The 71,626-nt window shown below is 43.4% G+C and overlaps 2 protein-coding genes and 1 long non-coding RNA gene across 5 annotated transcripts; 2 read left to right on the top strand and 1 right to left on the bottom strand.

The window, feature by feature from the left end:
- Positions 1-21,095: 21,095 nt before the first annotated feature.
- HGSNAT (heparan-alpha-glucosaminide N-acetyltransferase) lies at positions 21,096-54,058 on the bottom strand. Its single transcript, XM_073004002.2, has 18 exons — positions 53,835-54,058; positions 51,074-51,189; positions 49,663-49,781; positions 48,452-48,573; positions 45,446-45,515; positions 44,284-44,353; positions 43,509-43,618; positions 42,127-42,203; positions 33,434-33,464; positions 31,028-31,188; positions 30,159-30,274; positions 27,984-28,105; positions 27,018-27,144; positions 26,131-26,217; positions 25,424-25,501; positions 24,072-24,142; positions 23,879-23,991; positions 21,096-21,518 (listed from the first exon to the last, which is right to left on the bottom strand). The coding sequence occupies exons 1-18, from the start codon at positions 53,923-53,925 to the stop codon at positions 21,337-21,339; spliced, it is 1,863 nt and encodes a 620-aa protein (XP_072860103.1). The 5' UTR covers positions 53,926-54,058; the 3' UTR covers positions 21,096-21,336.
- On the top strand, positions 53,742-63,332 carry POMK (protein O-mannose kinase). Of its 3 annotated transcripts, none has more exons than XM_020807169.3 (3): positions 53,742-53,886; positions 57,625-57,932; positions 59,527-63,332. In XM_020807169.3, the coding sequence occupies exons 2-3, from the start codon at positions 57,651-57,653 to the stop codon at positions 60,295-60,297; spliced, it is 1,053 nt and encodes a 350-aa protein (XP_020662828.2). In that variant the 5' UTR covers positions 53,742-53,886; positions 57,625-57,650; the 3' UTR covers positions 60,298-63,332. The 3 variants fall into 3 exon arrangements, with proteins under 3 accessions (XP_020662828.2, XP_020662826.2, XP_072860105.1); XM_020807167.3 differs by lacking the exon at positions 53,742-53,886 and adding an exon at positions 54,659-55,688; XM_073004004.2 differs by lacking the exon at positions 53,742-53,886 and adding an exon at positions 55,152-55,264.
- Positions 63,333-67,788: 4,456 nt separating this feature from the next.
- Positions 67,789-71,180, top strand: LOC144583588 (uncharacterized). The gene is made up of 2 exons (XR_013537470.1): positions 67,789-68,445; positions 71,090-71,180. It is a non-coding gene; the product is annotated as an uncharacterized LOC144583588 (long non-coding RNA).
- Positions 71,181-71,626: the final 446 nt, after the last annotated feature.

The raw sequence follows: 71,626 nt of genomic DNA, 5'->3' as shown, positions 1-71,626 counted from the left end.
TCTTTAAAATCATTAGACTTTACAATTCCTCATCTTATTTTCTTTCTTTCTTTCACATTTTATTGGTTTTTCATTATATCTACATTCAGTTCATGCTTATTAAATATCGTATTACATGGGCTGCTTATAAATTATTTGGCTTTGGGTTTTGTTTTGTTTTTGCATCTTGTTGTCTTCTTAGTTGTCCCTTCAAAATCGTTACATTTTTAAAGCATTTGAACCAATCGTATATGTACTTTAGTGTACAATATTAATACTAACATAATATTGCTCTTATACAATGTTTCTCAAAATCCTCTAATAAACTACTGTACTTCATAAAAGCAATTCTGGTTTCAAATCTATATAATTTTGAGGCAATTTAACCAACTAACTTTGTATTTTTTATCAATGATAACTAAATAGATTCCTAACACATAATAAATGACTTTAAAGGTAAAGGTTCCCCTTGACATTTTCAGTCCAGTCGTGTCCGACTTTAGGGGGCGGCACTCATCCCACTTTTCAAGCATAGAGCCAGTGCCTGTCCGAAGACAGTTTTCCATTGTCACGTGGCCAGCGTGACTAGGGAATGCCGTTTTACCTTCCCACCGAGATGGTACCTATTTATCTACTCACATTTACATGCTTTATTTATTTATTTATTTATTTATTTATTTATTTATTTATTTATTTATTTATTTATTTATTTATTTATTGTATATCCCGCCTATCTGGTCGGTTAAGACCACTCTAGGCGGCTAACAGCATAAAATAGTATAAAAATTTTTAAATAGAAGAAACCTTAGGAGAGGGAGGAAACAATAGGAGAGGGAGAGGAGAGGGCATCAGGAATTGTCTGGAGGGAAGGCCTGCCGAAACATCCATGTTTTAAGTTGATTTTTAAAGATACCCAGCGAGGGTGCCACGCGAATCTCAGGAGGTAGGTTGTTCCAAAGGCGAGGAGCCACCGCTGAGAAGGCCCGGTTTCTTGTCTTTACCTTCCGGGCCTCCCTTGGCGTTAGGCTCCTCAGCCTCACATCCTGGCTCGCACGAGTGACACGGGTAGATCTTGGTGGGAATAGGCGTTCCGCCAAGTATTGAGGCCCTAAACCGTTTAGGACTTTGTACGTAAGCATCAGCACTTTGAAGTCGATGCGGAACCGGATGGGCATCCAATGCAATGCAGCCAGAGTGGGTGAGATATGTTGGTCTTTTTTCACTCCACTAAGTAGTCTGGCCGCCGCGTTCTGCACCACCTGTAGTTTCCGCAGCAGCCTCAAAGGCAGCCCCACGTAGAGCGCATTACAGTGGTCTAATCTTGAGATTACGAGCGCATGCACCAAGGTAGTGAGTGCCCCAACATCAAGGTAGGACCACAGCTGGGCTATCCACCTAAGGTGAAAAAAGGCGGAACGGACCACGGACGCCACCTGAGATTCCCATTGCTGAGCATGTTCTCCTTGACTCCCAGATCTGTGCTGGAACTGGTCCTGGGGACAAGGTCCTCCTGATCTCTTGAAAGACCTTCTTCTGAAACTGATGTCATTCAGGTGATTTATGGGCTGCACAAAGGATTCCATGTCTTCCATTTTGATCATTTCCTTTTCTTGACTTGGCCAGCACTTAGTCGACCCAACATTTGTTGAGGAACAGGAGGAGAGAGACTGTTTAGTCTCATAAGGAATTCCATCAAGCTCAGACCCCAGAGGGAGGAGAGCGTGGTCCATCCACTTGAAGGTTACGGCCACCCATCTCAAGCTGTTAAGCAATGCCATGTCCTAACAGGAGGTTCCGGACTCCTGGGCCCACATTTCATTCCTTTGGTTTCTTCCTTTGCCTTCTGTGCAGAATGAATTTGACTCTCACCACCCTTACCAAGTTCTTCTCTGTCGGCTTGCTTCAGGCTCATTTCTAGGCAGAAGGCTGTGTCTTGGAGGTAGCCTAAGGCAGGGCAGTGGAAGAACGGTGGTGGGCTCTGTCTCCTCGTTCAGCTTGAGTTCAATCTGACGTCCATCCTTTTGGATTTCTGCCAAACCTCTCCACACTCTGAACCTTCGGCTAAGCCTCCTGAAGGGTTCAACTTGCTCTTCCTCAGCTGCCTCCTTTCTATTTGGTTACTGTTGCTTTATACACGTGTTGATCTGTGGGATCAGCAGGATTGTCCTCAGAATTTTTGTCACACTCTGTCCCTGAGTGTTCTGATCCGATTGTGTCTTGAAAAATAGAGATTGGAAATGAATGAAGCAGAGCCTTTTTACGACTCCCAGAATACTCCAGAAATAAAGGTGATCCTTTCCAGGGGTTTCTAGGTGGAGAGTACTCAGACGTGGTTTACCATTCCCTCCTTCTGGAGCTGCTCCTGTAGTGGGCAGTTTTCTGAAGGCATCACAGGCAAGTTTTTCTCTCAGGAGGCCCAGTGGGGAGTCAAACTTCAGAAGAAACTTTTAAGCCCAACCAAAACTGCTACACATTCCCCTGTCTGGAAAGGCCCTTAGTCCCAATGGAGCTTACTTTCCAGGTAAGTGTAACTATGACTGCAATCTTAATCACCTTTTGCTCTTTTTCTTCCATCACAAAATCTGTGCCTTTGCACATCCAGTCATTTCCTCCGCAACTCATCACCCTCATGTTACGCCTTGTTGTTGAACTATCCTCAGCAGAATGACAATGGAACCAGTTACCCTCGGAGGTGGTAAGAGCTCCAACCCTGGATGCATTTGAGAGAAAATTTGACAATCGTCTGTCAGATCTGCTTTGATTTGGATTCCTTCATTGAGCAGAGAGTTGGACCCAATGGTGTTATAGGCTCCCTCGAACTCAGTTATTCTATGATCCTAAAACTCCTTCCTTTTTTTGCTGATATCATGATGTAGAATATTTTTCACCTTTTCAAATAAGGGAAAAAATAAAATCAGAATGTTGTTGTCTACAATATCATGCACAATTGGCAAAATGAATGTCTGCGGTACAAACCTACTGATACAGGATTGCCATGCAATACAGCAGTGGCTGAGAAAAACCGAGTTATAATACTCCATCCATGCATTAAGCAACTCTTGACTAAGACACCACCTCTCTGCCCCAGTCATCATGTGAAGGGCTGCAATTTCAACCATGGAGCAAAGCTTCAGTTTGGCTCAGAGCTGTAGACACTTGAGGCATACATTTCATGATTGAAAAGCTGACGGCAAGTGTCCCCAAACCTCAGAAGGCCATACAACCCCATATCCCAAGTCATTGACTGATCTCCCCATTTGTCTCTTTTACAAAGCCTCCCACACCCCTTCACCATTAGCTGTGCTGGCCAAGATTTCTGGGAGTTGTTGTCCAAGAACATCTGGGGACCTGTGGTTGGGAACCACCATTTTTGGTCTTCTTTGAGAAGAATTGCTTCACGCTCAAGGTGACCATGGATGTTTGGGTTTTTGTTATTTACTTTGCTGCTGGAAGCAGACTTTCAGGTCACACAAAATGCTTTTTTGGGCACAGTTCTGAAATGCAGGGCTAGAGGAGAGCTTGTGGGACATCATAGAGTGACTCAAGGAAGGAAATTGGGCCGGGGACTCTACAAAAGCTGAGCAGCGCCATGAAGAATAAACATCTGGAATGCCATTTCTTCATAAAGGTTGCTCTAAGTTGGAGACAACTTGGCAATGATCCAAAACCTCCCTTACAGTTGGTAAAGGTAAGATGATTGTGATGTGCCATCACATCCTTTCTGATGTATGACTTACAATAACAACAGACCAAGCTGAGGTTGGTAATGTTACATTTTTGGAGGGTCACTCCCATCATTCCCCTTACCAGCACAACTGCGGGTCACAAGAGACTCCTCTGAGGTCAAGGATCTAGGTTTTGTGGATTAGATGGATGGTTCCCTAATTACATGGACTAGTGGGTGATTGCAGTTGGTATGGAAATAGCCTAGACCAGTGATGGCGAATCTTTTTGAGCTCCAGTGCCCAAACTGCAACACAAAACCAACCACGACTGTCCCAAAGGGTCCCTCCAGCCCCACAACCTCCAGCGCCTGCCTGGGAACCCTCCACTCTGACTCCGGCTACAATCTTTAAAGGTGTAGGCGGCAGGAGCTAGGTGTTTCCATACCTGGGGTGTGGGGGGCCATGGCAGCCGTTGCTGTCTTGGCTCTCCCTCCCTTCCTAAGACTTCTTCCCGAAATCCGGGATCGTAGGATGGGTAAATATTTCTGAATGGAGACTTATGGCTCGAGTGCCTACAGAGAAGGCTCCACGTGCCAGCTGTGGCACGCGTGCCATAGGTTCGCCATCACTGGCCTAGACCAACCAGAAACAGAATCCTCTGATGTCAGAATGAGATCACAGCCCAGAGAGATTCTGTTTTTTCTGCAAACTGACAGTTAACAGTCAGGCAGAACCTTCGTCTGGTCGGGATGGATCTTCACAGTAGGTGAAGAAAAGAGTTGGAGGTGAGCGATCTTAATTTTGGAGAGCTATGGAGATGGGCAGGGACTCAAGAGACCTGGGTTCAAACTGCTCCTTGGGCAAAGAAACCTTCTGTCAAAAGCCGACCAGTCTTCTCATTTCACAGGCCTGGGGCAGACTTGCCATTTGGCTGAGTCAGGCAGCCAAATTGAGATCTCAAGCAAGGACTTACTGTGGTTTTATGTTGAACTTTGGTTCCAAGAGAGATATACGTGTGTAGGATTTTCTACCTCAGGTTTCAAAAGAACTTAGCCTGTCCTGCATATCGCACACCTTGATTTTACGCAAACAGGAAAGAAGATGATTTGAAAGACTCCTTCAATGCATAAACGCTGACAAGTGTTATTATCCACATACTAGGTGAAGAAACAAGACTATACAGAAAGAAGAGAGGGACAGAACGAATTGGTGGAAAAAAGTGACATCTTAACTGGAGAAAAAACCAACATCGGCAAGGGAACCTTCTTCCACCCTGTCCTACAACCGCCCCTGTACATAATCAAGCACAGTTTTATTTGAGAGCATACTTTCTCCTTCTGAGGCACATATATAGCTGGCGGTACTAATTTCATTAACACAGCAATATTTTGGTTTGACTCACAGTCTTTTTAATTTTGGTCATTTTTGCAATGAGCTGTGTTGGAGAAGGTGTTCCTTGTGCGACTCAAATAACAACCATACAAACGATTTGCATTCCAAGGTCTTTTTATTCTAGACAACTGTCTGTCAAACACTGATGCTGGGCAAGGAGCTCCTGCCAGACCAGCTTTTCCTAAGGACAACCAGCAGCATGAAACGCTGTGTGGTCCTTTCATTAAGCTGTGGATGATGTGAAGAACCCCATGGTAAGAACCTAGGTGAGGAATTGAGTTTATGCATTTAATGTGCAGACATGGTAGTTCCTCAAAGGTAAGGAGTCTGCAAGAGTCAGTGTTGTGAAGTGTTATGTAGTGGACAGAACGCTGGATCGGGGCTCAGGAGACTTGGGTTCAAGTTCCTGTTCATCTATGGAAACAAAACCCTGTAGATAAGGCTGCAGGGCTCACAGTGGTTTACTGAGCGAGTGTAGACCTCTTTCACACATGCCTTTCTTCTTTTCCTGAATAGGTGTCTTGGAAGAATGTTGTGAGTCTTCCTGAACACTAACCAGACCAGACCTGGTGTAAAGGTGGAAATGAATATTAGCAGCTCTTGGCATGGAATATTGTTTGCATCAGCATTGCAATCTTTGGTCTCACTCTCCTGCAGGATCCTGTTCGTTCTCAGCAGATCCCTCCCCTCTGTCGGTCCCAATCTCTCTCCCCACCAGTCTGATTTACTCTGGGTCCCAGGACCCCAGTCTTTCTGAATACCTGAAAACTGAGCCACTTCTTGAAATTGGGAAATCAAGTCAGAAATGCCCCTGGGTGCAATTGGCGGATCTATCTGAGCTCTCTCCCAGCCCTCTCCTTCCTCCCCTGCAAGCCCCATCTCATCCCCCCACTCATGGAGCCCCAGACACCCCCCACCCATGGACCCCCAGCCATTATCCTTCCTTCCTTTTCTGTCACACAGCGATGAGTACCTCTCCCCACCATCAGCATGTTTATTCTCATTTGGGCTGGATTGTAGCCTATGGCTTGGCCTCTTCCAAGCAAATTGGATCCCAGTTGTATCCCAGTTCAGGCACAAAGATGTGAGAACCCTTCTCCAATCCTTCCTTGAGCCTCCAAATATTCGGCCTTCATCTGATGGACCAGAGGGTTGGTGGGTGGAAGGGTGAGGCTTGGAGTCTGGAGATGTTGAAGACTGAAGGGAGGAGACTGGAGAGCTGAGTTCTTCCCTTGTTTGGATCGGTATCCTAGCCGGGGACGAACGCTGGGAGGGTCATAAATCTTCCCTTTGTGATCTTTGTGATCTGAGCCGAGCCATGAGAAAGCTTGGCATCTTGGCACTGCCATCTGAACGGCACAGCCAAAGTCGGGTAAGTGGTGGTGAGTGGGAGGGAGAAGCAGCCCCCCTCCGCTCTCCCAACTGTCCTCTGGATCGGACGGCGAGATGGGCGCACGTGACGAGGGCAGCACAACCCTGCTCCCAAACCAGGGAATTAGGAGGTTTGGCAGGTCTTTCTTTTCCCTGGCACTTGAAACACTGCTATGACCGAGGAGGAAGGGCAAGGAAGAAGGGTAGAAGTGGGGAGATGGAGAGATGGAGAGAGGGGGAAAGAGAAAGAAAGACAGAGGAGAAATGAGAGTCTAAGGGCAACTGTGAAATCCAAATCAAAACTAGGAAATAATGAGATTTCCCAGGGTCCCTGCTGTAGGAAGGGCGGAGGGTGATAAGGCTGGAGTAGCAGAAGAGAGAGCAGGATGTGAGCCTCCCTTCCTCCTTGCCATCACTGTTGCTGTTCTTGGTCCCACTCTTTTCCCTTTTCCCTTGTCCATTATTAGATTGTGCCTCCCTCCCCCAAATCTCTCTCTGAAATTAAATTCATTTTGCGACCTGAAAGCATCTGTTCCTCACTGCTTGGTGTCATGGTGATGCCTAGATGGGCAAAAGAGGAGGGAATGAGGAAGCTCTCCTGATCCACATTCAGTTAGTAGTCCTCACTCGAGTGCACCAATCCCATTGACAGAATGGATCTATTCTAGTTCTGACTAGCCACTGGATTTGTGCAGGATGTGTGGAAAAAGGAAATCTCCCTTTACTGAAGACTCAGGTGTCTCACCTTAATGCAAGAGAAAATGTTTTAAAGACTACCACCTAAAGTAAGTTGCAAGGAAAGATTCAAGAGCAGCTAAGCACCTCGGACTCACCAACCTCTCCCTAACGACTGGGTCACAAAGGAAGCCACACACAAAGAAGAAAGAGTTACTATTTAAACCTCTCTCTTAATACATTCCACTTTCACTTATGAATCTGCTCTGCATACCAGTTCTGCATATATCTCTATGCCACAAGGTATTACTCAAAAAGTTGCCCACCATGTACAGTTGGTGTGTTGTTAAACCGTCCTTTCAAAAAAAAACGTGGGAACATGTTTGCAGAAGTTGGCAAGACACATTTGGAGGGCGAGCTAAAATACTATTTAATACACCAAGCTATTGGCTCCACCTAGTGGCAAGCATGGAGAGATGACTGGAAATAAACAGCACGCTACCTGGAGAATAGAGATGGGGGCATTCGTATATGACTATCCCCACACAGGTGGTGTTAACGATGGTCCAGCCCTATGGGGCCGGACGGTCCACTCACCAATCTGCCGTGGACTCGGATGGCACGATTCTACCAATGGCGCTGCAGTGTGTGGTCCGCTCGCTACTCCTGGCAGGAGGTGGGAGGACAAGCATTGCTGCAAGGTCGAAAATTGGCAAGCAGATAGTGCACTGTGGCACCATTAGTAGAATCGCACTGTCTGCATCTGTAGCAGATCAGTGAGTGGATCATCCGGCCCCATGGGTCTGGACCCTCTTTAATGCCACCTGTGCGGGGATATCCATATACGAATGCCCCCATCTCTACTGGAGAACTCCAGTCAACAAGCAGAGGGAAGTGACTGGCCAAGATCTCTGTGAAGTTAATTGCTTGCCTGTCATGGTTGTTCCTGTGCCACTTACAGGACGGTTGTTTGGCAGTAGTTTTCCAAGATTTGATGAGGATCACTATTTTTCACCTTGGTCTAAGACAGAAGAAAAGCCAGATAAAAGGAAAATATAATGAACTTGTAAACTTCTGCAGGAACTATTCCTTCTAGGCCTGAGACATGTGGCACCCTTAGTACACTGTAGGCCGGCCTGGGTTTCCAGGCAACATTCCTCCCTTAGTCGCCTCCCTTTCCCACAGCTTAGAGACGAATCCCTGGCCAACAGAACCTTCCTCTTAGCCGCCCTTCTATTTTAATTTTTCCTTTGTGTGACACGCCCATTCGTGGGTGGGTGGGGCGCGAAGATCTGTGTCTGTGGCCCAGTTCAAGGAGGCCCACGGACCGGCACTGGGCCGCGTACTGGGGGTTGGGGACCCCTGATTTATACGGTTGGTAAGATTGACGTTTCCAAGAGCATTGATGCTTGTAATACAGTGGTGCCCCACTAGATGCTTACCCCGCATGATGTCAAATTGCTTGACGATGACATTTTTGCGATCGCTATTGCGATCGCAAAACGATGGTTCCAATGGTGGAAATCACAAAACAATGGTTCCAATGGTGGAAATCCGCTTTACGTTGATTAGGTCCTTGCTTCGTGAACCGTTTGTTCGCAAAACGATGTTTTTTCCGGCTCCACAAAATGGCTTCCCTCCCTTCTCAAAATGGCTGCTTTCCAGATGGAAGCTTCACATTACAGTGATTTTTAACAGCTGATCGGCGGTTCTCTATGAACAATCTTCGCTGGACAATATTTCCCCTTTGGAATGCATTGACTGGTTTTCAGTGCATTTCAATGGGTTTTTTCGCTTGACGACGATTTCGCTTAACAGCGATTTTGCTGGAACGCATTATCGTTGTCAAGCAGGGCACCACTGTACAGTTGAGAAGAATAAGAGTGAGCCGTCTTTTTTGCCTTTTGTAGCCCTTCAAGGATGTCGTCTGTCTTCGGGTCAAACAGGCCTGTACTGTCGAAAGGTAAGTCCTATATTCTGGTTTTGGAATCATCGTTGATGTTGGCCGACCAAAGCCATGTGTGGCACCTAATGGCCACTCCAGTCTCAGACTTTGAAATGCTGCTTCGATGATATGCCTGGCAGTCACTCTTTCCTGTCTCGCCAGAGCCAGAGCCTCTTGGTGTAGTGATAGGCCTCTGGGTTTCAACTCTGCTGGGGCCGCCTGTAAGGATGGGAGGGCATGATTACCGAGATGCTTGTGGTATGCGCCCATTGCAACCATATAATTTTAAGCCCTGAGAGTGAAAGAGGCAAGAGAGTAAGCTCTTGTTGTTAGGGTCATTGTTAGAACTGGATCTGGATTTGGTTTGGGTCACATCAACCACCAATGAATTAGGAGAAGGATGTTTGGTCAGGAAGTCCAGCTTGGTACCGTGGATCTTATATAGGTTTTCAACCTGACAGGACATTTGTAGGACTGAGCAAGGTTTGTATCAGGACTGCTTGATGAGGCGAAATAGTGATGGGATAAAAGCCATATGTAGAGGCATGTTTTGGTCCTCATCTATATCTTCGTAAACTTTATCTGTGGCAATCTGAAGCGGTTGGTGAACAGAAAGGTCCAAAGCTGAAGCCATACGCTGAATCATATTGGAATAAGAGGCAAAGTCAGCTGCCGGTGAAGTGGGGTTATTGTCATCAATTTCAGAGACCAGTGTTGTTGGCGTTTGGTGGAAATGCATGAAATGGGGGGTCTGACGAATCCGACTCACACAGGGTAGAGTCTGAGGGATCAGTGAGAAAAGGAGAATCATCTCGTGAGTGGCGAGTTGGTTTGGCAGATTGTGAGGTTTTAAATAGTCCCTTCTTTTTATGCCTGGTACCATGCCCAGTACTGAAGGCATCCAACTGCACTGAAGAATCCGAGTCTGCTGAAGGGGAATGGTGGTGATGGCTTTTAGCAGGCTTTTCAAATTGTTCAGGAACCATGAGAAATTCTTTACATTGTTTAAGCGACACGTTACCAGGAGCTTTGGTACCGTTAACAGCCGAGGTACGGTCCCAACACTGGCCGTTAGCGGCAGGCTCTGCTGATTTGAATCGCTTAATAGCCGTCAGTACTGGTTTGGGATCTTTCTTGGGTGCACTTGGTACCGACAAAGTTCGCGAATGTCGGTCCCACTTACATCCCGTCACCCAAAGCTCGGAACATAGAAGATGAATCCTCCTCTGAGGAGCTGGTATCAGAGGAGGAGGAGGAAGAAGAGGAGTCCGAATTGGAAGAGTTGAATCCGTACAACAGGCGGGGGGTCGTACCACTTCTCCATCTGCTTACGCCAGCATTTGATCTGCTTCTGGCTGTACAGGAGGGGTGGCCAATCATCAGGATGCCCTTGGCCCTTCTTGTGCTTGGGGTGATGTTTTCAAACCCCAGATTTCTTAGAGACCTTCAGTCTCGAATGCTTCGAAGATCGGGAATCTCCTGCAGCCGGTACCAGATGTTTAGTCTTCTCCTTTCTCTTTTTTACTGTTATTGGATCTGGTAACAGCAGTGAGGCTGAGCCTGGTTCCGAAGGCACAGGCAACAGTGACCCAGAGCTCATAGGTACCGAGGACTCTCGGGATGGTGCTTCAGTCGGTACTGTAGTAGTGGGTACTGGGAGCAATGGAGGAAACTGGAGGAAAGGAGTCTTTAGTATATTTGGTTTGCAGTGGGGATGAAAGAGATGATCGTTGAGGCGTTGATTGTTGAATGGGAGGAGAGGCTGGCTTTCTGGATTTTAAGGACGACGGCTTGACTTTAGGCTTGGCTGTATGAGAAGTGGGTTTGGATTTAGAAGGCTTGGTTTTGGGCGATTGAATGGGCATCTCAACGGGTGAAGGAGCAGGCTTATTAGGTGGTAAAGAGTCAATTTCGGGTGGTTGAAAAGATTTCTCCCACAAAGAGGTGTGGAGATGGAGGTCTCTACATTTTAGCGCCTGCTCGGTAAAATTCCTACAATGAGGGCAGGATTGAGGGAGATGAGTCTCGCCCAGCCAAACAGACAAAGCTGATGATCATCCATCAAAGGGATCTTTTTGTGACAGGAGACGCAGCTTTTGAAGGAAACCTTAGGGGCCATAAAAGGCGGGAAGGGGAAGGGGGAATGAAACTAACTCTACTAACAGTTCAAACAAGCTAAACTATTTTTAAAAATACGGTAGAAGAGAAATGATACAGACAGTTGAAGATCTGAAACGCAGCGATATTTAAAGGATTCCAGCTCAAAGAGCTCCAGAGGAAGAGACCTGCTGCAGCAGCGGAAAAAATGGAACTGAGGTAACTGCCAGGACGAGCGTATCACGAGGGCGTGGGAGGAGGTCCTAAAGTGTTTCTTAGCTCCAGAATATTCCGAGGCCTCTGCGCATGCGCAGACTAAACCCATTAGTGTGACTTCACAGGGGCCATGAAGAAGAAACATCCATTATTACATTGTCTGTCAAAATGTCCACACCACTTTTAAGAAGCCACCACCCCCACTTTTCCGTGGATCCTCACCATTACTCTTTTATTTATTTATTTATTATTTAATATCCTGCCTATCTGGTCTTAACCGACCAGATAGGCGGGATATAAATAAAATAAATAAATAAATAAATAAATAAATAAATAAATAATGGAAAATTTCCCAGATGCAAAGGAAAAGGCGAGCCCTAATGTGTGCCTCCTCCAGTGCCACTAGGACACCTCAAGGATCTGAACCCATGCCCAGAGTTTAATTGCCAACACATAACCTGGTAGAACTATGGTAGGTTGTTGGTGGAAGGATCAGGAAAAAGGTGAAGGGTTGGACTGACAAAGGATTAGGAAAACGGGAAGGTTAAAACTCTAAAGAATGAGGTACGTAGAAGCTACAAGGAAAGACCACGTTCACTCAGCAACAGCTGAAAAGAAGTGGGGAGAGTGACTGTTGAGCACGGCTTGATCTACTCAGAGGGAGGGGTGGGGTTGCTCCTTTCTTGCATTCTGTGGAAGCTTCAAGATTCCAAGGTTCTTGCATGTGCAGAAACACTCCATGTGCGTGATTCACAGGGACCACGAAGAAGAATTGAAAGCTTCATCCATACATGCAGTTCACCTGAGTACTCCCCATCCCCTCGCTCTTTGAACAAGTATTCCTTTTCTCCCATGCCCATGCCTTAAACTGTTGCCCTTGTAGACACTTCATTCTGTTGTGTTTCTGCCAAGCGCCCTCAGTCTATTCTATTCTGGTTCTAGCCGCCGCATGGCAAGGAGGTGGCATTGGTGGATGGTAAGATCGCCCTGTTGGATGACCTTTTGAGGGAGATAGACATAAGGGCAAAATGTTCCTGCTGGTCCTCCTTGATCTCTCAGCAGCCGTTGATACCATGGCCCATGGTATCCTCCTGCGGAGGTTCCCTTGGTTGGGCGCTGGAGGCCTGGTTTGTCTTGTCTCCGGTCCTTCGTAGAGGACCGTCTGACATCTCTCCTCCAGCTCAGCTTCCTCCACCACTGCACAGTTAACCACCTGAGAAGAAAACATCTATTGTTCCAATGTCTGTCAAAATGTCCACACCACTTTTAAGAAGCCGCCAACCTGCTTCCTCTTGGATCCTCACCATTGCTCTTTAATACAAAATTTCACAGACGTAAAGGGAAAGGGGAGCCCTAATTTGTGCCTCCTCCAGTGCCAGTGGGACACCGCAAGGATCTGAACCCATACCCAAGGTTTAACTGCCAAAATGTGACCTGACACAACTATGGTAGGTTGTTAGTGGAAGGATCAGGAAAAAGGAGAAGCGTGGGACCCAAAGGATGGAAACTTTGTCCTCTGAAGGGGGAAGGGGTGGGTTTATTTTGGGGTCTTCTTCTTCTCTTCTTATTTTGTATTTTGTTGTAGTTTGAATGATAGATGCTTTGTATGTATAGGTTTAAATAAAATAAAAGAAAAAAGATTAGGAAAACGGGAACGTTGAAACTCTGAACAATGAGGTAAGTAGAAGCTACTAGAAAAGACCAAGTTCACTCAGCAACAGCTGAAAAGAAGTGAGGAGAGTGACTGTTGAGCACAGTTTGATCTACTCAGAGGGAGGGGTGGGGTTGCTCCTTTCTTGTACAGTATTCTATGGAAGCTTCAAGATTCCAAACTTGTTGCATGTGCAGAAACACCCCATGATGGGATTGTGTGACTTGCCACCTGTGTGGTCTTGGGAAAGTGGCACAGTGCCAAAGTGCCACCAAAAGGAAAGACTAAGAAGGCAGTTCTGAGTATTTTATTGTTCAGTCTATTTTATTAAAGTGTTTTATTCATGTTTAATTTTTCAAATGAAGTTACTCTATAGTAGTTAAGAAGCTTAACATGCTGGTGATTCAAAGACTGTCTCAAGTCAGGCAAGTGTGGTTAGTGTGTCTTGTGTTATGGTGACATAAGGAGCCCATTGGTATGTTTTTGGCAAGTCAGGTAATGCAGTTAAAATATTTTTCTAATCTCTTTGCCTCATTTTTCATGTTGTATTCAGCCAGAATTGTAGTTTTTCATTCTGTAACATGGTTTTGTATGCACGAAGCCATGTTTGTTGTATATAAGCCCAGGAGAATCAGAGTAAGTGACAATTTGAATAAAAATATCCTGCGTGTGGCAGGTAGATGTTCTCCGGAAAATTCCGTGGGAAAGAGGATATTGGGAGTTTCAGGTTTCAAGGGGCACACCAGCCTCTTGACTCAGTTTCCAAGGCAGAGCTTTGACTACACAAAAAGGAAGAAACTATAGTATAAAAAGATGGGCATGAGCCTTGGTTCGGCCCGGTTCAGCGCAGCACCCGCACAGATATTCTGCAGCCGGCATGCATTTCCCTCTCCCGTCTCCTCCAGGCAGTCGCCCGCTCCCCGGCAGCACCGCAGCCTTCCCTGCCCCCCACCTCCTCCACTGAGTGATCTCTAGTGCCTGTCTCTAGTAGTATCGCTTGGCTAATTAGCAACATCTCATGAGGCATCGGTTATCATAGGATTTCAGGCTTATCACATCTTCACACCATTGAGGGTTCTGGATAAGTGATCAGAATGGGAAAACGAAGAAAGAATGGAGAAAGCAGAAGAGGACCTATGTTTTCAAACCCACCATAGCAGCAAAAGGGCTGGATTTCTGCATTTATAAACCAAACCAAACAAAACCCAATGTTTTTTTAGAATTCTGAACGTTGTTGGGCTTGCTGATGACAGAACTGATGATGACATTTCCCAAATGGGTGGTAGGCCCTAACCACTTACTGGAACAAGCTGTTCAGTCCTGTCCATCTGAATATGCATAGTCTTTGAAAAGATAGTAAACCATGCTACTCTTTATCCCAGTGGGATTTTTTTTTTTTTTTTTTTTTTTTTTTTTTTTTAGAAATCCAAAAGGTAAGCGTGGAGAGATCCTTACTTTCTGGTAGATACAGAAAGGTTCTAACTGACAGGAATGACCGTGAACCAAGAAAATGGTTTTCACACCTTCTTTGCATATGCATTGAAAAGGAAAAGAAAGTATGATAGCGTACAAGTTTTCAGTCAGTGAACAGAAAAGTTAATTCTTTTAGTTGCAGGCGAAATCAGTAGATTAGTTTTGCTAGCTGAAGACAGATCCAGCAAAAATGGTGTCTTCAAGAAATGAGGCCCCTTACTGGATTCAGATTCTGCCACCTTCTTGAAAGCAGCTTCCCTTTGCTTCTGTGCTAATAGATCATAATGGCAATTTGTGAATATATTGTTTCTGGAAAACATTTGAATCCAACCATTACTGGTATCTCAAGAGCTCCTATTCTCAGCCAGACAAGCACTTCCAGGTGAATTATCTTGGTTTGCTGCTATCCAGAGACCAATTTACAGTATTTGAATTAGAGGATACTATTTTAATATTTCTATCAGTACAAGTTACTTGGGATAAAAATCAGTTATTTCTAAAAATAATCAAATTGATCTAAATAAAAAATAGATTTTTTAAAATTTCAATAATCAAATCCAATTTTTTAAATTTAAATTTTGATTGAAATCAAATCTATGCTGCTTGGGATGTGGGTAGTTCACAGCATAATGTTAAGATGAAGTGACATGATCCCATATAGAATTGTTTTACTCACCTGGAGCTGAGCACTGCTAAATCTGGATGGCCTTTTCCACCCGAGACCTATTAAGACATTAATAGGCCCTGTTCAGGACAGACACCACCACAGAAGCTTCCACGGACCATATGGGAGGCATCCATTTTGCTCTACTAGAACCTAACTATCTGTTTGGCTGGGTGGAGTGTTCATTACAATGGAAAAAAATCCAGGCCTGCCTGGATGTAGAGAAAGGCTCTGTTGGAAAGGCCTTGAGTGAGGGAAATGGGCTGTCAAACTACTGTAGTATGTATTCCTGTTCAAGAGGCAAGAGGAAGGCATGCAGATGGTAGCCTTTTTCACAAGAAGTGAAAATACAAAACCAGATGCCTTCTTGTGGTTCAAGCGGGAAAAAGTGGATGCAGTCACTATACAAATTCTCCTTACTCTGTCCCTGATGAGAGTGAGAAACCTGGCAGCAGTAGTGATTGTGATGTTGCTATTCTGGGCCAGGAGGCCATTGTTTTTGGACCCGAGGGATTTTACCATCTCAGGTTCCTGGGCCCTGCTAATCTAGCTGTATCGGCTGAACCAAAGTGCCAACTTCAATGTGGCTACTGTACACATGGCAGCAGTTCCTATAGGAAGGTTTCTTAGGTGTTTCAAATTGGTCTGACTTCCCACAAGTCCTCCATTTCCATAATCTAGGAGTCACAGGGATTAATTTTGTCCAATTTTCACTAACTGCTTTGATCCTCAGAAAAATACGTAGTACAAGTTGGACATGTGTCAGGCCATCCAGATCTACAACTGATATTCTGACGGATGTTGTATCTTTTCCACTCAAATGTCAGGGAGGTTGAAATCACCAGTTCAGTGACTGGCAGTTGATTAGTTCAGTGTATCATTGCAGTGTATAAACCGCAGAATCTCTGATTTATACACAGTACAGTGGTGCTTCGCATAGCGATCGCTCCATTTTACGACGAAATCGCTTTGCGATGGACTTTTTGCCACTGCAAGAGCGATCGCTTTGCAATGGCCCCTGTGGGGAAAATTCGCTTTGCGATGATCGCTTCCCCGCGATCATCGCAAAGCCCCCATTTTCGACCAGCTGATTGGCGGTTCCAAAATGGCCACTGGGTAAACAAAATGGCCATCCGCTGTGTTGCCTCGGATTAGAGGCACTGAAAATGGCCGCCGCAATGGAAGATTTTCGCATAAGGTGAGTTTTGGAGCCCATAGGAATGCATTGAAGGGGTTTCAATGCGTTTCTATGGGCTTTTTAAAATCGCTTAGCAATGAAATCGCACAGCAGCGATTTTTGCTGCACGGATTAACATCGCTAAGCAAGGCACCACTGTATAGTTCATTTTCAGCACAGCTGAGCTTTCGACCATGTCTCCTAGAGGTGAGCTCTTGGTGGCAAACTATCATTTTATTTTTTGTTTTTAAAATGTTATCTGCCATCTTTCTGCCAAAAAATGGTGTTGAGGACAGCTTGCTGTAACAATGAAACTAGAAGAAAAACACAGTAGTTTATTGGTCTAACTGTTTTTAAATTTGTAATGCTGGCCAGAGTTGACCTTTGGTCTAGATGGGTGGGGTAGAAATCAAATAAATAAATAAATAAATAAATAAATAAATAAATAAATAAATAGTAAAAGGGTCCTACAAATGATTCTATGAAACAAGGCACAGTTGTTCTGTGCTTGGTGGTAAGCACTGCTTTTGAAATCCCTTTCCTGCCTTGCTTCTTAATAGTACAGTAGTCAGTTGGTCTTATTGTAGATTCCCTTTAGCTCAGCCTGCAGGAGAGCTAATCAGTGCCCCTTCCACCCTTCAGTACTACCGCATGTGTTCAAATACAGCAGTAAGGTAGCGAATGGGTTCCCTAAAGAGTTAGGGACCAGCTTTCAGACATTTCTTTAATTATCTTCAGTATTTATGTGAGAGAAGATCCGTTCCTTCTTTATAGTTAAGATGCACAAAACATGTCTGCTTGTTGTCATTTTGGCTGCATTTTCTTATCCAAACTATAAGTAGATCTACTAGGATCATTAATACCACTTCATGAGTAAAAATAGATCTTGGGAAAGAATTGAGGTAAAGTTAATTAAGATACTACAGCAGGAGCACACCAAGGCACTTCGTTGCTCTAACTTTTGATTAACCAAACAAGCAAAAATCTCTTAAGTTAGTGCTGAAAATATATTTTGGCTCTTAAAATATTTCAGCAGCAAAAGCTGTTGGGGGGTAAAATCAAATGAGTTGCTCTATTTTTGCTGTGTTCCCAGAATAAAATGTTATAACACAACTGCATGAAATAAAGACGGTGTGCTTTTTCCTCTTCCAAGGCATCCATAATTCTTTCCCACTGAAGCTTGCTAGAAAACCAGTGAAACCTAGAGGCAGGGAAGGAAAGAGGGGCTGATAGTGGTTTTTTCAGGCAAGATATGGTTGGTGAAAAAGGGGGATTTACAACCCTTCCCCTTCCCCTTCCCCACTGCTCCGAATTGTCCCTTCCTAACAGTATTCGATTTGTGTTGCATATAGTAATCCGTAATTTCTCCCTAATTGATCATAGTAGTCTAGTGCGTCAGTGTGATCTTGTGTAGTTCCCTCTTCTCCCTTATTTGGATCTGGCTGGAGAGATGACTCAGGGATGTCTGCATTTTTCAACCAAAAAAAAAGCCTTTATTCTTTGACAACTTGTTCACTTCAACAGTAACAACAGACTCTCGCTCTTGCTTCAGGGACATTGCCCCTCTGTCATTCCTATTGAACCATAATAAATCCCCTTCTATTTGCATAGGGGCAGAACTCAAGTCTCTGTAACCCCACCTTAGGGGAACGCCTGATCCCTCAGGCATACTCATAGTTGACCTTCTTGGGAAAACCCAGCCCACCTGTGGCTCCCATGGGGTTTTGCCTCATCCTCGGTCTGAATGGGCTCGTCCCACGGGTTTCCCAGGACAGTGTGGCCATAGTTTGTTCTCCCTTCTTTGTGCCTCACGTTGCGCCCACTCTCTTAGCTTTCTCCTTTGTTCCCTTTGTTCCATCTCGCCCCAGTAAGGCAGCTTTCTATAGATCTTTCTCTTGCACTCCTTCTCAGTGCGCTCCCTTGGGACTTTAAACTCCATCCACTCCCCTGTCCAGGGTCTTCCTTCACTATCTCCACGCAGTCCTCCTTTCTCTCCTCCTCCTCCTCCTTCACCCAGCACGCTTCTTCCTTCTCAGTTTCTAACTGTCCCCTTTCCTCTCCTCTCCCTTTCCCGCCGAAATGACGCCTTCTGGTGGTTCATTCTTTTCTTGTCTTTTCTGCCTCTGCTCTTCCAAACAATCCCTTTTGAGTTCTCCTCCAGGGTGGGCATCTGTCCCTCAATATCTTCAGCCGAGGAAGTGGATGGTACACTCTGAGGTGTACCCTTTACGGTACCATCATCCTCACAGCCAGTGCCAGTGTTATTTGCCTTGGAAATGGGGTAGAGGTTCAAAGTGTTGTGTGTACTTCGGGCAGCTTGTTAGAAGGTTCCTTATGGGAAACACATGCTAGAATTCTTGATTAAAAGATTGTTCAGATGTGAAGAAACATAATGCAGGAGTTGTTTTCCCACATAGTTTTTCTCTTCATTTTCCATGCATTGTATAGTATAGTTAGGGGTTTTAATCGGCAGTAGCTGCTTAAACACTCTTATTTTGGCATGCCAAACCATTAGATGAAGCTGGTGTACTTTTATCATCTTTAACAAAAGATGCATTCTATGCCTGCACTTCGGTTTGGATTCTTCATTTGTTGTTGTTATTATTATTATTATTTATACAACAAAACATACAGAATGACAATAATAGGACCTAATAAAACTAACATAAATAATAAAGACAACAAAACTAAGTATTCATGCTACATATATGGATCAGAGATTTTGCTATCGTCTGGTCATCTAATATCATCGAAGGGTTCTTATGAGCACTAATTCGCCATGACTATTTCTTCCCTTAAGTTCTTGTTTGTTTCTGGACCCAATTGTATATCAGCTTCCAGCTTTCCTTTACAAAGTATATGCTACTTTTGGATCAAGATGGTCACCATAACCTGTACTTACTTATAAGCCAGATGTCTCTTATAGGTTGCTTGGTGGTGTGTGGGTGTTTACAATGCCTGTCTAGGCTACCTGCCTTTTCTGTGCCCCAGTATTATTTTGGAACTCTGTGCATAAAACATTGCTGCACAGCAACTTCAAACTCAACACAAACTGTACTACAGCAGTTCTTGGTGGATGGGCAACAATTATTGGCATCTTATCCTTTTTCTTAATTGTGATTCTGCTTCCAAATCTATTGAAGACCATTTTCATTGTTATGTATTGGCTACTGTAACCTTTTGTACTGAAATGCCAAATCAAGAAAGCACAATTCCCCTCTTAAATTGATTTAATATGGTCCTATGGCAAGGTCAATTGTAGGAGCAGGAGAAAGCATGATCGATTAGAGCAAATTCTAGAATCCCTTTTATAAAGTGGCACCAGAAACTGAGTACAGTAGTAGTGGTAAGGGAGAGCTTAGTGTTGTGATGACTAATCCAGTTTGGTTGATTCCCAGCGACATTTCTGAGACTATTGATTGTCTCAGAGAGGCAGATGATTTTTTTTTTTTTTTTTTAGGTAGGGATCAGAATTCTTACTAACAATTCCAGGAGCTTACTGTACAGTCATATGGTGCACATGCCTCAATCTCCCTTAACTTTACCTTGATGGACAACTTATAATAGAAAAGGAATTTCATACTTGTTACTTCTCTCACAGTTTAATACACATGGCAATATATCCTTGTAGCCAAAATTAAGCTGAAACAGCTATTGTTTGTAGCAGTGGTTTTTAATGCAAGTTATTAAAGATAACTCCAGAGTCTTCAGTTTAGGTTCTTAGGGAGTTATCCAATTATTTTGATATCAATTGGCAGTTTCCTTAATTATTTATGTATGATAGTGTCAGAGAACAGTCTCATTGAACATATGATTGTAAAAAAGGATATGGTCAAACTGGGGAGCTTTATTTCATAACTCTAAATAGAAACAATAGTTCCATGCTATTTAATTATTTTTGTGTTAGAATTTCAGGCATCACACCATTACCAGAGGAATAACCAAAGGGGTGAAGGAAGATTTCCGCTTGGCAATGGAATGCCAAGTGTCACAGTGTGGGGAAAACTTGATGATGGTGTTGCACAGATTTTGCATCAATGAAAAGATCTTATTTCTTCAGTCGCTGACATAAGTATCATGGGTTTAACAGTGTAAAATCTCATTAAGACGTTGGAGGCAGAGAACAATGCTGTTCTTGTGATGTAGCATTAAAGTTCTCCTGATGTTGACTGACCTAACATCATTGCCCATTTTAGTACATCTTTGAACTGGACACTGTAAATCAAATAACTTCCATATGTATTTAAAAATATGTTTCCATTAAAGAGCATCTGTCTGACCAGAACCATTGCAAATAGAAAGTACGGTATGTGGCCATAGTCCCTTCTTGGGAATCTTGAAATACAGAGAGAAATGTTGACCAGACGTTCAACATATTATGCAAAAACAGCAAGCAGCAAATTGGTAGGCTGGAGGCATATTAAATGCAGAGACCCAGAAAGGCAAGGCAAAGCTGATGCACAGGCTTAGTACCCATTGGCCTGATGGAACCAGTGCATTATCTGGAGGTGGGAGCTGTATCCCCTCCTGCCCGTCACTCTGCAGTAACACCTGCAGAGAACCTTACCCGCTCTCCTTCATTCTATTTTGCTACACTAAGAAGCAGATGATCAAAAAGGGAGTTTTTAAAAAAAATGTTTTTGGTTTTTAGCAATTCTTCAACACACTTACATGGCATGGAAATAGTAGATTGTTATTTCATGTGACTGGTTTTATATGTGACCAGCATGTAACAAATCCTTAAATGGAGTGATTGCCAGCTTGTGGAAGTAATTTGACACAATCCTTGGTTTAAGAGCTATTCAGTATGTTTATTCAGAAATGGAATAATACAGTGAATCTGTAGACAAAGTTTAAACAAAGCTGTGTTTCAGCTAAATGACAAATGAGTCACAAAATCTTAAATAGGCACGTCTCAGTTAAAGATGACCTGGAATGTAAACCAACCATATGATCCATTAAAAAACCTGTAACATGGTAGAGGTATTTCAGCCCCTCCCCCCCCAAGTTCTTGACCTATTATTGAGTCAGTTAGATTTTCCAGAATATTCTCTTCCGGTAGAGTACATAGGCTATGAAGACCCATAGGGAGGTGGCAATTAGGTTCTGAGCCAAATGTTCAGTATGTGATTGTGGGTTCACCATCCGCCACTTAAAAGGAAAGTAATCTTCAAATATTTCATGCCCAACGTAGATGAGAATGGAGTTCATACCTTTTACAAAAAAAGACCAAAAATGCCATTAAGAATACAGTCATATGTTACAGCCATACTATACTGTATAATGGAATCTGCAAGGCTGAAGGCTACTATTACTAATGCCTCAGAGGCAAAAAAAAAAGTCAGGAGAAGACTAATGGGAGGAATGGAACAACAGAGAGCAGTGATCAGAAAGAACAAGAGGAAGTGACTGATGCCATCACAGAAACCTGAGCATGGTGACACATGAAAGGAAAAAGTAATACGTAGGTAAGGGGTAGAAAAAGAGAAAGAGGGTTAGCAGAAAGGGTTAAAAAGAAAGCATTGGGTAAAAGATGGTAGGTAAAAGTTAACAGTGCAGGCCTCCTGAATTAATAAAAATGTAGAAGGGCTCTTTGGTGTCATTAAAGCTATGCATTTTAATTTAAAGGGATATTTGTATAGACTTCCTTCTGATTTTATCTTAATGTTTGAGTGCTGACAAAGAAGTTACATGAAAAGGTTTAGCCTTATATTAGAACAAGAGAAACTCAGGTTTCTCTTGGGCTAATATAATAAGGACTTCATGGAAAGGCATAGAATCTAGTCTGTGGACCTGCTTGTCTTCCGTACAAGGCTGCCAATGGGTCCTGCAACCCAGCTAAATTAAATGGCTTCCACTGGGCTTTCAAGATGCTCTCTGTTGATCCCAGTATTCGTAGTTCTGCTGCACATAATCCTTTCAAAGGATCTCTTTTATATCTTACCGTATTTGCCGGCGTACAAGGCGATCGGCCGTATAAGACGACCCCACCAACAGGAAGAGCCTGGGCAGGCGGAGGCAGGAGGAGGAGGAGGGGAAGCGGGGGGTTGCGGGTGAGCGAGTGCGCTGGCTCAGCAGCGAGAGGGCGAGGAAGAGGGCAAGAGGCTGAGCGGGCAGCGGCAGGAGGAGGAGGAAGAAGAGGGGAAACGGGCAAGCGAGCGCGCAGCTGGCTCAGCGGCGCTCTCTGGCCGCTCAGGCATGGCAGCGAGAGGGCAAGGAAGAGGGGAAGAGGCTGAGCCGGCAGCGGCAGGAGGAGGAGGAGGAAGAAGAGGGAAAACGGGCAGGTGGCGGGCGAGCGAGCATGCAGCTGGCTCAGCGGCGCGCTCTAGCTGCTCAGGCATGGCAGCGAGAGGGCGAGGAAGAGGCTGAGCAGGCAGCGGCAGGAGGAGGAAAAGGGAAACAGGCAGGCGGCGGGCAAGCATGCAGCTGGCTCAGTGGCGCGGGGCGGCGGGCAGCCCCACGGCGGGCTCTGGCCGCTCAGGCATGGCAGGCTGTGCTTCCCTCCCTCCCTCCAGACCGACTGCCTGCCTGCCTGGCCAGCGTGGCCCTGTGTCATTTGGGCTCCTTCCTGGCCCAAATGAAGTGCACCCGGCGTACAAGACGACCTCCCCACTTGGAGGCATGTTTTTTTGGCCCAAAAAGTCATCTTGTACGCCGGCAAATACGGTAATACAAACTTATTTGGAGAAACAGAAAAGACAGACACTCTGATTTTAATCGCATTGCGTATTTTTTTTCTTTCTTCTTTGTCCGTTTTACCTGAGAGACAAAGTAGATAAGAAACCGAAGACATATGAGCAAAAACATAGTGGAAGCACTATATTCACTCTATCACTCACAGGAGGCAAAACCCCAGGGCCTTCTTACTCTTTTACAGAAAAGGAACCTTTCTGTAAGATGGTTTTGAGTGGATGGTTAAACAGCCTCTCCCTACCAGAAGTTAGAAAGTTACAAAGTTAGAAAGCTATATGTGCCATCATCTAGAATAGCCCATACTTCTGGGCAGGGATAGGCAATCTGATACCCCCAAAGGCTTTGCCTTTGCACCCTAATCTCTGACCATAGGTCAGGCTGTCTGAAGTAGATGGAAGCAGCAAAACATATGGAGGAAATCAGGTCTCCTACTCCACTCCAGGAAATTATTTATTGGATGTTTTGCCTTCCCAGCACAAGATTCACTGCTGCTACCACCCAACTTGAGGACAGAGGGTTTCTAGTTCCAGGAAATTATTCTACAGAAGCAAAGTACTGTCCCACTACTGGAAGGGAAAACCATCTGATGACTATAGCATACAATGCTCCTCAAACAAGCCACTGCAGAGTGAAGGGCAGGAGGAAATACAGACATCTACTCAATTGACAACGCTTCAATCTGAATAGGAGAGAAAATGAAATCATTTCCAAAATCAAACAGCTCCTTGGTATTTGTTCAGAAACTTAATATAATAAATTGGAAACTCTCCTTCCCCTTCAGTGTTTAATTTAAAGGGGAAATATACAGCTGAAGAAAGGGCTGAAGCTTCCTTAAATCCAGAGTTCTCATGCTCAAACTAGAACACTGAAGTTCACTCACCTGGAAAGAAAAATGGAGAACCTGACCACATCTTCTTGACATCTACAACATAATATATTGATAGCAGAAGCAGAAAGGCAAAGCTGCTCAGTGTTGTCACATATGAGATGGACCTGCAGGAATTTCAAAGGACCGTTCAAGAATTGTCTAGCAGATGCCAGCATACAGAATAGCGTCTTTTCATTCTACTTACCATAAATTCTTGTTCACTGGAATAATGCCTTCATCTTTTGAGCACATGGTCAGCACAATAGAAATGACACCCTGAAAAAGAATCATTTCGGTTGGGAAAGGAATTTTGGATTTAAGCAGTGCACATTGCTTCTCATCACTGGATGGTGGCTACATTCTCCTTCACATCATGGTCAAGGCCATGGTGATCAGTGTTCCTTTGGATGGGAGCAACTCTTATGTTTCTAGTAAAGACATCTCAGAACAGTGAAAAATTCACAATATTTAGAAAGTGGATACTCCTGTTTTGTAGATTTTAGGGTGACATAAAATAAAAGCATATCAATAGTAAAAAAAACACTAGTACTGTAAGTATTACCAGTAACATACAAGCACTAATGTACAATAAACTACAGTTAAATTATATAACAGTAAAGCAGAAACAAAGCAATCATGTTTTAAAACATATTTGCATTTACTTTTCTTGAAAACCTAAGAGCCTGCCAGATCAGACTAATGGTACTTGTCCATTCTGTTTGCCTAGTGGCCAACCAGCAGCTCATGAGAAGCCCACAGGCACAGCATGAAGGCAGCAATCCATTCTTGCTGCTCTTCTCAGTAATTAGTATTTGAGTCATGCTGCATCCAATCCACATAATTTAGGACATAGTAGCCATGGATTATTTTAGCCTCTGTGAAATCTGAATGTCTTCCAGAGTCGTCTGACTTGATGTCTGTCATGCCTTATCTTATTTGCCTTCACCCCATAATTAAAAAGCCTGAAACACTCATATTTCCAATTGGGAAGTTGTTCCACACTCCTGAACATTTTAGTGCCATTTTCTGCACCTTCTCTAGCTGTATGAAAGCCTGTTCAGATTGCAAGAATGACAAGTGTATTTAGACTCAGTTTCCTGAGATCAGTGTTTTTTAATCCAATGTGCATCACTTGACATTTACTTTACACTGACCTGCACACTGTCACATTGGCCATTTTCTTACCTGCGAGCATGCCATGCCCACCCACGAATGTGTCATGCCCATCCACGAATGTGCTTGCTCACCTACACATGCACGGAAGCACGCCATGCCCACCATGTGTGCAAGGGGGTGGGAGATCTGTTCTTCGCGGCCCAGTCCTGCGAAGCCCAAGGACCGGCACTGGGCCACGGACCAGGGGTTGGGGACTCCTGTACTACTGTCTTGAATTGTAATGGATGTGTTTTTATGCTGCAGGTCTAAGCAGTACTGAGGAGTTCAGGAGTCTGATATACTGCAACCGATGAGTTGAAGGAAGAGATTTCCTTTGAGTTAGATTTTAAAGAGACTAGGGACAGTATGAATGAACAAATCAAGACAATATTTGTGACTTACCATGACTACACTCCACAGGAAAAAACGGACCATTATTTGTGAGTGCTGATGTTTATAAAACAAGATAATTTTTCCTGCCTTAAAAGAAAAAAAATGAAGGCAACACATTAGAAACAGCAAGAGCAACTCAGCATGGAATGGGTTTTCACAAAGAGGAACTAATGAACTGAAAACAGGAACTAATTTATAGTGATGCAAGCACAACAGCTATCATCTGATGCAGCCCTAAGTAGTTTTGCTATCTGAACAAGAACTTGATCCAGATTTGATTCTTAAAGGAGAATATTTCTATGGTTCCTACTTAGCTTTTCTATACTGTGGTTCCAAATAAAGTTAACTATACTCCCAAACACCCTTACAGAATCTTGAATCCTGTAGTTGTTGTTCATTACCTTTATTTTTTTTTAGTCAAATATCTTCTAGAATGATTAAAGTCCTCTGAAGTTTAGTCTTTTCTCTCCAAAGATCTCAGGTGAATTATGTCTCCTTACTATCCTAGGAAATTTGTCAAATCTTTTGTATTTACCTATAATGTGATACAGTATTACATTTACTGGCATTGCTTTGAAGTAGCCCATTTGCTCTGAAAGTTCTTTGGACTAGATTGTTGTCTCTAGAAAAGTAACTTCCTCTTCACATGGACAAAGAGTTCCAAAAATATATCCCATTTTCTACAGTACTTCTTCGTCATAAATAAGGTAAACTACCTGAAGTCCCAGAAATGCCATGATGATTGAATTGATTGTTCCCAAAATTCCTTCTGGGTCAAAGGGCACTGTAGTCAGGTAGATAACCTATAAATTAAGAAACACACACTATGAAAGCACCACCTAAGGCTGAATTTTCTACTTAGACCTTGCTACAAACTGTTCTGGCCACTCATTCCACATTCAATACAATGAATGTGATACTGTCTGTCCCACTGTCTAAGCAGAAGGCAGGAACAAAACTCTACTAAATCTGCAAGGTGCAGCCATAACACTATCTTAAGAAACAATGGAGTGCTGCATTTTGTATTTTGAATGGCGTTGCGAGTGAAATTCCTTTTCTGGTCACTGAGCATCGTGGCGCAGTGGTTAAACCGCTGTCCTACAGCCAAAATTGTGCTCACGACCTGGGGTTCAATCCCAGGTAGCCGGCTCAAGGTTGACTCAGCCTTCTATCCTTCTGAGGTTGGTAAATTGAGTACCCAGCTTGCTGGGGAGGCAATGTGTAGCCTGCATAATTAACTTGTAAACCGCCCAGAGAGTGCTTGAAGCGCTATGGGGCGGTATATAAGCAGCACGCTTTGCTTTTGCTTTGCTTTTGCTATTTAGATGCATACTTTTGTCTTGTTTCATGCCACTGAACATAATACTCCAAGTAATAATAAAATTGAAGCTTAGTCAACAGCATTAAAGAAGTGTTAATTGCAATCTGACTTGTCAGCTACAAGAAACAATAGGCAGGAAGAGTTCAGCTCTTCAGAATTATAGAAATACATTTCAGCATTATTCTTAGGAAACAGCCAGCTAACAAACAATTTGAGCAGGCCACTGATATATGGTTATTTTACGGAGGCTTGAAAGACATGCTAGACATTTAAACCACTTACACTAGAAGATGGATGTTGGTACATGTGCTTCTCTCCTAGGATCAAGCGATCAATATAGGCAGCTGCTCCCCCTGTACAGTTGGAGACGTTTCCAAAATCACCAATACCTCCAGGGCCAAGGTAACTCCTAATATGGAAAAAGAAGTGGAACATGTGGTTGGAAGTAGCATGAGCTGAATAATTTGGGAATGGACAAGAGTTCTTATTGCTCCGGGCTTTAGGTCAGCGGTTTTCAAACTTCAGACTCCCAGACATTTTCAACGTTGACTCCCATGAGCCCCACCCAGAATGGCCACTAGCAAGGGACTCCAGTGCTGCTGAAAATTAGCATCTCAGGATGACTCCAGAGGGTGGGAAGCCATTTGCCTGAACACCACAACTTACAAGGAGAGCAATGTGCCAACTCTGTTACTATTCCTATTTTGCCTCGAAAAGGTAGTGGCAGCACAACAGAAACTCTCAGCTGGCACTGAGGATCTCCTTCTCAAGCTGCTCCTACTTGGCCAGATCCTGGAGCTGGCATGGTAGGGTACCATCAAAGGACTGCATGTCTACCTAAATCTTGATAGAGGAAGGGTCCCAGAACAGACTGCCTCTAGTAGTCTCTGGACTTTGGACATTTCCATGGCTCTAATTGAAACTACTGCGTATATATGCACAAGAATTTCTAATGAATGTAGAATAAAATTGGTCCTAAGCATTGTTAGTTCTTAGTGTTGTTACTTCTCTACTTAACAAGTCTCACCTACTGAGCAGGTCTATTCCAGTTGGGACTAACAGTGGGATTTAACTCGGAGTTAAATCCAGATTAACCTCACATGTAATTTTGTTTTTCAAGAAAGCAAAATGTTGCGCCCTGCACTGAGTTCTAACAAGACCTAACTATGAAACCAATTCTCCTAATATCTGGGGGAACCACATGAAGTAAAACATTTAAAATGGAAAAGGATTTAAACTGTGACTAACTTTGGACACCCGGGTACATTTAACAGGAAGGTGAGGCACAGCCAAGCTGCTTCAAGCGCCATCATGATAAGCCACTGAGGCCAATAGGGCAAAATATCCCGGAGAGCAGGGCATGGTGCTTCCTGTTCAAACACAGAATAGAAAGGAGACATTAAGTAACTCTAGAAATGATGTGTCGGCTGGAGAACACTGCAGCTGGATCACCTGTGTATGATTCACAAGGGCGTGCAAAAGTTATATTTTTGGATTACAAATTCCAGAATTCTTTACCCAGCATGGCCACTGGTACTTTTTCTATGTAAATTTATCAAAATTGATAAAAATTTCAAGCCCTGGTAACATATTCACTTCCGAAATATCCTTGTCTGTAGAGTTCTAGGCACTGCTGAAGTAATTATACTTAAAAAAACCCGATATATTTATATATAGAGAGAGAGATAGTCTTTAATTTTATTACACAACCTCTTTCACAACTGCATTTTAAATATTTGAACAGGATTCCAAAGAGAAGAGTTTCTAACTCATTTATTTCAGAACGGACTTTGTTTTGCTTGGTTGTGAAGAGAGAATCAAGAAGCTACTAGGAACTGAGCTGTTACTCCATCGAATTTTTAAAAGGAATTTGAAATACGTTTTGTTAATGATTAAGTTCTGCTTAACTACGCTGCAATTTACCTCATTGTTTGAACTGCAGATGTCACTGTCAGTTTCAAGCTGTTTCCATCCAGCTTACCGTATTTCTTATCCTTTTGCATGGCCATTCGTTGTATTTTGTTTGGTAGACAGTGCCTACTACTTTTTTTGTGGCATAACAAATGCATCCCTTTGTTTTGGTTACTCGCACGTGTGATGGCTTGTATCCATCCAAAAGGTGGCCTTAATTGATGTTGACAGCGCTGTCTTTGGTATGGTGTGGTAATACTCTAGTGAGCACCTCTCATCTTTCCTTGGAAGAAATGTTTTCTAATTTTTTCAAGAAATAGTTCTGTCAAGCACTTCCTCCGTAACTGCCTTGTTAAATTATTTTGTGAGAACAAGGTAGTTGCTACTGCCTTTTAAGTCATCATGCAGATATGTTGCTAATTTGGTGGCTTAGAGAGGAAACAGGAGAGGCCATTACAGGGACCCTCTTTGATCCCCATCCCACTGGGTCTTTGTCTTACATTTCAAATCATCATCACCAACATCATCATATTATGAAGGAAATAATATTTGAGGAAGAGGGAGTCTGCAAGGATGTGTGAGTGTTTTCTTCTCTTTGGTCTATTATGTGTACAATTTCCTCCACACGCATACTCTGTTCTTCTCCTTTTAATCAGTGTTACCATGCCAAATTGGAGAGGCTATTCACACCCACCTGCTTCTTCTTCTTTTTCAAATCATGGGAAAAATTTGCAAATCAAAGCATTTCCTTTTTCTCCAGATCCTCCCCTTCCCACTCTCCATCAAGCCCTTGAGAAAACAAAAGCATTCTGCTATGCCTGCATAAGCTGCCCTCTCCCCAAAATCTCACACCTCTATTTAAAGAGAAAAAAAAGCACACAAAGGCACCGACAGACCTCCAAGCTCATCCTAATTATTATTTGCATAATATTTCTAGTAATCACTGTCAATCTCATCATAAACCATCCTATTCCCATAGGCAGACTAAACTTTTAGTTAGTTTCTCTCTGTGCTGGCCTGGCAATTTGCCATACCAAGTCAGTTCTGTATCAGCTGTCATTTTTAAAAGGAAGAAGTCAAAGTGGGGAATGGATGAAAGGGAGGGATGACAGACAAAGGTGGGGAAGAGGGTGATGTTAATAGAGCAGGAGGCTGTGATCCAGGTGAACCTTTTAGCGACTGGAAGATGCAGTGTGAACGCCTGCAACAGGATAGTTAAACATTTCTATGTAAAGAACAACAACGATTTCAGCAATGAAAACGACCAGGGTCATGGTATAGAAAACTTCAAATTCATCCTAATAAACCTGAGACAACCTCCCTATGTAGTCAAGTCCCAATATGGTTTTGTTGATATATAGGAGACATTTTCAAGATCCTGAAGCTGAATTAATAAATTGAGCTATATACAGCCATTTTGGCTGGGAACACAAATAGGCTACCACTGATTAAGAGACACAACAATGGTTCTACAAGAACAGTCTTCTGCTCTCTTTATGCAGACTCACTTACCGGAGAACTGCTCTCAGGCACAGGTTTGGCAAAGAGAAGCTCAAGCAGAGCAACTACAAGGTATGTACAGCCGAGTCTCTGAAGCACACCAGGAATTCGTAGATTGTCCCAAGACACTGCAGGAGGCAGAACAAAGAAGCAGTGAGGAGGACTCAGTACTGCTTTCAGAGAGACAATGTATATAGGACAGGATCAATCCTTTTTATTACAATATTGGAGCCATTCATTCTAATCTGTGCTTTAGTATAAATGAATAAAGTGGATAGTTAGCCTGTGTTGGAAAGCTAACATTAAGGCTTGTCTTTTTACCCTTAGTGCCCTGAGCTTAACATCCCAATGTCTAGAGGGTGAGGCTTAAAGTGAAAGACTGATGGATACCTGTGGGGGTGCATGAAAACTAAATATAAACAATTGTCATTTACCACTTCTATGGCACAGAGGTTAAGAATGATGCCTTAACTTGCATATTCAAGCTTTTTAGGGGCATAAGTGAAGGTGCTTTAACCTTCTCTTGAATAGTAGGGTTTGTTTTCTATCCTACTATCTAAGGGTAACATGAAAGATAAGTATACCATAAACTACAGAGAGTTCCATGTTACTGGGTAAGAACAAGAAAGCATCTCAAACCTTGACTAATAAATGATCTATTCATCAAATTAAGTTAATTTCTAGTGTTCCCAGAGTACCAAAACAAGATAAATTGGTCGTAAGTTTTTACAAATGTGGTAGATCCAAGCTGGGATGCTGAACCAAAGCTTACATCAGTTCTTTATTAGGTAGCAGGGAAAGCTGGATTTTCTGCAGGTATAACTATGTTCACGTGGGCCATTTCTCAGCAAATGTGAAAAAAAATATCTCAGAGCACTTACAAGGCCCAAGGCAGTAATTTGGGTTCACAACTATGACTCCTATTAAAAAGAGGAGGAGGCTCCTCCACAGGATTTTCACTAGCAATCGCCACTTGGAACATCCTCGTCTCAACATGGAACTGAGCGACAGAGCAATGGAAGTGCCCATGATAAACACAAACCTAGACAGGCAAGAAAGAGAGAAGTTCATGTCCGTACCAAAGCACATTTTGCTGTTTGTGACCATTCTAAGGGCAGGGCTAGCTCTCAGGTTCGGGACCCTTTAACCAGGAGGCATGGGCAATGAGCTGAGGACAGCAGCAGAATGAACGACCACTGAGAAGGTCTTTGCTAAGGTATGCTGCCAGCTCTTTCCTGATATGCACTTAATTCCTCTGTCCTCAAATTTCTCCAGAGCTTCCCATGTCATAATAGATTTCCAAAAATGTTTCACTTTCTGTGGTATGGCTGGGAAAGGCAAAGGCAAGAAGAAACCTGAATTGTATCTGATGTCCCTGTGCACCATGAAAATCCAACCAAGTTAGAATGGTGGTTCATTTAGCTTGGGAGACCTCCTGCTATCTCGCCATGGTGGCTGGCACTACTAACATTCGCAGGAGGGAATCCACACTGAATCACTTTGCTAGTTCAGACCACGAAGCATAAATCCTGCATTCCGCTTTCTACTGCCAGCCACCTGGGAGTTTATAACCTCAGGACGAATGCCATGGTCCTTCACAAAATTTGTTCGTCCCGTACATTTTGTAAAATATCCTGTTCAAATAGGAAAATGTTTGCATTATTTGTTTTTCCTCTTGTAGTGCTGCCTGTTTTGAATCTTTGGAATCTGGACAGAATTAAAATATATTTAAAAACACCACACACAACATGACATAGGGAAGTGCCATCAATGAGCCATGGCATATTTCTATGTCTCTTGGTAAAGGAAAAAAGTTTGGGGAGACCTTGACCAAGAGGCATAATCATATATGTGCAGTGAGTTGGGGGAAAGCAGCAGAATGCATCCAGGACAAACTGAGTCACATTATCCTGCACTGGAACTGGAAACTCAGTTGCCCACCAATTATTACTGGATTTCAGTTCTCATCTTGCTCTAATCATTGACCATGCTGACCATGGCTGATAGGAGTTGGAATTAATAGCTGGAGAGACACAGGTTCTCCAGCTCTGCCTGAAACAGGCAACCAAGTTTGAAACCCTAGTGAAGATATTATAGTCTAAGACTGAACTGGAGCTCTACCTTTAAATATAAAATGCAACATATAGCTAATATTTATCAAGCCACATTTAAAGAGCAATTTTGGGAGATTTTTGGGGGAGGGGGAGGTTGGCTTCTCACATTATGTATATTTGTGTGCTACTGTGCCTCTTTAAGATATCTAAAATATGGAATGACATGGATTTGCTATGTTTTCCCCTCTTACAGAAGGAGGCCTGCTTTCCTCTGCTCATGCACTGGATCTTGACAGAGGGACTAACCAGCAAATGCAACACTATTCCAGCTGTGTGTCTTGTAGCTCCCAGGTGGCTGCCTTTGAAAAATGCCTAAAATACTGAATTGCAATAGGTGCAGTTACTCTCAACTTGATGTTTGTTGGCAGTAAACAAATAAATTACACACAATCATGTTTTAATGTTACAGAATGGTTCGAGGAGGTGGCAGCATTTGTAACTTCACAAGTATCGACCATTCAATGATGTGCATAGCCTGCATCTGCCAGTTTTCCCTAGCCTTGTTCTTCAGGAGAAATGGCTGCTTCCAGGAATGGGCGGTATGGCCAGGCTCATCCCCTTTTCAGCCCTGTCTCTTGGGAATGTGGCAAATCTAGAAAACATCCCTTGGTCTTAATGAGATCACCTATTCCTGGCTTGCCATTCTACTTGTTAAATTATATTTATGCCACTTTAAACATGAACACTCCTTCCATTCTTGGTAACTATTTCCAAATGTTTAAAAGGATATACTGTATCCTGAGTTTTAGGATTGAGAGGTATGCTCTTTGGGTTGGATGAAAGACACATGCACTTTTGTTAAGAAAACACAAGCGCATCATGTGAAATAAACATATATCAATTTTTTGGGATGTAAAGGCAAAGATTTTTCAAGACTTGAAAATAATTATAAACACTGAATTTTCAAACACCCTATTTCAGGTTAAAGAGATGGGGCCTCTATACCTGAATCTCTGAGTTTTTCAATTTAAAACCTCAAAATTAAAAATGATAACTATGTATTGCAAAGTAGTAAACATGATGATGATTGTCTCTTCTAAAAAAAAAAATCAAGGCCTACTCTAAACATTTCCAATCAGATTGACACACACAGAGAAAACACCCAACATTGAGCTCTTCTGAATGGGTTTTCTTGAGTGACGTGATGTCATATTCATGATTGTGATGAATTACCATGGAAAGACGAGGTCTGCTACAGTTAGTCCTACAAAAAGAAATGTGAAAATTTTTAATAATAATAATAATGGATCAGCTAGCAACTATTTTCCTGCAGAAATCTGATGTTTGGGTTTAATGTTTATTAATAACCATCCTCTATTATTCTGCACTTGTTAAAATATGTTTAACTAAGGGCCTAAATACAGGCGATAAACAAAACATATGAAAACCAAACTCTAAAACTCCCTCTCACCCCACTTTTTTTTGTCAGAAAAAGACACTCCAAGAATGGCCAATTTGGAATGATGTCGTCTCAAATGGGGTGCCGTAACCCTCCCTCAACTCGTCTTCTCCAATCCATATCACGGTTTCATGCTGCTTCTGCCCAAACAGGGCTTCAAATAAGTCTTTGTCCTGCCTCTGCAGGATAACTAGTGTCTCAAAGGACAATTCAGAATAAAGACATCAATAAAGACTTTCCCATCGTTTTTAAAATTCAAAATCGTTTTCCGCTAAAGAAATGGTAAAGGCCATTAATTGATGGGGTTGCTGTAAGTTGGTAGTGACTTCACTGCACCTAACAAAGAGAAATATTCCATAAAAGAAAAGGAAATGGGGCTGTTGGGGCTCAGATGCATTCATTTGCACATAATAGCTGAAACCCTTTTGTGTACTGCAGTAAGTTGCAACTAGAGCAGTCCCAATAAGCAACAACAACAATGCCCTCCATTGACACAGACCTTGTTGAGGCGCAGGGGCTTGTGTGTTTGAGTTTGAGAGCTATGCCGGTGGTAGCGCTGCTACTTGAAGGGTCTCCCAAGCCAGACCAACCGTGTCCACTAACCAACAATTATGATGAGAAGAATCTTGTTGGCACACGACATACAGGTTTGAACAGGCCTGAAAAGGCCATAAAATTTGGTGGGAACAGGGAAAGGCAGGGGGAAAAGAAAAGAGAAAAGGACTCACTGGGAATGTTAACAATTGCAGCCCAAGATCAAAAACTGAGATAACAAGCGAGAAGACAAAAGATCGAAGTATCAAGACCAAGTCTGTAATCCAAATCACGAATGGTAACCAGTACAAAGGCCAAAAACCAGACACAATAACGGTAGCCAATCCAAAATGCAAGAATTGTAAATCAGGTCAGTCCAAGTCAAAATACTCCAGAGATCAGAAAAAGTGTAGTCAAGGAAACAGGCTGGGATCAAAAGGACAGGTTACTTACCTGTAAACATGGTTCTTCAAGTGGATTCTCCATGAATACACACTAGTGGGTTTAGACAGCGCCTGCGCTGGCCTCTCGGAATTTTCTAGAGCTGTAAGAGAAAAGTAACAATGTTTTAGGCTACCCCTTACCGCGCATGTCTAGCCCGCCAACGGCTCAGTTCCATATGCCCGCCACAAAGAAGAGTTGGGACTCGATTCCAATGACGGACATGTGGGGAGGCCGGGCGGGACGTGTGTATTCATGGAGAATCCACTTGAAGAACCATGTTTACAGGTAAGTAACCTGTCCTTCTTCAACGTGGTTCTCCATGAATCCACACTAGTGGGTGATTAGCAAGCAAACTTACTGGATGGTGGGCCGTCATTGTAGCAATGACGTAAGGACAGCCCTTCCAAACTTGGTCTCATTCTTGGCCCGAAGGTCCAACTTGTAATGGGTGACAAACGTGGACACATTAGACCAGGTAGCCGATCTGCAAATTTCTTGAATATCGACTCCTCGCAGCAAAGCTGTAGACGTGGCCACAGCCCTAGTTGAATGGGCTTTAAGACCCTCAGGAATAGGTCTGTGTTGTAGTTCATAGGCCAACGAAATAGTGGAGACCAACCATCTAGAAAGAGAGGACGACGAAGCAGCTGAACCCTTTTGCTGACCATAGAAGCAAAGAAACAGCCTAGGAGACTTCCTAAAGTCTTTAGTCCTTGAGACATAATAGGCAAGTGCCCTTCGGACGTCCAAAGAATGAAGCACGCGCTCAACATCTGTCACTGCTTCAGGAAACAACGTTGGTAAAACCAAAGGTTGGTTAACGTGGAACTCAGAAACCACCTTAGGGAGAAAGGAAACATCAGGATGCAAAACAACTTTATCCTTGTAAAACTGAAGATAGGGAGAATCCGCACGCAAGGCTGCAAGTTCACTAGCCCTCCTAGCCGAAGTAATGGCTACTAGGAACAAAGTCTTGAAAGACAGGAACTTAAGGTCACAAGAGGCCATAGGCTCAAATGGAGGTCTGGTGAGGCTATGTAAAACAGTCTGCAAAGACCATTGTGGCACTGGTTTCTTCAACGGTGGCCTCATGTTGCTTAAACCCTTGAGGAAGGCCTTAAGCGTTGGGTGTGAAAACCAGCGAGATGACTCAGAACCCTGAGGTTGAAAGGCCACAATAGCCGCTGTGTAAACCTTCAGGGTAGATTTGGACAGTCCAAAGTCAAAAAGATGTCTGAGGTAAAGCAGGAGGGTAGACAAGGATACTGGGGATGATTGTAAGTTACGTTCCTTGGCAAACTTCAGGAAATTCCTCCATTTATATTGATAAAGCAACTTTGTTGCTGGTTTACGAGCCTTATCAATGACTTCAATTAGTGATGGGAAATCCTCCACGCTGTCAAATGGAGGGTTTCCAGGTCGGGATGTAGAATCTTCCCGTCGTCCAGAGTGAGAAGATGTGGATGCAATGGTAATGTCATGTAGTCCACTGCCCCCTGAAATAGTGCGGAGAACCACGGTCGACGTGGCCACCAAGGGGCGATCAGGATCGCCTCCGCTCTCATTCGCAAGACTCTGATGATAGTTCTCTGCAGAAGAGGTAGCGGGGGGAACAGGTAGACCAGTCCCACGTCCCAAGGTACCATGAAAGCATCCCCGAGGGAGTCCTTTCCTCTCCCGGCCCGAGAAGCGTAATGCAGACACTTCTTGTTGCTGGGAGTAGCAAACACATCTACTTGAGGTCGACCCCACATCCGACAAAGTTGGAGGAATACCTGCTGATCCAATTCCCACTCGTGGGTCTGAGCAGAGCGGCGACTCAAGTCGTCCGCCAGCTGATTGTCTGCTGTAGCAATGTGGATGGCTACCGGAAAGATGTGTTGCTGGTAGCACCACTCCCACAGCTGGATAGTGAGGAACAGAAGAGACTTTGATCTTGTGCCTCCCTGCTTGTTCACGTAGAACATCGTGGTGGTGTTGTCCGTGACTAGTTGTATGGCCCTGCCCCTCACCAGGGGAAGAAAGGCCCTGAGGGCTTTTATGACCGCCAACATCTCCAAATGGTTGATGTGCAGCGTCAATTCTTCTGGGGTCCAGAGGGCATTGATCTGATGACCCTCGCAATGGGCTCCCCAGCCCGTCGGACTTGCATCTGTGGTGACCTGTCTGGTAAGTAGAATGGGTGCGAACGGCCTGCCGACCAAGAGATGGGGGAGGAATGTCCACCACTGTAGTTGGCTTGCCAGCTCTGGTGTGACCCTGAGGTGCTTTCCTTGGCTGTCTGTTTCTGGGTTGAACAGCGTGAGGAGCCAAATTTGCAGGGAGCGCATCTTCAACCGCGCGTGGGACACAGTGGCTGTCGTCGAAGCCATGAGGCCCAGCAGATGTTGAGCTAGCCTGGCCGACACCCTGCGACGCGGTTTGAACTTGCGAACCGCTTGTCTGATCTTGTGGACGCGTTCTAGAGGAAGAAACATGCGGCCTTGCACTGCATCGAGATGCGCCCCTATGTAGTCCATCGTTTGGGAAGGCTCTAGATGAGACTTGTCGAAATTGATGGATAGTCCCAGGGCTTGAAGAGTGTTGAGGACGAATTGAGTGTCCCGATATGCCTTTGGTTTGGATCTGGAGACGATGAGCCAATCGTCGATGTACGGGTAAATTTGGATGCCCTGTAAGCGCAGGTAAGCCGCTACCGGGGCCATACATTTGGTAAAGGTCCTCGGTGCCGAGGCTAGACCGAAAGGAAGAGCCACGAACTGGTATACCGTATCCTTGAACATGAGACGGAGATACTTTCTGAATTTCCGGTGGATCGTCACGTGAAAGTAGGCATCCTTGAGGTCCACCACCACAAACCAGTCTCCTTTCTTCAACAGGTGAAGGATCCCCTCTAGAGTGACCATCCTGAAGCGACGAGGCCTGAGGTAAGAATTGAGGTCCCTCAGATCTAGTATGGGACGCAGACCGCCGTCCTTCTTCGGAACAGTGAAGTACCGGGAGTAAAACCCGTTCAGGATGTCTCGCTGAGATACTACCTGGATGGCCTGTTTCTCCAGAAGGGTGAGAATCTCGTCCTCTAGGATGGGATCGAACGAGGTAGGCTTGATCCAGCCTAGAGGAGGTAACTCTATAAACTCCAGGCGGTAGCCGGAGCTTATAATGTTCAAGACCCAGGTGTCTTGGGTAATCGTGTTCCAGTTGTGAAGGTAAGGAGAAAGTCTTGTGTGTGACCTGATGGACCGGACGGGATGATGAGAGTCAAAGATATTGTTTTGACCTTTTCCCCCCAGGTTTGAAGGACTGCCGCTTGTACGCCTGAGGCTTGAAGCTGGAGGCTGATGAAGAAGCCTGCGAGGATCGAGGGGCTGTCTGAGATCGGAATGAATGGTAAGTGGAAGGACCAGGTTGTTGATAGGTCTGCTGCTGATAGGTCTGTTGCTGGGGCCTAGGTCTCCATTGCGATTTGGAGGGCCTAGGATGCTGCTGCACTGCATAAGATTTTGCCGTCTTTTTGCTCTTGTGCAAGTTCTCGAGGTTCTCATCTGTGGAGCCATTAAATAGTCCCGTAGCATCAAAAGGCAGATTTTTAATCCTAGCCTTGATGTCCTCCATAATATTGGCAGAACGAAGCCAGGCGTGCCTTCTTAAAGTAACGATGGATGCCAAATTTCTCGCATTGGCATCAGCGACGTGGCGGGAGGCTAAGCGTTGGTGCTTGGAAACGGTCAAGGCCTCCGCATGGGCATTCAGACAAGTCTGCCTGATGTCTTCCGGGGCTACTTGTAAGGCTGGCAAGACTCTTTCCCATAGTTGTTTCTGGTATGCACCCATAGCTACTAAGTAATTGAGAGCTCTGAGTGCAAAAGTAGTCATAGAATATAGCCGCCTGCCCAAAACTTCCAAGTCCTTGCCCTCCTTAGTGGTCGGAGTTGGATGACCTTTGGCTGGTAACCTTGAAACACTAGATTCCACCACCAAGGAATTGGGAGCTGGGTGCTTTAACAAGAACGAGGTATCATCTCCATGTACACGGTACATGTTCTCAGTACGCCTGGACATATTGGGAGGGTCAGCAGGGTGCTGCCAATATTCCTTGAGAAGGTCCATAAGTTCAGGCACGTAGGAGAGACTGACAGGGCGAGACCTTGCAAGGTGGATATCCCCAAAAATCAGATCGTCTGCACGCGAAGGGGATTTTTCTACGTCCAGTTTAAGCGCTGCAGCCATCCTAGAAACCATCTGAGGATAAGAGGAAAAGTCCTCAGACGGGGAGGAAGGATGGATGTCAGCTGCGTCCGAGCCTAGGGGTTCTCCTGGAGGTGGTAATTCCAGAGAAGCCTCAGAAGTGTTGCCATCCTCTTGTTCAGAAGAGGAGTGAGGGTCCTGGCTTTCCTCATCAGAAGACTGGAGAATACTAGGGCGAGAGTCCGTATCCTTAGTCTTAGAGGTTTTACGAGGTCGAGGTGCCTGGGGTACAGGTTCAGGCACCGGGCGCACCGGCGGAGAAGTCGGCGTCGGTCGACCTGGAGGGTCAGTCGGCTTAACCGGTGCCGAGGGAGCAGGTTTGTCCGCGATCGGACGCTTGCCATGTCGACCCTTTCTAGGGGGTGAGGCAGACGACGAAGAGGAAGAGGTGTATCGGGACCTCTTCCGACGTCGACGCCGGTCGCGAGAAGTCGAGGACGAGGACTCAGTAGAATCGTCCCGCCGACGACGACGACGCCGGGACCGTTTCCTATCCCTGCTGTCCTCGGAGTCGGAGGAAGAGTAGTCTCGACGACGATGCCTCTTATGCCTATCGGCACCAGAACCGCGTTTACGTTTGCGGTGGCGCCGGGGCTTCTTAGGCACAGGCTCCTCCTCTAACTCGGATGCTGGAAGCCGAGGAGAGGGGGCCGGAACAGGCTTAACAGGTCTCACTGGTGTAGATGGAGACTTGGAGCCTGGGGATCCCGGCGTCGAAGATCGCGAGCCCGTCCCTAGCCCGGTTAGAATGGGGCTGCGAGGGACACCCGGCAGATCCGCCACTATCTTCTCCAAGTGGCTCGACGTCGGTGACTTCCCGACAATGGATGGTGGCTCTTGATGAGGAGGCAAAGAGGGAGCCAAATCCGACACCGATTCCCGGTCTCGAGACGAATCCTCGAGTAAAGGAGAGGGCAATGATGTCGAAACAGATGGGACAACGAGGGTAAGTTCCTTAGCCCTCGATGATGACTTTGTTGACTGCTTTTTCTTTTTCAGAGTCTCCGACACCGGTGGAATCGAGGACTCGGCCGATGTAAAGAGGGAGACCGAAGCTGAGGTAAGTGTAGACGGGGTCTTCCTTTTCTTGGACTTGTCCTTTGAAGATGGCTTAGGTCCCTTTCCCTTAGAGGACTCCGGCGCCGAGACAACTTTGATTTCGGAGCGCACGGAGGAGGTAGAGGGTACAGCCTCCATTTGAGAAGGCTGGGACGCGGACAAAGTCTGTTTCCACAGGAAATACTTCAGGCGTTGTTGGCGAGCCTTGAGAGTAACCTTCGTGAACTGCTTGCAATGCCTGCAATGGGACACCGCGTGCGATTCCCCCAGGCAGTACAAACAGAGGGAATGTCCGTCCTGAAAGGGAAGTTTTCTGGAGCACGCGGTGCAGAGGCGAAAGGGTCCTCTCCTGGGAGATGGCTTTTCTTTAGGAGGCATAGACCAAGAGGAAAGCGGAAAACAAACTGTAGCGGAGGGTCCGATAAACTGAGAGAAGAGCCGCGTCGATAGGGACCAGAAAGGAAGTCCAATGAGGGGTAATTGAAAGATTCCTGTAGGTGCGTGGCGCCTCAGCAGGGAGCCCGTTAAGGCCTATTAGGCCTCAGCGGGAGGCTTCTTGAGGTAATCAAGGTCGTATAGAGGCACGGTTCACCGAAGAAAAATCACCAGAGGCAGAAGCGTAGTCAAAAAACGGTCCGAAGTCAGGGTAGCCAGAAAAATAGAAGAAAATAGTTCGCCAAAAACGAACCAAGAAGCAAAGCTCTAACGAGAGGTCCCAACTCACTGGCGGAAAAAAGGAACTGAGCCGTTGGCGGGCTAGACATGCGCGGTAAGGGGTAGCCTAAAACATTGTTACTTTTCTCTTACAGCTCTAGAAAATTCCGAGAGGCCAGCGCAGGCGCTGTCTAAACCCACTAGTGTGGATTCATGGAGAACCACGTTGAAGAACCAGAAAATCTGAACAAATTGAAAACATATCTAGGTGTCACGAAAGAGTCCGATTGCAGCGGCGACAAAAAGGAACTGAGGTACTACGGGTGGGCAGAGCATGCGCAACACGGGGAAATGTTCTACTGGTCAGTTATTTTAGCTCTAGAATATTCCGAAGAGTCCTGCGCAGGCGCAGTTTAACCCATTCGTGTGCATTCACAGAGAGCACGAAGAAGAATGTTTGGATCACTGACATTCCAATTCTAAGGGATGACAGTTGAAAACAAAGAATTGGAAAAACTAACAAAATACAGAGATCTAGCAATCAAAATATCTCGCTTGTGGATGAAACACACTTCGATTGTCCCTGCAGTCATAGTGGCTTTGGGAACCATATTATGAAATTTCACACAGTATTATAAGCAGTTGCAAATCTCAGAAGTAACACCATCAGAGCTACAAAAAACAGCAATATTTGGAACAGCATACATACATGTATGATATTTAACAGATACTTAGCTTTTGGTTAAAACCTGTATGTTATATAATGCCAGTCAGTGTTTTTATAATTTTGATTGACTGTGCCTAGTATTTTTGAATAATATTAATCATCATCATCATCATCATTTTAGAATTGCAGAACTGGAAGGAACCCTATGGACCATTGCATCTAGTCCTTGTTAAGAAGGCACAGTGGGGAATTGAATTCCCAACCTCTGGCTCCACAGCCAGACAGCTACAGTAAATGGAATTTACAGAGAAGCTCACTCACCAAATCCCCCCTTATACAATGGTTCTACTCTAGTTACAACTTACTACATTATGCAATAGGGTTTCAGCTGCCATATATTTTTAGGTTGCGTGAATTTTGACTTCTGGAGTCTTGGGAGATCGGCTACATCAGTGGTCCCCAACCTTGGGCCTCCAGATGTTCTTGGACTACAACTCCCAGAAGCCTTCACCACCACCTCTGCTGGCCAGGATTTCTGGGAGTTGAAGTCCAAGAACATCTGGAGGCCCAAGGTTGGGGACCACTGGGCTACATGACTAACAGCAGTTGAACTACAAAGCATTTCTTGAGCTGCTATCAGGAATGGATTGATATCAAGAAGCAATGCATGCCCACCTTGTTGCAGGCATTTGGTCTGCTGCATTGGATCAAAGGCAGCCAGCTCATTTCTCAGAGTGGTCAATGAAAGGTTTGTGGGAAGTTCATATGCAGGATAGGGGACAATGGAGTGCCAAATCAATTATATTTAGCTCTTGCTACTCATTTATCAAGAGAAATTTAAGATTATCAACAAAAGTTTACCATTCCAGCTCTGGTGCTTGAAGAACCAATACTTTCCTCCACCATAATTCACAAAGACCATAATTATAAGAGCCAACCTACAGATGAAAAGCAAAACAAGATGCATGAACTTGTTTAACATATAAAGCACTCATCTCAATGTTAATCATCATCATCATTTATTTAATTTGATTTTTATAGTGCCCATCTGACCAATGGTCATTCTGGACAGTTCCCAGATAACAAGAAGAACAAAAACAAATGTGGCATAATCAAGTGTTTTTCAGATGTTCCTTGAAGGACATTAGGGAGGAGGCAGGTAAATTTCAGATGATAATTCATTCCAAGTCAATTCTGACTTATGGTGACCCTTTTAAAGGTTTTCCAGGTAAAGAATATAGAGAACTGGGATACCATTCCATTCTTCTGGGGGTGTCCTGGAACTGTGCAACTTGCCCAAGGCCACGGAGGTTTGTTTGACTTGTAGGAAGCACGGTGAGGAATCAAACCCCCAACCTTTGGCTCCTCAGCCAGATACCAAACCACTGACCTATCCAGCCAGCAACTTTCTCTGTTAGAAATGTGTAATGTCACCCTCTCTAGGAGAAAAGCTCTAAATTAACATACAGTGATGCCTCACTTTATGATCGCTCCGTTTAACGACGAAATCGCATTACGATGAACTTTTTGCAATCGCTTTACGATGTTTCCTATGGGGGAATTTTGCTTTGCGAAGATCGGTTCCCTGCTTCAGGAACTGATTCTTCGCAAAACGATGACTTTCGGACAGCTGATCGGTGGTTTCAAAATGGACGCCGGGTAAACAAAATGGTTTTCTGGGACGGATTCCTCGCTGCACAGGCAGCGAAAATGGCCGCCCTATGGAGGATCTTCGCTGGTTTCCAGCCCATTGGAACACATTAAACGGGTTTTAATGTGTTTCTATGGGCTTTTTAATTTTGCTTTACGACGTTTTCATTCTACAGCGATTTTGCTGGAATGAATTAACGTCGTAATGTGAGGCATCACTGTATTTGGTTAATGCTGCTGATTTTCAAAGTGTACTCCTGTTTGGAGGAATTATTAAAAAGAACCCAGGATGGCTAATAAACATGAGCAAAAAGTGAGGGCTTAGATAGATGGCTCATTTGGAGGGGGCTGGTGCAACCTAAATAGGTTTGCTTAAGGTTGGATAAAGATCCAGTTAGCCATGTCGTGTGATCTTTGCGTACATACGGCAATCCAACCTGCACCTGAAGAAGAGTAGGCCCTGACAGGGACCAAAAAAAGGTGCAGATAGGAATACACTGTGGGCAAGCTAGTTCACTTGAGCAGACACATCATCTGATCACCAACAAAAGGAGAAAATCAGCCTGCCCCTGCAACAGGAGTCACCCTCTTACCCTCTGAATGTGTCCAGTGAACGGAGTCGATGTAGGGAGGAAGCAGCACTCCACACCCCAGCTGGGTGATCACTACCAATGGAGTCTGTTCTGCTTGGGGATCCAAGCTCCTTGAAGAGAAGGGCAACAATAGGAAAAATTAGCAATGAGATTTCATGAGCATGAGTAATGTCCTGCCCATTTAGAATGCTGTGAATAAGTCCCAGTGAATGCAACGGGCCTTCCTTTCCTCCGCTAAGAGACTAGAGGGGGTTGGGTGAGCTTGCTAGCCTCACTCCTACGTCACTACTTCCATCACACCGAGATTGGCTTTCTTAAGAGGAGACAGTTCTTTATGTGCGAACACCCCTCACAGGTTCAGGAAGCTGAAGAATCTCCATGCATAAGAGGAACACCTCCTCTCCTGGAATTTATTCTCTGTGTGAGGGATATGAAGAATAGAAACAAGACGGCAAAGCTTGCATGAGTTGTCTCCTTGATACTTGATAGAAGGAATCTGTGCTGTCAGGGGCATTGTGGGAATTGTTCAAAGGACACAAATACAGGCACCTCTATTATTTGGCCAACATTCAGAGTACTTGAAAATGGCTTAGGGATTACAGTAATCAACAAATCAGCACACATATATGACTTAACCCTAAATTAAACCACATTTGCAAACTGAATTACACGGTTATGTTTGAATGACCTGTCTGTGTACCCCTCAAACCTCTGAATTTCAGCATTTTTTGAAAACGTTTCATATCTAAAAATTCATATGACTAGAATAACTTACTGAATTAATAAGCCGATCAGTTTCTCTAGGATTCATCTTCTTGTAAAGCCAATTTCTGACCAGTTCAATACTATGAATGAGGAATCAAAAAAAAAGTCAGCTTGAACTCTGCAATAATGTCACCTTGAGTGTTATCACTTGATAATTTCTCTCAGGGTAGCTTCATCATCAGCTTATGATGATGGATAAAACAAGAAAAAAATGATAAATTGCAAGTAAAATATAAGAAACAGCCCAAATGAAATAGCAAGCAAGTTTAAGGAGAAAATAAAATTAAAGAATTACTAACTAGGCTCCTGGAAATGCACCACTGAAATTTGGGTGGGAAGAACAGTCAGGATATACATATCAGAAAACAACCCGTCAGCCATCTTCCAAGGATTACACACTTGATATCTCTTGACCACGCTTGTCCTGCAACAGGTTGCCTCCCCTTTGCTTGCTTACTGGTTTACCCAGCAATGGTGGCTGATCTTGAATGTGACGGTATCTTTTAGAGGTGAGAGACCTAGTCACCATTTTGGATGTCTGAGGTAACCAAGAGGGTCTTTCATGATTCAGAACACACACACACCCACTTGCAGAAGAGGAGGGGCTCTTCATTCCATTAACACTCGCAAGGTCACCTGGACATTCTAGAACTGCTGTCAGAATGACAATCTAGCTGTGAAGAGGTCTGCTTTGTTGCGAGCAGAGTACTTTTTTTTAAAAAACATGGGTAGGTGAACTATCCTCCACAAGTATTTAAGATAGTAAATAGAAGCCTTGTCCTTTGCCTGCTAAATTTATTTGAAATTCTCTTTCTCCCTGAAAAAGAAGCAAGAATCACCATGTCTTAGAAAATATGTTAATGCAAGTAACAGGTAGTGTTTGGCATAGCCCTGTTTGCTACAGTCTCACGTTTGCCTCTGGCTTGTATTAAAGCCTGAGCCAGAGATGAACTTCATCTTGTCCACCTACCCCTTGCCTCCCTACATAATACAGAAAATGCCCTCTCCTTTGTAAATACTCAAACCACTTCCGCTAAAGGTCTTTAGCAGAAGATCTTAGGACATGGGCCACCTCCATAGACTGCATAAACTGCCTATGCCGAATAGAATAGCAGAATTAACATGCAAAGGACAGTAACATCCACTTTGGACTCTGTATCTTATTTACTTACTTCAGAAGAAATAGTCCCAATCTCAGAATAAGGAAAAAGCCCAGATAGATAAGAACTGCAATGAAAATAGCTGTACAAAAGAAAATATACACCTATAATTACTGCTAGGCATAAAGTACACATTCTGGATCAGAATTCCTCATGTAGGCAGCTAGGCATAAAATTAAAACATCAAAACCCACTTTAAAGAAAATTAGGCTTCCAACAGAATTTAGCCCAAAATCTCAAGACAGGAAACAAAATTTAACAAAACACTGTGGAGAAAGAGGATGAAGTTTTTAAATCCAGAACTCTGTAACTCGAGATTGAGTGATGGACAATTGATTTGCCTGTGAGCTCTAACGCTTCCAGAGGGAGAAACTACATTGACAAATAGTTTCAGAATGGCTCCAGGATTGGCACAGTTAGATTCATTGTATTTTATTTTAACTACACAACATACAGCTCAGGGTGAATCAATCTAGACTTTTTTCTTCCCAATTCATAGCCTTTCCCTCTGTAGCTGGGGTGTCTACTTTTTTTGCATCGGTTCAGGCATGTGTGACTGCTTGTGCCAATGGACAAAAGCAATAGAGAGGTGGGCAGGGAGGGATCCATTTGAAAGGGGCAGGGGTAGTGGTGAAGATGACAATTTAAATGTGATGGGTTTTTTTGTCTATGGGAATACCCCACCCCAAGCTCTCTCCCTTTCACCCCTGAAATTAAAGATATTGTTGGCAAAAGGTGGCTGACAACAAAGATTAAAGACAGGAGAGAAGGAAAGGTGGGGAAAAGGGCATTGACTTGTATATGTGATTGAAAACAGCACACTTAAAGCAAAAGGAGACTTTGAATCAACCTGCATAAGATCCAAATCTGAACACTATGGATGCTTAATGTAGTCACCCCCAGAGTTCAGAAAAGTAAGATTTCGAGACGACAATTCTCAACCAGCATGGCTGTTAGCCAGGGTATTCTGAGTTATAATACAACAGCAACAGTTGCTACTTTTCGAAATTATGGAAGCTTCAAAATTTTACATCTACTTGGTCTTGCAATATTATTATTATACCTCTTTTAAGAAGGACTACGATAGGCTAGCTCTGCAATTAAAAACTTCATATGGAATTAAAGGAACAAGAAGAGGCGCACAATTATCTGCTAAGAAAAGCAGCCAATGGGGAAAGGAAGTGTGGCAGAGTGCAACAGAACAGCTTGATTCAAAATCAATATGTTCAAAGAGATGTTTAGATATAATTAAAAAATTAACTACAATCCTTCACGTGGTACAGTGGTGCCTCGCATAGCGATGTTAATTTGTTCCAAAAAAAACATCGCTATGTGAAACCATCGCTATGCGAAACACCATTTTCCATAGGAATGCATTGGAAACCGGTTAATCCGTTCCAATTGGAACGGATTGCCGTCGTTAAGCGAAAAAACCCATAGGAAACATCGCTAAGCGAAACAATGTTTCCTCCATTGGAATGTATTGAAGCCGACTCAATACATTTCAATGGCTTTGCGAAGTCAATTTTTGCAAATTTAAGTGTGTCATAAAAGGGTCAAAAATGGTTTTAAATGCTTGGATTAGCTTCTGCACCCTCTAAAACGGATGCAAAAGTTAATTTGGCTTTGATCTGACTTTTCGTTAATTTTTTTGTTAAATCTGACAGCTCCATTATTTCCTATGGGGGAAGAAAAAATTCACAAAAAATTAACGAAAAGTCAGATCAAAGCCAAATCAGGTTTGCACACGACTTAGGGGGTCCTCTAACGAACCCAAGCATTTAGAACAGTTGCTGAGTCTTCACTAATTTTTTGTGAATTTTTTCTTCCCCCATAGGAAATAATGGAGCTGTCAGATTTTGACAGGTCCATTGGTTCCTATGGGGGAAGAAAAAATTCACGAAAAATTAACGAAAAGTCAGATCAAAGCCAAATCAGGTTTGCACATGACTTAGGGGGTCCTCTAACGAATCCAAGCATTTAGAACCGTTTTTGACCCTTCTAAGACACTTTTTTAATTGAAAAAAAAACATTGTTAAGTGAAGCAGGGGACCTAAAATCGCATTCGTTATGCGAAGCATGGTCCCAAACTTCGCTAAGCGAAAATCGCCCATAGGAAACATCGTTATACAGTGCATATTATTTTCTAAAAAACACATCGTTATGCGAATTCATCGCTAAACGAGGCAATCGTTAAGCGAGGCACCACTGTATTACCTTATGATAGATTTAGAGACCACTAACAATCTTTCATGACAATTACACAATAAAGTATCTCAGTGAGTTGAATCCTAGAGTTCTGCTGGGTCACATTTGTAAACAAATTTTAGAAGAGTTTGTGAATGACTAGTCCTTGTGTTGTACTTCCATGCAGAGTTTTTCAGATCTTTGCTTTAAGACAAGGGCCAGGACACTCTTTAAGCCCAAGGGTGGAATTCAATTTTAGAGAAGTTCTCACATTCCAGTGGTAGGTAGGGCCAGGAACAAAAGGGGCGAGGGATCAAATAGCACCATATATTTGCTTAAAGCTTTTACTAGTAACTAAACCTTGTGAGAGGAACCTCTTTCTTTAATTCATTCTTTTGCCTCCATTCCATTTCATTTGTATGATGCATCTCTCCTAGTAAAGGGGTTCAAGGCAACTTACAAAATATTTAAGACACACATGTCTTCATCTCTTATGAAGCCTGTGACTTGACTGTGTACTTCTGTCAGCTCAAAAATTTTCCCCAACATACAAGACTGCCTTTTCATATCAGATGCAGGGACAAAGGAGGGGCAGAAGAAACCGGCTGAACTGGCTCAGCAATCATTAGGGAGTTTAGCAGGTAGTCCTCCCCCACCTCCAGTGTGTTATGGATTGGGTATGGCATCATGGCAACTGAACAATTTTCTAAGCAAACTCCCCAGTAAGGTAATTCTGCTGACCAAGGAATTCTGGGAATTGTGGTCCCAAAAGTAGTATTTCCAAGTTTTGGCAGGTATTTAGAAATCACAGCAATACTTAAAATAACATACGGAGGTAGCTGTTGATAGGATTTTGGTTGACAACGATATTGCATGAAATCTTCAGGCTGCTGCTGTGGAGATTCTTGACTATTAAGGAATAGTTTCCAAATTCTCCAAAATGGTAATGTGTCCTACAAACAGTGAAGAGATAAATTCTTCAGAAGTTTTCTTCAGTTATAACCATACTGTTATAAGATAGCATGACGCCTTGCACATGAATAACAGCATGTTAATGTGACCTAAAAAAATGGATCCAGTTTTTCCAAATGTGCTAACATGCCCATTTGTGTATTTTGATGCCTTTACAAAGACAGAACTAATACTTTCCCTAGGGTGACACTTACAGAACCAGCTGATTCCCACAGGCAGTTGATTGGACATTTCCTTTTTAGCTTTGCTGAACATGGCGATCATTTCATAACCTGTGGCCATAGTAAACAGGGTAGAACCTTAATACGAGCTAAGCTGTATATCTACTTAATCTATAGGGCTCCCTCTGTCATAGTTTTCTCTTCTGCCCTTTTTTACAGCATTCCCTCTCATCCACAGTTCTTCAGTTTCTCTTGTATCCATCTTCTTTTACACCGTTATATATCAGCTGTTAGAAAAAACATCGCTATGCAAAAATCGGTAAGCGAAACAGCTTACTGATCATCGCAAAGCGATGTTTTACCATTTAAAACATCGCAATGCGATCGCAAAAACTCAATCGCTATGCGGATTCATTGTTAAACGAAGCGCTCATTATGCGGGGCACCACTGTACATACCAATCAGAACAGCTCTGGCATCTAAAAGACTGTCAGGTTTATTTCAGGATGTGCTTTTGCGCAATACAATCCACTGCCTGAGTGGATTTTATTCCACTCACCTGTAATTCATGACAGCTCACAATAAAATAAATCTGTTAATCTTTAAAATGTAGGGTATCTTTTGGGAGTTCTTTGCTATAGAACTTTTAGTGTTACCGCAGGTTTGCTCAAGCTCTCCAGTAATGGTTGTTTGTGCATCTGGGTTAACATAACAGCACTCCCTTTGGGCAAATCAACACAAAATATAAAATAGAAAATTTCAGTCCCTTTTTGGAAGAATTCTCAAAATAGATGTCAGAGGAATAGCTGTAAATTTCACTATAAAAATAACACAGGACCATTGGAATATCACAAATGCCTGCAACTGTGAGTGCTTTTAATACATAACATATTACAGAAAGGCACTAACCTGCAAAGTTCTTTGCCTTCCGGAGTACTATTAACAATTAGAGTCATGGCATGCTGACAATCCACATGGGTAGTTGCAATACTGCTCATGATGACAAAACTCAGCTCTTGAGCCAAGCACTAGAAAGAAAAATGAATGAATGATCAATAAGAAACAGAGCTGACCATGGCTAGATTTACAAAAAAATATGCATCTTTGTACAGTAATTAAAGGCACATACAATGGTTGCTGGATCGACCGTGAAAAAACTGTTGATCTAAACTGTATAATGGTACCCTAAAATTAAAAATATCTATCTGTATAAAACTGTTTCAGTGTTATGGGCTAAATCCACTGTTAATACCACCCAGAGAAGATCTATTGACATCACTGGGACAACATCTACAATGACTAACAAGCCCTATGTTAATACTTGGGATTAACATTGGATTTAGCTTTATACATTCAGAGTTAAACTTTTCAGAAGTGAAGTGGGCACCAAATCCATTCATCTATTTGCATTTTTCTTGGGATGATACTAGTTTCTTCTATTAATACAATCATAAGCTCAGTTCAGGGCTGAATAATGATTTACAAGGATTAATTGTGGATTGTCCAAATAAACAACTGGTTTCTCAGGGCCCAAATGGACAAGATGAGGAGCTCTTCCAAGAGTAGTGGAGCTGACTTGAGCAGTAAAGCAAAGCAAAGCAAAGCGTGCTGCTTATATACCGCCCCATAGCGCTTCAAGCACTCTCTAGGCGGTTTACAAGTTAATTATGCAGGCTACACATTGCCCCCCCAGCGAGCTGGGTACTCATTTTACCGACCTCGGAAGGATAGAAGGCTGAGTCAACCTTGAGCCGGCTACCTGGGATTGAACCCCAGGTCGTGAGCACAGTAAAGGAGGTGTGATTATGTTTTAATGTCTTTCACAGCTTTGCAAGTTGCAGATTAGCTTGCTTTTCTCAGTTGATTTGTTTAGTGGCAGGAAGCAACAGGCTCTGTTTGCATGTTGATTTTGCAAACACAGCATCTTTGAAGATGGGGAACTAGAGGAATATTGTGTACATATCTTCTAATAGCAATGATGCCCACCTTGTCTCTTTTGGCATTCGGTATTAGTTTTCTAAGTCTGTACTCTTCCTGCCATTCTTGACCTACACCCACATCTCCGTATACTGCTATCTCCTATTCTTTAGCAAATAATAAAAGTCTAGAAAATATCAATAGATGAACAACATTCAGGTCATACAACAGAGTAAGCTTCTGCACACCCAAGCGAGTTAAAAACGGTCAGTGCCAAAACTGAGTTTAGCAAAACGATGAAGAATGAAACTACATCCAGTTTGTACCACTTCATTTTAATAATAGGATTTTTAGGATACCATTTGAAAACTTCTGTCACGTTCTTCAGTTGAATATGATTTACCTGGTAACAATAATCTGACACCCAGGAGACAGAGAAGTTCTCATGAAGCAGTTCATTATGAATTTGTAGCAAGGCCTGATCAATCTTCAGATCCGAGGCTGGTCGCCTAGATATATCTGTTAGGGACAGATAAAGAAAGAACTTCAATATTCAACTAGGCAAAAATTCAGAATTCAAGACTTATTGTTATGAAGCTCAGAACCACTAAGATTTCTAGGATGACAGATTCTCTCTCCAAACATTTTTGCCAATAAGAACCTAGCTGACAGTACTGGGCAATTCTACTATATATCTTTTAAACTGCCTTTCAAATGTGAAGATAGTGCTCAATCCCAGCTCTCCCTCCCCAACACTTCTTGTTCTTTTATTAAATTATTACCATATCTTTAAAAATTAATGATGGAACCTGGCTGTGGAAAGCTAGAAGCGCACCCTTTAGTAATAACAGTCTTTTGAACATAAGCATTTGAGTTCAATAACATATTTTCCTATAAACAATCAAATATGAACATTTGCGATAGCATTACCATAGTATACAGAATATATATGACCACTGTGTCACAGGCCTTTCTCAGAAGTGTTCCTCATCATGTGTAGAATTTCTCTCCACAGAGTTTTTCTTTTTTGTTAAAAATAGGACTTGATTGTGTGCAGAATACTGTTCTTTGAAAAATGAATATTTCCCTCTTAGATTGGAGACCCATGGAAGTATGAGCAGAGAGAGGCTTGGTGTCAATCCAAGCAGGGAAACCTCCTGGGATCTGAATATAGGACTGTTAGCACATATGCCAAAGGTTCTGGGTATACAGAAACAGCCACATAATTTAATAATAACATGTCTACAATACAATTCAAGATCAAATTGTATAAATTTGGTCCAAAAAGTCAATTCCACACAGTAAGAATTATTGACCAAAGAAAACAGAATGCAGAGGCAGCTATGGTGACCAATAAACAAAGTCCAAAATCCAAAATCCATGTTCGGGCAGCATCTTGACTAAGTGGAACACAAAATTAAAAAACAAAAAAACAAAAAAAAACCTGTGTGCAAGCTTTCAGGATCAACAGGCATGGGGGTGCAAAAAAAGGGGTAAGAAAGGGCAAAGTGGGGAGAGCAAATTTAAACCTGATCTTAAAAGTCTTTGGTGAACAGTAGGTTGGGGTGATAAGGGCTTGACCCAGGATGCCAATATGCAGAGGGTACAAACATCTGCTGCTAGAATGGCATGTTTTTGTATGAAAGCCAGGGCAGCACATAAAATTGAGGTGGGGCTTGTTCCCAGTATTTTAAAACAATGCATACCCCCCTTTGGATCAAGGACTGCCTATACCAGTTGCAGTGAACCTTACTATACCAGCTGTGGCACGCGTGACATAGGTTTGCCATCGCTGGTCTATACTAAAAGTAAAGTACAATATGGAGTCCAAACTTTATTTAGGTACATTTTAAAAATAATATAAAATCGTAACAAGAGGGACAGTAAGAAAACAAACCAAGAAACAGCTTGTAGAGCCAGAAAAAATATAGTTGTTTTGTCTGTATAAATATCAAGTACTACACTGTTCTGTTTCTAGCCATCCACACTCAACCATCTTGCTTCATGTTGCTTTATATTTTTATTAGCAAAGGAAATACTTATAAGCTTGGTCTTGGAGTAATGCCTACCTAAATAAACAATGTTATGCCCAATGTTATGTTGAGAAACAACATCAAGGCCGGCTATGTTGTCACAAAACAAATTCCAAAATCCATACTGAACTGATACCTTTATTAGACAAGCCAAGAAGCCATTGTAACTGTGAGACAACACACAAATAATTCAAAGTTCCAGAGAATTTTGCTGTCTTTGATGAGCAGCATTTCATTGCAAAAAAGGTTCCAGTGTCTAATGATATCGCTTGGCTAAAGGCTGTCAAAAACCAGAAAACATGTTGATGGACACCTCTGAGACTAAGGCATAATTTGTTACACTCTGGAACACAGCACAAAAGAATCTGAATGAATGGGGATAGTGCCAAAGGAATATTGGAGGGTGGTAGAAAAAATAATAAGGATAGAAAACAAAGCTGTGTTATTCTTCTCTAGTATCTGTTTGGTTGTGCATTCCAAAATCCATAGTTAATAAAGAGATCACTGCAGTATGGATTTTGGGATTTAACGCATTGGTTGAGGCTAAGTTCAAAGAGTCTTGGGATATTCTGCTTTCCAAACTGGCTTTATCGTGGCATTTCAGTATCATGGGTTTTGAAATGCAGAAAGCAAGATATAACCACCAAAAAAAAAAAAAAAATGCAATATTTCTTCCTCCATAGATTTAACGTGCAGACGGGATTTTTTGTTTAAAAAGCGGAGGAGGCTTTTGCAATTTATGTAGGTATGCCAGGAATGACGCCATTCCGCAAGATTTGGGGCTCCTCATTTCCTCCTCTCGCCCCCCACCCCACCCTCTTCGTGGCCACCCGCACCCCAACGCCTTTTGAAAAGAGTCGCGACAACTCGGATGCTTCTTTTCTTTTCAGACGAGAAAGAAAAGACCGACGCCCGGCAGCTTCTGTCAAGCAATTCCCTAAACGCGGGGCGCGGGTGGCAGGGAGGCGGGCGGACAGGCGAGCCGAGAAACCCTCCGAGGAAGCAGCTGCCGCAGGGCGGAGGGGGGGGGGACAGCGGTGGCGGCGAGAGGCGAGAGCCGGGGGCGGCGGCGGGGAAGGGGTGCTGGGTGCCGAGACAAAAGGGCCCACGCTGAGGGGCGGTGATGCTTACCGTGGGGCTGAGCCAAGCCGGACAGCAGGACGGCGACAAGCGCCCCCGCCAGGTAGGAGGCCGAGTGGCCCCACGGCCCGGACCCCACCATTCCCCCCCTCGGCCTCGGCCGCCTGCTTGCTTGCTTGCCGCTCGCTGGAAGAGGAGGGACGAGGCCAGTGCTGGCTAGCCGCCCTCCCGGAGGAGGCGGAGGAGGTGGCGGCGGCGACGCCGGCGGCTTCCTGCCCCCCACCCGCCCCAAAATTAGGAAGGAAACTGCGGAAGTTATGGCTGTGCATCATAACTCCCCAACCCCCCCGCGGCCCACAGCCGGCCTGGCGAGGCGGCCGAGGGAGCCCGCGCTGGCCAAGCTGGAAGGGAAGCCGGGAAGAAGAGGGGACGGCGGGGAGGGGGCAGGTGGGGGGCAACAAGGAGCCACGCTCTCTGCCAGCCCGCGGGTTCCTTCTTTCTGACAGGAGTTCTTCTGCTCCCTCTTGGTGTAGCATCCCTAAGCCATCCTACCCCAATTATACCTACAATTTTCCAGAAGGAAAAATTTCCAGGAGGAAAATCGTGTGTAGGCACCCAAAGAAAGGAAGAATAAATATAAAACAATATTGTTGCTGTATTCGCGAAAGCTTTCACGGCCGGGATCTAATGGTGGTTGTGGGTTTTTTGGGCTCTTTGGCCATGTTCTGAAGGTGGTTCTTCCTAACGTTTGGTCAGTCTCTGTGGCCGGTATCTCCTCTGAAGATGCGGGCCACAGAGACTGGAGAAATGTTAGGAAGAACTACCTTCAGAACACGGCCAAAGAGCCCGAAAAACCCACAACCACCAATATTGTTGTTTAGTCATTCAGTCGTGTCCGACTTTTCGTGACCCCAGGGACCAGAGTACGCCAGGCCCGCCTGTCTTCCACTGCCTCCCAGAGCTCGGTCAAAATAAAACAATATACAAAAGGGGAAACTGAGGTATAATTGGGGTAGGATGGCTTAAGGAGGCTACACTGGCAATGAATTCTAAGCTTGGAAAACAGGAAAAACCAGCCAAGAGCCTTGCTGTAGGAGCAATTTGGCCTCAGAAATTTGGGCGCTGCCACACTGAGCAACTTGAGAGTCCCATTAATGGGAACGATGGGTTGCATAAGCCCGTGTATATGGTGTAGAAAGTGGAGGTGCTGAAATCTCCCGGGATCCCAGCCCAGCGGTGTAGTGCTGCAGTTCCGACCTGCTGATGGTTATTAAAGGCAAGGACGACATCTGAAAGGTGCAGATGGTTCATTTTGATGCTCTGAGCGCCCCGCGGCTGGGATCATTAAAATGTGGGCATTCAGGATCACTACAATGGCTATCAGGATTTCAGATGGGAAATAAAATGTTGATGAAGGACGGTTTTCAGTTCTGAACAACACATCCATTGCATCAACGTACAAGCGGACAGTGAAAATTGATGTAAGTGTTGTTAGGGAGATAAAATACAATCCGTGGCTGCACGTGTTTGCCCATCCTCGAAAAACAGCCAACAAGTCCTTGGTTGAAAAAAAGATCTCAGAACAGAAATGGAAAACACCTCCAGTTGCAGCAAAAGTGGAGTTAATCGTATCTCTACTCTTGTTATTTTCTTCAACCCTCCCACACATTTGCCTTGCCAGCGGTAGCTTAAATGTGACCATGTCTTCCGCTCCATTCACTTGCTTACAGGAATTATAGTAATTCCGAATCAGGATAGGTGTGCACTTCTGCATTTTAATCTCTATGTGCAAAAGGGCTGGTGTTGCTGTGTGTGTGTGTGTGTCTCGGAGTGAGGGATGCTGGGAAGGTGTCAGACTCGCCGCCAGATGTGCAGAGATGTACGCGGAGGTGTGACGGGAGGAAGGTAAGGGCAATCCCAAGCATTCCTCGTCCATTGTGTTGCAACCATAAAAGGAGCGATTCTTGGTCTTTTTCTCATGGATGGACCTGCCTTTTCCAACCACTCCCCTTGTACTTGGCTCACTGAGAACACCTTAGGGCTACTCATGAACATATTCACTTGGAAGAAAATTCTGACTCGTTGGCCAGGATCCTCCCCGACCTGTAAAGGATTTGCAAAAGGGCATGCTCCCTGCGAGGAGGAGATGAACAGGAAAAGCCTGAAGGGAGTCGAGTGAATGTCAATGTTGGTGTTAATACGTAATGAATCAGAAATCATACAATGGATTCTACAAAATATATTGTTTCTCTGGCTTCTTTTCATGGTTAGATTTGAAAAACCATGGCTTTGACCTTGTTATGTAACTGTCAATCTAGATAATTGTTTGAAGGAGACATGGGAAAGAGCTGTATTCTAATGTTTGTTTGTTTGTTTGCTTCAGCTTATATACTGCCCTACAGTGAAACACACTCTCTGGGTGGTTTAGAACAAAGCACACAAAGAAAGAATAAATACATATAAAACAATTTACAAATACTGTATATATTGGGCCTTCTCAGCAGTTGCACCAGCTTTGTGGAACAAGCTTCCAGTACAGCTGTGGCTGGCGCCTTCTCTTCCCACTCTTAAGAGGTTGCTGAACACACTGCTGTTCAGAGAGGCCTTTGAATGCAGCCTCGCCTGAATTTTTCTGTGTCTTGTGCCCTGCCGCTTTTAATACGGATATGTTGTGCTGTCACGGTTTGATGTTGACTTAAATTTGTTCATTTACTTATTGTATGATTTTATTGCTGTTATGTTTGTTTAGATTTATTGTGCTGTTAACCATCCAGAATAGTGTGTTGCTCTAATAGGGCAGTATCTAAATTAATGAAATAAATAAATAAAATATCAACAAGCCATCAGTAGTACCCACTGAGCCACGAAATTTACCAACATGCATGACCTTGGGCCAATCACTCTCTTTCAGTCTAGCTTACTTCACAAGTGGTTGTAAGGGCAGAGTAGGAAGAAAGAGCCACACAATCTTGAACTCACTGAAGGAAATATAAAGGATAAATCATAATAGCTAATAAACAGAGCACTATTGTTGTATGTTGTCATTCTGTGTGTAGTCCAAACAAGCACTTTGCTTACCTTTGTTTTCATTGAGAAGAGGTCAAGCATATGATAGGTTCCATTTTGTTAAAAGTAGTACCTTTCAAGTGTTATTGCAAACATAATCTGGATATTTCAAGCTTTGTTTGTCTTAAGTAGTATGCATGTGCACCCTTTGAGATTCTATGTTGCAATGTATTTTTTTAAGGCAAGTGATTCTGAAATTAGTACTGTAGTGGCTTGATTGTTGGGGTCATTACCCTATTTCCTATAGTCAGGCAGAAGGGGAAATCACCTAAGTAGTCACCCTGTACTAGCCATCTCCCTTTGCATGACTAGTTACATGACTGATATTTCAAACACTACAAGACTAGGCACATGTGGAAGAGCCTGCTGGAGTGGGAGAGGCACGCTTATGCAATCTCCTTCCTAGCTGCATGTAGACAGTATGGAGTATTTTTGGTTCAAACCCTAACTGGATGTACCACCACTCTGGAAAGGAGAAATGGAATGTCTTGTATCTGAACATTTTGTTGGTGCGGGCTCCCCCCCCCAATGCATGCAGTCCTGCTTTCTGGATCATGATCTATGGTAGTTAACTTACCACAGTCATTGGCAGAAATTTTCACCTCCCAGTAATGTTATGTTTCAAGTTTAACGTCTGTTTATTTGAGGCTATAGCATTGCTATCTAAAGACAGAATACTTTAAGAGTGTTATTAAAAACGCTTCCAAAAATTCAGTCATTCCCCTCCAAAGATTAGTGTACCAGATTGACAATTTTCAATTTTTATGTCTTGCAGAAAATCTGAAAGATGACAATTTCAGCATGGAGAAAAAGTCCTATGACATGAAAACTGATCTTATGCAGAAGTTGATCCCTCCAGCCTTGCTTCTGATTGTGGTTCTGCTGCTTGTGAACCTGCTCCTTTATCAATATTTCAACAATGCATACTTTTTCTATGGGCAAGTCAACGTGGAACACAATCCCTGTCCACATGGTTACTTCAGATTAGGATCCCTGAGGAACTGTACACCGTGGTTGTCTTGTGAGGCCATCAAAAGAGAAGTCCGTAAACTGAAACGTGTTGGTGAAGGGGCTGTGAAAAGGGTTGGTTCATCATAATATGTCTTGAAGATAATAATTGAATAATTATTATTGAAGATAATAAAAATGTCATTCTTTAAATGTACTGTTCACATTTTGTAATGTGGTGACAGCTCTACTTTTACCAGAGTTTGTACAGTGAATGTCTAAATTCACCATGTAATTTTATCTGCAAATTCATGAATGGCTTTAAAAGTCTCACATAGTTGTGACAATAGTTTTCATGTGAATAGAAGAACCTGAAAAAAACCCCTAAAGGGTTAGGAGTTTGTGTCCTGATGTAGATTTCCCAAAAAGTTCTCTTGAATGATGTACTGCTTTTCTTTTCAAAGTACTGCTTCCTGTATAAGCTTCAGTAAATCACTGAAATTTGGTGAATGTCAATATGTGAATAATGGTAATTTAAATTGTGTTTTTCTCTTTGAATGGCTAGGAATAGGTATTCTTGTATATATATGGTATCTTACGTTTTGGCAATAGTGACACATGAATGTTATACTGTAGTATTTAGTTGACTACATTCAGTGGTGAGTCTCTGTATTTTTAGACCCCCATAAAACATGTCCGGAATTTGCCAACATTCACCACATTTCAGACATTCAGTGTTGCATAATTTGTTGAGTTGTAACATAGATTAAATGTGTTGGTTATTTACACCAAATGTCATTGTGAATTGAAGGCAGTGATAGATACTCTCCTAACCCTGGAACTTAGTTTGGCAGACTAAGCCACTGTTGCAGAAACTTAGCTTTTAAAACCCAGTTAAATTTGGAAACCTCTTTGTGTTCCTAAGAACTCCACTGAGAATGCAGTTCAATTTATGAATGGCCAACCAACAGAAAGAAAGTAGCAATAAGCAAGAGGAGGAAGAATTACTGCAAACCCTCCTCCATCATTGCCACTGAGGATGCTACTATTCAAGCATTCTTAATTCCATGGATGGGGAGGCAGATTTAGTTAGTGCCAGAAATGAATCTTTGAGCAAGCTTCATATTGCATACAAGTACTAGAAGCAAATCAGATTAATATTTCAAACTAGATTTTGGAAATTTCATCAACATAAACAACTGATGGTATCTTAGTTTACATATCTCCATAAAAAATAAAAGCATTAGGCTCAGGTCCTGTTTCAGTGGGGTGTGCGTGCTCTGTTAGTCTGTTGCTACAAAAGCAGCAGAGTCATAAGGCATCTTAAAGGTGAACAGGTTTTATTTGGCACGAGCATTTGTGGAATGCAGCCCACTTTGTTGGGTGCCTGATGAACTGAGCTGCTGTTTACAAAGGCTTATGTCCAAAGTTTCACACATCAGTTTATTGTGGTACCATAATGGATTTGCCTACATTTATGAAGCTGTTGTAAAGATTACTGTGATAATGAACATAGAGGTGTTTTTTTTAACACTTGGAAGTATTTAGTCTGCATGCTTTCTTTTCAGATGAGCCAAATGTTCCATTTTCTCTGGTAATTTGGATCTTCGACAGCTGTGTTGATCAAATTCAAAACATAAAACAAGTGATTTGATTAGAGGTTTGTGGCCATTAGTGGCTCTACATTCGTGGCATTTTGAGAAAAATAAGTACATTCTCCTCTTTTCAGGTCTTCCTTTCTGAATGGAAGGAAAACAAAGTTGCCCTTTCCCAGCTAACTGTGCCAGAGCTTCAGAAAGACTTCATGCATGGGCTTCAGATGCTGAAATCTCTACAAAGCAAGCATGTGGTCAAACTGCTTGGCTATTGCGAAGAGGAGTTCACAGTCCTTACAGAGTACCATCCGTTTGGCTCCCTGAAGAATCTGAATCAGATACTGAATCTTCCAAAATACAAGAACTCCAACATGTGGCAAAACAGGTTCTTGCTGGCCATAAACTATGTGAGTATTATCCATTACCTGCACAACAGTCCCCTGGGCACTTTTGTGATGTGTGACTCCAATGACTTAGAGAAAGTACTTTCACAGTACTTGTTGACAAGCAGCTTCCATATTGTTGTGAATGACCTGGATGCCTTGCCACTCGTAAACAAGAGTGCTGGTGAATTGATCAAGTGTGGCCATCAGGAGCTGCAGGGTGAGTTTGTGGCTCCTGAGCAGCTTTGGCCTTATGGAAACAATATACCATTTGAAGACAATCTCATGCCTCCATATGATGAAATGACAGACATATGGAAAATCCCTGATGTTTCCAACTTTCTTTTGGGAGACGTTGATGGGAGTGATCTTGTCAGGTTTCACCTGTTTGGCATCCATCAGGCATGTAAGAAGAGGCCAAACGAAAGACCTTCTGCCAAGATGGTTTTGGACACATACCGGAATGTCCTAGCTTCACTTGTAAGAGAAACAGTTATGCCAAATACAAGGGACATGTTATAAAAAATACTCACTGACTTGTTTTGGCTCTGTAAAAGTCATATTTCCCACTGATCATGTTTCATATATATTTCCTGGAGGGTGCTTCTAAAGAATGTCAAATTACAGCTAAACAGAGTAGCATTTACACCAATGGTGAGGAAGTATGGCTGTTCAGATATTGTGGGATTGCACTTTCCATGAGAAATAGCTACCATCGCCAGTGACATGAGTTCCTGTCAAGCAATACATGGAGGACTAAACCTCCCTATCCATGGTTTTGCACTGTTGTGTCATTCTTACAAGCAGATGTTGTACCTTTTATATGTTTTGTGTGCTTTACATTTTTAATATTAGAAACATGGTCTTTTGAATATTCCTCAGTAGGGTATTGCAGTCTGAGCCCAGGAGGGTGAACTTAAGTATGGGTGAACAGGAATCTGTAAGCTGGTCAATTCCATCCCTCCTTCTCTTTGTAAGTATTGCTCCCTTTGTTTCCTTCTTGTTGACTGAGTCCCATCCTAACACAAACGGAGCAACAAAGAAAAATGAAGTGACCAAGACTGGCAAGTTCTGACAGTTTTTATCTAGAGTGATTTACTCTTTTATTAGTTGAAAATGAAATACCTATGCTTGTTTGGTAAAGTGGAAAAATTTTGTATGAGAAATAATCAGTGCCTCCACCAGAGTATCTGGAAGTTAAGTCATGGCAACTGGAATTCTTTCTTATTAGGCTGAAACCTTTTACTACTCACCCAAGTAGCTTTTTCAGTCTATATATCTGTGAAGAATCTTCACAAATATATTGCTCCATCAGAGTCAGCATCTGGTGGCAGCATTGATTCACTTCACAGATTCACAGCGGGGCGTATGTCCAAATATTATTTAACCTTAAAATAGGAATGGGTCTGACCCAGAGCTAAGCATGCTTAAGCCTATTAAACCCAGGAGCATGCATATCCCTGTGTCAGATTTAGGCCCCAGGTGTTGTTTAAGATAAACTGGCTGTTTCCAGTTTTTTAAAATGTCTTGGTCTGATTTACATTTATAAAAGGCATTGTTTTTTATTTAAAAAAAACATTTTTATCTACTGTTCTCCTGGTCAAGGTTCCTGATCCTTCTCTGTTTGACCCAAATCTCCATTTCAAATCTCCATGTAATCTTGAGAACCTATTTGGGAATTTTCTTTACAGGGGAGACAGAAATAGACTAGTTTTAGGTCCACAGGCAGTGACTTCCATAGCTGTCTCTTTTTCCAGCAAGCAGGAGCCTCTGGTAAGCAGCAGACCAGGAGTATTCTATACTGTAAAATGTCCTTGTCTTGCCATCAACCAATCCATTAGCCCCTCAAATCTGTTATGATTTGCTATAGATGAAATAGATACAAATGCATATCTTTTTAGCTCGATGTCAACACAAGCATTGCAGGGTTTGGCACTCAGCAAAGCTTCAAAGTTTTCCCACTCCTGTGCTAATCAACAGAAATTTTTAATATAAAAAAGGACTGACTTGCTTTCAAACTCTGCTCTATTCTGTGTGTCTTGTGTATTGAAAGCCAGGAAATACATAATTGTGCTGAGTGTGATCTTTATTAATATTAACTAGAAAATGCTAATTTCTATGATGGGCAGCAGTAATAGTGGGAGGGCCTGTATATTTTGGGCAGTGGTAGGCAAGTGGTAGTGTCAAAGTTGCAGGATCTGCTTTTTCTTCTTTTTACTAGAACTTAAAAATGCACCACACTAACACAGAAGATATATGCTAAGAATTAAAAAATTCTGAGCCCAGGAATTGGATCTGAAAGCTAAAATTAAATGAACATCACAGTCTTTCCACACAGAAACATACTCCTGCTTATACGGATGATTCTGTATCATAGTGGAAGCCACTGACAAACTTACATGGCACTTCATTTGCATCATCTTTCTCTAGGTTGTATTGCTTGGTCACGCTACTGTGTGAAAGAATGCTAGATGGTATATTTGGAAAGTTTCACAACCCATTGTGTCCTTTTGAATGGATCCCTCTTTGAATGGGCATTCATGGCCTAATTCCAAACTGATGACAGGAGGCTCTTCTTGCTTCAATGGAGTGCCTTTTTTAAAAAGATACAACAGGTGTCTTAACCACAACTTCAAAAGGTCCAACTTCCCATTCCCTTCTAACATCCCCAATGGTCGTTTTCTCTTCTTCCCTGAGAGGAGGGTTTGACAGAATAGAACTGTCCCACACTCTGGTCTTGCCATTCAAGTGTCTGTGCTTCCTGGGACCTCTGATATCGGCTCCCCATCAGTCTTCTTGGAGGGATCTTTGTAAATGGTTGAAGTTCTCCCCCATGTTTGTGGTATACCTCCAGGCTTCCCTCTGAGTGGGTGTCCATTCAGCTGTCCGGGAAGCCCTCTTAACTAACCTTCTGCCTACTCCCACCCTCCCATCCCAGAAGGATGCCTTCCTAGAGGGGTGGTGTGTGTCTTCCTCTGGGAATATCATTCTGGCTTCCTGCCTAGTGGGAGGTCACTCCCAGCCATCAGGAAGCTCCTCTGAACCCCCTTCTCTTGCTGGGGACAGGAGAGCTGACTGTCTTGGACTGGCATCTCTCTTGTTATTTCTCTCTCCCCTTTCTCTCTTCTCTTTCCTCTCTTTTACCTCTCTTTCCCACTTTCTTCTTTTGCCTCTGCCCCTATTGGTTCTTCACCTCCGCTTTTATTCCTCCCCCCTGGTCTGGCCCCTCCTTCCTTTCTTCTACTTTTCCCATGCAGACATTGGGTTCTGCCTCCTCCTTTTCAGTGGAAACTTCTGACATCACCTGTTGGAATCCCATTATTATGACCATACTCATGGTTTCAAATCCTTCTGCAGCTATGGGAGGAGATGGAACACTGACAGAGGGATTTAGCACCTTGTCCTTCTCACAGTTCTCTTACTGAATACTATGTGCAGAATTCATCTGTTGACTCTCTCTCTCTCTCTCTCTCTGTGTCTGTGTATGTTTTATAAAAGCAACATAAGCACACATGTACTTGTCTGCTATCACCAGGTTAATAAAGGATTTTCAAAAAGAGCAAATCTTTTTAAATTATGTTGCCTAAAATAGGAGTGGTTTTTCTTGCCATTCTTCTGTTAGTTCCCATGTCATGCAAGCAATACAAGCTACACTGTGTCAACAGTGAAAATGTACATGGTGGTTGGATATGGGCACAGAAGTGGAAATAATTCTTTCTCAGTGACAGAATATTACAGGCTGAGTGCTGGGACGGTGTAAAATCATTGCAAGAGATGTTTGAGAAAGGTGAATAGATTTTCTGCAATATATATTTTTAAACCTTTATGTTAAAAACAGAAGTAAAATGGATTCCATCTGGTTAACCCATTTCTTCTCCCACAGTGAGATTTCTTCAGAAAAACATGCCTCAGCAATCGAACATGAAAATTCAGCTTGTGTTTACTTTCTAATGACTAATTATACACAAAGCACACTAAATGCAAGGATACGTAGGTACAAAAAATGCATTTTATGCTATGGTCACTTCTAGAAGCACAATTTCTAAAAACATACTGGTTAAAATTGTGTTGCTTAGCATAGTAAGTCTCAACTAGCAAAGGTTCGTTGAGTCAGTGGAACTTATGGAGAAGATGATTCATCAAATCTCTACTGATTCAGTGGGCCTGCTCTAGTTGTGACTTACTGCACTAAGCAACAAGATTTCAACCAGCATGTTTTTAGAAAATATATGTCCTCAAGTGCTCATAGCATTTATTCTACTCTAGTTGTGACTTACTATACTGAGCAACAGGATTTCAGTCACTGCTGTATCCAGTTTTAGCCTTAGAAACAAGCAATACATTTTTTCAGGTGCAAAACACTCCTATGTTTTACTGTTTATCTTGCAGTATGCCATCAAGTTTAGGAGGATGAAAAATGCAGGATCTAGTTTGTAGTGATTTTTCCAAATGGATTTCAATTTTTAGAAACCAAGATCATTTGCTTCTCAATAAACAAGTTAAAATCTATGGCTTCTGAATTATGTTTCTCCTTGTTGTTATTCTTATATCACTTCCAGCTTATACCACCTATTAATTACTGACCTCCAGAAGATGCTGTTCCTAACAGCACTTCTCAGATCCTGCAAGTTTACAAGCTGAAGACCATGCTTTTATTCAGTAGATCTGTTTCCTGATGTTTTTCTTTTTTCCTGCTCCCTTCAACTTTTTCCAGAATTATTGTCTTTTCCAATTATACTCTCTATCCTTGTCATACCACACAACATTATTTATATGTCTCCAGCCTATGTATGTACACTTGATTTCTTCAGTAACTTTCCTGCATTGGTGGGAGTGACTAGATGAAGACTGGAACCCTTTCGTTGATTCTTTTTTTTTCCTGGTGGCAATCGCTCTTCCACATGTTTATCTCAGTACTGCCGTGCCATGGCAGTGTGCTGGCCAGGCTGAAAGGAACTGTAAGCCAAAAATGCTTGGAAGCCCATAAATTGCTTTCTTCTGATCTAAGGTCCTATTCCCACCGCTGTAATAAACCGGTAGAGCAATTGTATTTTTTGGATTTGTCACAAGACATTTGTTTTGGTGTGTGCCTCCTCACCCTGCTGCCCCCACCATTACTGCCCCCACCGCTTCCATCTCCTGTTGGGGACATAGGGCAGAGAGCAGAAAGGGAAGGGGAGGAAGACAAGTGAAAAAAAGGGCAAGGGTGTTTTTATGGCAAAACTGGCATGCACACACAAAAATGCACATATACACATGCACACACAGAGAGAAGAGAGACAGAATTAGAGTTTCAACAAGGGAGGTGCCAGGGGTGATTTAGAAATCCTAAACCTTTCACCTAGAGAGCGAGCTAGTGGAGGAAAAGGAGCCAGGAAGACAAAACCCCAGACAAACGAAGGTGGTGCATCTTGACCTGATCCCTACTGGTTTGATGCCACCTAAGGGTGACTGGGCTCAACACCCTTGCTGGGGGACCATTTTTGAGGTCAGGAGTCAGACTCTGCAGAGACCTACCAATCGGGAGAGATTTGGAATATCCTCATATTAAGGGGCTCATCACCGTACCTGAGTTAAAGGATTTACGGACAGAGACATCCTTTGTTGCAGGTTCTGTTGGACTCACAGAAGTTATTGTTCATACACCATTAAAGAATATTAAACCTTTGTCACAGAATACCCCGTCTCCTAGGGTGACTTTGTCAAAACCTGAAGAACTGCCTGTGATTAAACAAGAACCTAATCTCAATAGGATCACCCAAATTGCCAAAAGAGGGGTCCCAGGCATGGCTCCCCATGAATTTTATGTATAGGATTACCCCAAATCACAAAAACAAAGCATGCTTCAAATTGGTAGTCTGTGGGCGCAGATGGGATTTATGATTTGATGGTGGTTTGGTGAAGATTCCATATGAAAATCATGAAATCATGAAAGGGATAGAAATGGAAAGAGGGAGTGGAAAGAGAAAGCAGGTGACTGAGGGGAATGGAAACCAGGAAGGATTTGGAGGGGGTGAAGAGAAAAGGTTGGCTGAAGGACAGCGCAGAAGGGGAGGAAGGTGGGGGGGGGCTGAAAGGGGAGGGAAGGAAGGAAGGCTTGGCTTGGCTGACTGACGGCTGTAAAAAAACAAACAAACAGCAGGGATATTCACATATGTGGAATCAATTAATTGGAATCTGCCTCAAAATAGACATTTGGCAAGGGAGCAGAAAAACTCACTCCCTTAGCAGAATAGTCTCTGTATTCAAGTGCCTCGTGTGTATGCTTAAATTTGTGTCATGTTTCTTTCCAGCAGGACATAGACTTTATTGTTAGTGGAATCAAGCCCTGGCCTAAGTCTATCAAATTTTGAGCTACAGATTCCCTTTGAAACACTAGATGGCAATAGACAACAGAATGTTGTTGACCAGTTGCAATAGTCTTAAATGTGGTCAAGTTAACAATCCTTTCAAAGGTTTTTTAGATATACAAATGGATAACCATTCTCTTCTTCTGTGGGGGCTTTGGGACTACAGCTTGCCCTAGGATGCCCAGGCTGGCTGTTCTCCCCATAAACACAGTGGGGAATCAAGTATTCAATCTCTGACTCGCTGAGATAGCTATCTATCTAATTCTTTATGCCAAAATCCCTTGTATCTTTTACCAAAATTTTACGAGGAGCTGATCTAATTACTAAAACCTGCATGACAGAATATTATATATTACAAGTGAAAAATATACATTACTGTACTATGCAACAATTACGGGAGAGGGTGGAAGTAATCTCCATCCCCCTGTTTAATAAGTTATAGTGAGCAGTAGGTCTATTACTGTTTCTTCTTGAAACAATAAAATTTACAAGACTCTGATCAAATCAAAGGCGGAAATCCTGTTTTGCAGTTACATAAAAGGCATAACTTTTCAAAGTTACTTGTTGTAAATTAAGAAATCTCCATAGATTGTATCTTTCACATGCTGAATTGCATGACCTAAAGTGCAGCAAATAATGCCTGCAAATATTTCTTAATGTATTGAGAATTTCATTCCAAAATTATGCCTTTTTTCTAACTGTGCAACTAGATTTCAGACTGGAAGTGTTAAAAACATGTGTACACTAACAGTAGCCTGGACAGAGAATGTACAGGCAAAATATCTATGGACAACAGTGATTTCCAAAATCCTATAGCAACGTCCCCGAGATGGTTACTAAAAAGAATCTTGCTGATTTTAGGCTAGTATCTTGTTTAAGCCTTTGATTTGATCAGTCTTGCAAGTTTTATTGCAACCAGGTGTTTCTGGGAAGACCACACCAAACATTAAGGCTTCAGTCCAGTTGTTACTTCCATTTAGAGTAGATCCACTGAATCTGTTGCTGAATGATCGATCAAAACATTATGTCCCACTGATTCAGTGACTATACTCTATATTACCAAATGAATTAAGGTGAAATACATTGTTTTTATCTCATTGTTTATCCACCAGCAGCAGCCACTTTTCAATCTAGATGTTCTAATACCCATGATAGGTATGTTCTCCATGAATTTGTCTCACTTTTGAAGTTATGCAAACCAGTCATTGGTCAGAATCACACTAAAGATTTATGCTGGTGTTAGTGTAATAGTTTAAATTGCAGAATAGCAAATAATTAATGAGTTGTCACTCACATGCCTCGTAGTGCTTTAAGTTGTGTGACTAGCACTCGACTAAGAATGTGAGAAGCAACTCTTTAATTAGTGGCAGTTCTCCACTGTGATTTACACTTAATGGTGGTGTAAATCACCATAGGGTTCTGGCCAATTACCACCAATTCCTACAGTTTCAAATTCCGGTAACCACATCTAGCATTGTATCTTCCCTTGGCTACTGATGGGGTCAGATCCAGTGGTGGGATTCAAATAAATTAACAACAGGTTCTATGTCCTAATGACAAATAAACAAAAAAACAAACAAACAAACAAAAAACAAAAAAACAAACAAAAAACAAAAAACAAACAAACAAACAAATAAATAAATGCCCAGGAAAGTGGGATCCAATGAGGGTTTCTTCCACAGTGGTTTCCCTACTGCCTATCATCACAACTACTTCTCACACGATTAAGACATCTAGATAAGTGTATCTGTTTGGGCATACCGCTGCTGTTACCCTCACCATGGGCATGTGCCAAAAACACACACACAAACACACACCTCACAGTGGGTGCTTATAACCATGTTTGACAGAGAACTGACACATCTCTCCTTCCCTTTACCTCCTTTTTCGCCCTATAGCTCACCAGTAAAAATTGCTTCCCTCCCCTTTCCTCCTCCTGAAATGACTGATAGCCCTGTTTGTTGTTACCTGGAGGCCGCCTTTGCGCACCTGTTGTGGAATTATTCTCTCTCCCCCCTCACTTCCTTCTGGTTTGGAAGGTATGGTCTCTTTTCAATCTGTCACCACTCCACCTCAATCCCACCACCTCAATCGGTCCTTCAGTTACTGACTCCTCTGAGGTCTCCTCCTTCTCCATCTTTCCCCTCTACCCTGCACCCATCGCTTCTCCTCGCCAGTCGCTTTGAGGGGTGTTGGTGTTGGTGGCGGCGCTGGTTGTGATGATGGCTTCCCTCAGAGCCCTGGCAGGCTCCACCTCCCCCACTCACCCTCAGCAGCCGCTTCCTCCTCTCAGTTCCCTCTTTCCCTTCATGCCACCGTGGCACAGGTGGCATGGCTGGCGAGTTGTCCTCACAGCACACCAGACTCATGGTACATTCCATCCAACCATGGTAGATCCCATACAGTACCCACCGTGGCGGGTAGGTGCTTTTGACTGTTGCACCTACAGCGACCTTCGGTGTCACTGAGCTCCGGCTGTCCAGAGGGGGCAGGTCAGAACTCCCTCTCCCCCCCCACACACATACACACACACACAGTGCCCAGAGTGCAGGCTTTGCAGCTGTGCCTGAACATGGAAGGGGCTGCCAAGCCTTCTCTCACACCACGTGCCCTGCTCCTCCCCCTGCTGCCCTCCCTGTTTCAGATGCCTGTCTCCCCCGCACCCCACTATTCCCTGCTTCCATGCCGATCTCTCCCCCCCCCCCCGGCATGCCATAAAAGGGGTAATTCAAGGATGAAGCTCCCCCCCTCCCGAAACAACTCAGGGAGTGGCAAAGAGGGGAGGAGAGCAGCCTTAGGTGCCCAGCCAGAGGAACTGGTCGAATTAGGTGGCACCGTGCCCAGAGGGAGAGAAAGAGGGAGCGGGGAAATGACTTTTCCCATGAGTGAGACAGACGGACATGGAGACACCAGTCCGGTGACAGTGTCTCAGAAACAAAAGGCAGCCGAGGTATGGGAAGCTGGTGGTCAGGCAAGTTCATGGAAACTGGCACACACGATTAAACTATCCTCTGAGAGCAACAAAGAGAAGCAGTGTTGGATGGAGAATGAAAGGCATGACATAATAATACGGAAGAGCATGGAACTCCGACCCTGGAGCGGTCAAGCAGGAGCAGGCAAGGCACAGGGTCAGGATGGAAAAAGGTAATAAAGAGCACAAAAGCTCATCTCCCTTCCCACCACCAAATAACTGTTTCCTATTCATTGGAGGGGGCAGCTCTGGTTTACTTCAGCCTCCAGCATACACTCAGGATGCAGGGGTAAATCTGAATGTGCAGATACTCAACGTGACAATCTTCCTAAGCTGGGTCCCAAAGAGAGTCCCACAATGCCCACAGCTGTATTGAACCATGCCAACAAACAGGTGCTAGCAATTTTCGTTTCCACCAGGGACAGGTATTTTGTCAAGTTTATGGGTTTTAACTGTCAATTCCAGACTAGCCCATATCCAAATGCTTCATATTATTATTATGACAGGAGGGATCACTCGCAGCAGTTTGTTGTTGTTAGAAATATGGATTTCCCCACTGCCAGCTACTGTGAGGATTGCAGCTAAATTCAGGAAACAAACAGGGAGTGTTGCTTTGAGTTGGAGAAGATCCGTTGGAGCTGCTTTCCTGGGGAAGTCAAGAAGATAACTATTTGTCCTGCCCTGTGCCTGTCAGGCGGTTTACTGAACTTCAATAGAACTTGGGGTGTTCCCCCGGAAAGAACTCCGGATTCATCATATGGAAGTTAAACTTGCTTTGACTCACTCCAAAAACTCTCCCCCCCCCCCCGTAATCTTCTGGTCTCTAAATGATATTTAATCTATGCACAACCCGGATATCTCCGTATTTACGCAGGAGAAGCCCCCTTGAGATCAAGATGGTTTAAGCAAGGAGAATACACCTGTTTCAATTCACACGTGCATACACACAAACAGCCGCGCGTGGATCATCCCTTTTCCCCTCCTGCAAAGAATGGAATAAATCCTGATGATGTTCAGGGGATGGCCTTCCTTTCTCCTTTTACACCCGGGATTTCCCCCCCCCCCACAGAAATGGTATGGCCTGCACTCATTTTGGTCAATATAGCACCTTGGAAAGGTTGTGTACCATTCTACATATCTATATTTCATCATATGCTAAATTACATGTCTCATATTTTTTTAAAATCCTATGAACAAAAAGAAGCATACTTACTTGAAAGTAATCTCAGAAATGAAAGCTTGAAAGCCAATCTCAACACTCCAGTCCTCTGAAAATCCCGGCCACAGAGACTGGCGAAACATCAGGAAGAACAACCTTCAGAACATGGCCAAAGAGCCCGAAAAACCCACAACAACCAATATCAACAAATGCTTGATTAGTATGCTCTCATGTATGTCTTTTCTGGAGAATGCTGCCTTCTCATAATAGTCCCTCCCCCTCGGAGTCCCTACGCCCCCCCCCATGTTGACCTGTGGTCAAGATGCACCTGAATGTCTGGAGAGAAGAGTTTCGATTCCTCTTATTTATTTATATGTTTATGTGTTTTCCTTTCTTGGCCCTGGATATATGGCCTTCAAGAATAGTAAATCTTACTAGTGTTAAAATACTGATAGCTGTCTTCCTCCTTCTAACAGAGTGGGCCATCTGTGTGCCATTTGTCAGTTTTGGGGCAGGAGGAAGAGTTCTTTGTTATTCTAAATGAGGCTTGGAGGTTTGGGTGTGATCTCTTTGTGGTGTGAGTGGCTTTTCTACTGCATACCTTGCTTGCGTGGATCAGTGGGACCGTCACCGGTTCATGCATTGAATATTCTCTGAGATTTTTTTAAAAAACTTTCTAGGCAGAGCAACAGTCTTATGTGGTACATTTAACTTGAAAAAAATCATAGTAAAACGAGGATGGTTGAGTGTTTGACTGAAGCGGTCTCACCCCAAAACTTTTTCCCTCTGTGTCCTGCCCTCATGCCTTGTCAATCAGCCCCCCTCTGCCTTGAGGCCATGAGCTTTCCTCCAGTGACGTCAAGGACTCATCCTCCTCCCTTTCCCCCAGTGACGCCTCTGCTCTTTCCAAGGCTTTATCTCTCTCACCCACACCCCACCTCAGACGGCTCAGTGTGGTGTGGGAAGGGAGGCAGCTAATTGTGCCCCCTCCCCCCCGTTCGTCGCTGGTCACCTGGCCCCTCCTCCTTCATTCATCTCAGGCCAGCAAACGGTTCTAAGAACCAATAGTACATTTAGGAAGCGGTTCTATAGAATAGGTGCGAACCTGCTGAATCCCACCTCTGGTCAGATCCCTAGGATAGGAAGGGAAAGGGTTATTCCAGCTTCTCAGACAGAGAGCAAAACAATAGGTCAAGGACCACTACCTGAACGAAATGGAGTGGGATGCCTGATAGAAGTCTTTCTTTCCTCATAAGCAAGCAACAACCCCTCACAAAGTGCATTCCTCCTTTGAATTACACAGGTCTGAGCAGCACAGCTTTGGTTATTAAGGGATTTTTCCTAATAAATAAACACTGTGCTACTATTTGT

Source organism: Pogona vitticeps, chromosome 6, assembly GCF_051106095.1.
Source record: "Pogona vitticeps strain Pit_001003342236 chromosome 6, PviZW2.1, whole genome shotgun sequence".
Classification (NCBI taxonomy): Eukaryota; Metazoa; Chordata; class Lepidosauria; order Squamata; family Agamidae; genus Pogona; species Pogona vitticeps.
The sequence above is the reverse complement of the archived record's forward strand: the minus strand, read 5'-3'. Positions and strand labels throughout refer to the sequence as shown.

Excerpts from the sequence above, each read along its gene's own strand:
- HGSNAT (XM_073004002.2), bottom strand. The coding sequence starts at position 53,925 with ATGGTGGGGTCCGGGCCGTGGGGCCACTCGGCCTCCTACCTGGCGGGG. Across the intron at positions 43,619-44,283 it reads CTGATCGGCTTATTAATTCA|GAGCTTGGATCCCCAAGCAG; the intron begins GTAAGTTATTCT and ends CTTCTCTTCAAG. Across the intron at positions 23,992-24,071 it reads CCAGTGAACAAGAATTTATG|GTCCATCTCATATGTGACAA; the intron begins GTAAGTAGAATG and ends AAATTCCTGCAG.
- POMK (XM_020807169.3), top strand. The coding sequence starts at position 57,651 with ATGGAGAAAAAGTCCTATGACATGAAAACTGATCTTATGCAGAAGTTG. Across the intron at positions 57,933-59,526 it reads GTGAAGGGGCTGTGAAAAGG|GTCTTCCTTTCTGAATGGAA; the intron begins GTTGGTTCATCA and ends TCCTCTTTTCAG.